The 71776-nt window shown below is 36.4% G+C and overlaps 5 protein-coding genes and 1 long non-coding RNA gene across 9 annotated transcripts; 4 read left to right on the plus strand and 2 right to left on the minus strand.

Moving 5' to 3' along the window:
- Positions 1–20215: 20215 nt before the first annotated feature.
- On the minus strand, positions 20216–22708 carry LOC108997820 (apoptosis-inducing factor homolog B-like). The gene is made up of 4 exons (XM_018974193.2): positions 22482–22708; positions 22126–22382; positions 21260–21711; positions 20216–20623 (listed from the first exon to the last, which is right to left on the minus strand). The coding sequence occupies exons 1-4, from the start codon at positions 22598–22600 to the stop codon at positions 20351–20353; spliced, it is 1101 nt and encodes a 366-aa protein (XP_018829738.1). The 5' UTR covers positions 22601–22708; the 3' UTR covers positions 20216–20350.
- A 3283-nt stretch (positions 22709–25991) lies between these two features.
- LOC108997819 (probable RNA 3'-terminal phosphate cyclase-like protein) lies at positions 25992–34805 on the minus strand. Of its 2 annotated transcripts, XM_018974191.2 has the most exons (8): positions 34648–34805; positions 34239–34279; positions 30375–30618; positions 30127–30276; positions 29741–29919; positions 29499–29674; positions 29155–29368; positions 25992–26499 (listed from the first exon to the last, which is right to left on the minus strand). In XM_018974191.2, the coding sequence occupies exons 3-8, from the start codon at positions 30577–30579 to the stop codon at positions 26290–26292; spliced, it is 1134 nt and encodes a 377-aa protein (XP_018829736.1). In that variant the 5' UTR covers positions 30580–30618; positions 34239–34279; positions 34648–34805; the 3' UTR covers positions 25992–26289. The 2 variants fall into 2 exon arrangements, with proteins under 2 accessions (XP_018829736.1, XP_035546078.1); XM_035690185.1 differs by lacking the exon at positions 34239–34279.
- Positions 34806–35016: 211 nt separating this feature from the next.
- LOC108997824 (serine/threonine-protein kinase Nek5-like) lies at positions 35017–43196 on the plus strand. Of its 3 annotated transcripts, none has more exons than XM_018974206.2 (15): positions 35017–35583; positions 35724–35790; positions 35922–35987; positions 36100–36146; positions 36260–36305; positions 36431–36511; positions 36592–36634; positions 36745–36794; positions 37582–37663; positions 37744–37793; positions 38798–38871; positions 39466–39517; positions 39601–40242; positions 40326–41841; positions 43137–43196. In XM_018974206.2, exons 1-14 carry the CDS (start codon positions 35498–35500, stop codon positions 41823–41825), a joined length of 2886 nt encoding a protein of 961 aa, XP_018829751.1. In that variant the 5' UTR covers positions 35017–35497; the 3' UTR covers positions 41826–41841; positions 43137–43196. The 3 variants fall into 3 exon arrangements, with proteins under 3 accessions (XP_018829751.1, XP_018829749.1, XP_018829748.1); XM_018974204.2 differs by having other exon boundaries at positions 43130–43191; XM_018974203.2 differs by lacking the exon at positions 43137–43196 and having other exon boundaries at positions 40326–42140.
- A 77-nt stretch (positions 43197–43273) lies between these two features.
- On the plus strand, positions 43274–44173 carry LOC108997825 (NDR1/HIN1-like protein 10). Its single transcript, XM_018974208.2, has one exon. It carries the CDS (start codon positions 43387–43389, stop codon positions 44083–44085), a length of 699 nt encoding a protein of 232 aa, XP_018829753.1. The 5' UTR covers positions 43274–43386; the 3' UTR covers positions 44086–44173.
- A 15658-nt stretch (positions 44174–59831) lies between these two features.
- LOC108997779 (uncharacterized protein At1g08160-like) lies at positions 59832–60786 on the plus strand. Its single transcript, XM_018974158.2, has one exon. The coding sequence runs from the start codon at positions 59926–59928 to the stop codon at positions 60667–60669; it is 744 nt and encodes a 247-aa protein (XP_018829703.1). The 5' UTR covers positions 59832–59925; the 3' UTR covers positions 60670–60786.
- Positions 60787–60935: 149 nt separating this feature from the next.
- Positions 60936–61907, plus strand: LOC108997804. Its single transcript, XR_001997222.2, has 2 exons — positions 60936–61463; positions 61543–61907. It is a non-coding gene; the product is annotated as an uncharacterized LOC108997804 (long non-coding RNA).
- The last annotated feature ends 9869 nt before the right edge of the window (positions 61908–71776 follow it).

Here is a 71776-nt window from a genome sequence, read left to right on the forward strand (position 1 = left end):
ACAAATCAATCTACTAATTATATAATTAGTATAGATTTGATTGAAATATTTTTGAGGAAGAAGTAATGAGTTAATTTGAAAGCTAATTAAGGGTGGAATAGTGAAATAAGATAAAATTAGTTAAAATAATTTATAAATAATAATAAAATTATTAATTAAAATTAAATAAGATGGTATGAGATTTGTATTTAAACGGGCCCTAACTGACTAAAGAGATAATATATTGGTTTAGAATATAGAAGTTCGGCTCACTCCATTTCAAAAATTATAAAGTTTATTATTAAAAATTAAATTTTTTTATGTAAATTTTAGATTTATCTACTTTTCAATCGAAGGGAGTGCGAGACTCTCAATATCTAGAATTATACAGATCATTTTTCTTCTTTGTAATAATATTCTTAAAACTTATCAAATAGTAATTATTTTATGGGTTTTGTTTTCAATTGAACAACTGATTCTCAATAAATCAATAGTTTCTTGTTATATATCCAACAAAATTGGATATGAGTATCTAGTCTTACCTTTAAATCTTATCAAGTCAATAGACCAAAAAAAAGTTGGAAATCTACACTCTCCCTCCCTATAAAAAAAAAAACAAAAGAATAAAAGAACAAAAATGACTATTTATTGATTGATCTAGAAATTTAATCCCTAATTAACCATCCACCATGTTGTTATAGAAATTTGAGGAGACCTAAAATAATATATATATATATATATATATATATATATATATATTGCTCTGATGGACAATTGAATGAAGGTCAAATACAAAAATTTTATATTTTATATTTGACTTTTTTACTATTTTTTATCTGTTAACGAAGCATTTTGATAAATCTGCTAAAACTCACGCCAAGAAAAGCGCTTGTGAGGAGAGGTTGTCTTTCTCAATATAAAGCCACCAGCAGGATCACTACTAGCTGATGTGGGACAATCTCTTTTCCCCTTGGAGTCCCTTGCCATGGCCACGTGAATATTATAATATCTATTAAATATTTAATATATTATTTAAAAAACCTACACCAATGATAATAAATATCATATTTAAAAAGAGAAACAAGCTACTCTCCACCCCCTCCGCTCGCCAAGCCCTTATTTATAGGTTTATTTTCGGTTTCCTTTCAAAATTTTCGGTGATAGTATCAAGATGTTCCGATTTGCTGCTTGCTAGCGATATTCAACCACCACACGCCTCTCCAACAGACTCCCCAACCGCCGATCTGTCGGACAGTGGAAGAAATCTATCCAAATGAGTGGCGCATGTGGCTCACACGCCGTCGCACCATAGGGAGTAAATTCATGCCGCCATGCGCAGCACCATCGAGGCTAGCGGCTTCGGATCTTTCATATTCACGTGCTCCTTTTTTCCTCAATGTGGCATGTGTCCCACATGCGCCACCATCGTCAGTGGTGGTCCTTTGTCGGTGTATCGAGTCATCTTTAGGTTACTATTCTCTTATGTTTCTGCTTTCACTAACCAATGATCAAGACGATGTGATCGTAATAGTCTCTTATAGTTGGACCAGGTCAAAAAAATGCAGCGCACCCCTCTCGACTGCGATTTTTAGTCATAGATTTGTAGTCTGTTTATCAAGCTATGTTAAAACCGCTTTAAAGTGGCTTCTCCCTATGGAAATGGGTTGGAGTCAAGCTTTTGACTTAATAACCCACTTTTTTTTTTTTTTAGTGCTGCTTTTGCTATGTTTGGGATGATTGTTGGAAGCTCCCATCCCACTGTCTTGTATTATCGTAACCATTTAGTTTATTTACGCAATGTTTAACTTGCTAAGAAAATATATATATATATATATATATATATCATATTCAAAACTCTACATGAATGTATAATATTTTCCATTCTTCTAAATTAAAAATAAAAAATAAAAACAGAATAGCAGGAAGATAATTAGAATGTACGCAAGGAGTGTACACCGAGTTACTATTGAAAAGATCTTTACGTTCCTTGGAATGATCATTGTAATCTACGCACGTACAGCTAGCAAGCATGGAGATGGAGTCATGTCAAGCTCAAAGTCCAACTACAAATTAACCACAATGATCATATCCGTCTTTCTTCTGCGTCAATTAAAAACGTACATTAATTAAAAGCCAAAGGATCGGTATTTGGGATATTATTTCGGAAGAGAATTCTACTATTCACTTGATTAATAATGTCTTTCTCTTTTAATTTTTAAATATTTAAATAGAAGAATAAAAATAATAAATTATAGATTAATTAAATAAAAGTATGTGGTGTAAATTTCTTTTATAGCTTTTCTCTGATACAGAAAGCTGGAAAAGTACTACAATATCAATCACTTGATCACCAACTACTATCATGCAAAATCAACCCTTAAACTATAATATTATTGATTCAAAAATAGTATTTGCTGTTATAAGAGAATTTTCCCCTCAAGACCCAAGAGGCCCAATTAAGCCAATCCGACCTGAAGTAGAAAGTCATTAATTCGGCCCACTAGGAGACTCCTTTATACATGACCTGTAGGAGGGATGGTGCTGTAAAGGATGAGACTTGTCGATCTGAGGATCCCTCGGGTAGTGTCCAGTCCTCGAATGCCCACCCGAATAGCAGACATGATATACGTGAAACTGTTGATCTACTGACAGAGAAGGCATGAACGGACTAGAGGGAAGGCTGATTGGGAGGAGAAGGTTGGAGAATCACGTCGCATTAATGATTCCGCCACCAGGACAACATGCCACATTAATGATGATGTCGCAGAGCTACACCGCATTTAAAAACTCTAACAAAAGGAACATAAACGGGGAACACAGAATTTAGGAAAGCAGGCACGATCTGCTCTTCAGACTGGTAGTATAAATAGCATATCCCAAGTATGAGAATACTCTCTCTGATCCCTAGACTCTCTTATTTATTTGCTACACTCCAAGAATACTTACTAACTTTGGCATCAGAGGTTACTCAAACTCAAGGCCACCCTCTCAAACCGCAGTCTTTTCTATCTTGTGTAGGGCCCGTTTTCGAAGACCTGAGTTGTTGAACCTTGGCCCAAATGTGTGCAAAATACGACGTTAACAATGGCACCGTCTGTGGGATCGTAATAGATCTTGCGTGTTCTTCTCATGCCTGCGACAACCCGTTCCAAACAACTCAGGAGAGATATGGGAGATACCACGAAAGCAAGGTTGAAACCATGGAGGAGTGGGTGACGAAACTAATTGGCGAAGTGGAGATACTCTGCAAAGAGAACGCAGAACTAAAAAAACCTCAAAGGGAGCAAGACAGCGGGGCAGGATCCAGCGACACTGAGCACGTAGGATTGCATGCTGGACTCAACAAGGATAAGGAGCAGAAAAACATGTAGGACGAGCTCCGCAGCCTCAAAAGGAAATACGAGGAAATAACAAGGAAAGTTGGTATGTTGTCAACGGTAAACTAGTTACTCACAAGCATGGGTCTACCCTATACGGAAGAAGTAATAGCGGTTCCTTTGCCATTGAAATTTAGAGTCCCTGCTATGGAGATGTATGATGGAGGAATGGACCCCCTCGAGTACTTAGAAACCTTCAGGGCTCACAAGACGCTGCATGACTTCCCTAGCGAAATAGCTTGCAGGCCGTTTCCATTGACCTTGAAAGGGTCGGCACGTTTATGGTTTGGGTCATTGGCACTTGGATCAATGGATAGCTTCGGCAAGTTAGCAAGGTTGTTCCTAACCCAGTTCATGTCCAGTCGGAAGAGGCAGCGTTCGGCTACATACCTCTTTACTATCAAATAAACAGAGGATGAAAGTCTGAAGTCTTACTTAGCCCAACTCAACAAAGAGCGCATGACCATCGACGACCAAGACAAGAAGATAACCTTGGCGGCGCTCCAGGGAGGATTTTGGCCACACTCCCAGTTTATGGTAGAGCTAGCCAGATGGACTCCCATAAAATGAGAATTCATAGACCGGGCCGATAACTTCATCAACGCAGAAGATACTCTCTGGGCTTTGACGGAGCCAAGAAGGAAGGAAGTGGAGCGCGCAAAGAGGAAGGAGAAGACCCCGACCAAGGCCAAACCCCAGGAAAAATGGAAAAAAGTCTCATAGGAGAAGCAGAGAGAGGAAGTCCCAGCAAAGGGACCTGGACGATAGTACGACCGGCCCATGTTTGCCATTCAAAAGGAAGACAACCGGGGAAAGATGCGCCGCTACTGCACGTACCATCGGTCCACCTCACACAATACCGAAAACTGCTTCTCCCAAGGAGGAAGGAAGGAATATGCAAAATAGCAAAGGCGTTGCCCCTCCCTAGATAGAATATAGGAGCAAGAGAGAAGAGGAAGATCGAGGGAAAGGAGTCGAGACCGAGGTGACTGGAACAGATAGGTGAACAAGCCTTAACGAGTAGCAATAAGGGAGCCACCACCAGGTTGCCCCTATTTGCCACCAAGGTAGCAACCCCCTCTGGAGAAATTTGAATCATAGCCGGAGGGTCCGCGAGTAGGGGCATCACCTCGTCGAGTAGGAAAGCACATGCCAAACAGGCCCAATACTAATAGGTATACTCGGCTGAGTATCATCCTGTCAAACAATGAAGGGGTGACCCTACTTCGGTAATCTCGTTCAAGGAGGCTGATGAAGAAGGGGTTATGTACCCCCACGATGACGCCCTAGTGGTCACAATGCTTGAAGCCAACTTCATCACCCGCATAATCCTCATCGACAACAAGAATTCAGCGGACATCCTATTCTAGGAAGCCTTCGTCAAGATGGGTATTGAGGCCTTCAGGCTGCTACCTGCCCTCATGCCCTTAAAAGGCTTCTCTGGAATCATTGTCCAGCTAGTGGGAACCATCACGCTATCCATCCTTGTAGGGAGTAGCCCCTGCACAAATTCTGTTATGGTCGATTTCCTGGTGGTGAAAACTCTGTCAGCATATAACACCATCATCGGGAGGCCCACTCTCAACAGCTTAAGGGCCGTCACATCGACCTACCACCTCAAAATGAAGGTCCCAACTCCCTAGGGAGTGGGGGAAGTCTGAGGAGAGCAAGTATTGACGAGAGAATGCTACTTCCAGGAGCTGAAACAGAAAGATGGAAGGCTCGCCTTGGACGACAACAACAGAACAAGATAGATTGAGCACCATCAAAGAAACTGCGGCAGGCCTCCGTCTACACCTCGCTCTGCCAATTTTGAGAAGGAAGGGATGGTGCACGGTTTTAGAGAGAAGGATGGACGACGACCTCCCCAGACCAGAATTCTGTGTCCCTTAATTTTGTAACACCTCTTCATCTAGCTTGTACATTCATTTTTATTTAATAAAATGCGACTTTTCAGGGCAATGCAAAACAATTGCTCCATGCTTTCGTATTACCAGTAAGGCGCCAACAATAAAAAAGCGAGGCTAACGAAATCTAGGGCAACAAGATCATCAAAAAATTACCTCCCCACGAGGCACCATAGGGAAAGGCAGGCCTAAGGGTTGCCTTATCCCTGACGCAGCAGAGTGTGAGTTAGCCTTTAGCAGCATGAAGATAAAAATTTACCTTCTTTGGGGATGTCAATAGGCGGGTGAGGGTCCATTCACAAATTGCCCGAAATTACCTCCCCGTGAGATACTATAGGGAAAGGTCAGTCCAATGGTGGCCTTATCCCTCCCGTAGAGGAGAGTGGGATTGGCCTCATGACCCTCCCGAATAAATTCCCCCGACCTCCGCCACAACGAAGAGTGGGATCAGCACCAACGTGACCCAACACATATCTTTCTTGTGATATCAAAGAGCAAGAGCAGGTCCAGTGATAGACTGCTCGAACAACTTACTTCCCTACGAGACTCAATAGGGAAAGGCCAGCCTAAAGGCAACCTTATCCCTCTCACAGAGGAGAGCGGGTTCTGCCTTCGAGGGGGCCCAAAGAACTTAGTCCAGCTCCAATCATGGCAAAGAACGGTCAACCAACTTGCTGTCCAAACTTACCTCCCCGCGAGATACCATAGGGAAAGGTAGGCCTTAAGGTTGCCTTGTCCCTCCCATGACGGAGTGCGGGTTAGTTCTCAGCTACCCAAAATCAGAAACTATACCTTCCTCATAAGTGTCAACAGGCAGGAGCGGGTACAGTAACAAATCGTAGAGGAGAGCGGGCTTGGCCCTTGAAGCAAGTCTAAAAATTACCTCAACCTCCACTATGAACGGAGAGTGGGTCTAGCACCAGCCTGACCCAAAATGTTGCCTTTCCTTGTGATGCCCATGAGCAGAAGAGAGTCCAGTAATAGACTGCCCGAACAACTTACCTCCAAGTGGGACTCAATAGGAAAAGGCCAACCTAAAGGCAGCCTTTTCCCTCCAGTAGAGGAGAGGGTATCCTGCCTTCTAGGCGGCAGGAAAAACTTACCTCGACTCCTATCACAGTGAAAGAGCAGACTGCCCCAATGGCGGCCCGAAGAAGTTACCTCCTTAGAGAATCAAAAAGGGGCGGGCTAACTTGAGGTAGCCTAACCTCTCTCTAATGGAGTGCGGGTTTAAAGTCTTACGACTGCCTAAAATAAGAAGAATCTACAAAAGGGAAGCAAAGTCCCACAAAAAAGCCGCACAAGCATCAACAAGCAAGAAACAGATCAAGATTATAAACTCTCCAAATACCGAGACAAAATATACAAGCAAGAGCAACAACGACACACAGCGGAAGGCGGTAAGCGTGGAACAATGCAAAAAAAGAAAAAGAAAAAGAAGAAATACAACAAGGAAAATGTAGAAACCGTACAACCGAATACACAAAATTATTTTATTAATTATGCAGGATTACGAGGAACAAATTATATCATAAAGTCGTAAACATGACCCTGAAAAGAGACGCAGAAACTAACATCACCAGCTTGAATAGATGTTACATGTAATTAGAAGCTCCTTTCAACTATAATTTGAAAGGATTTCATAATTAACATATTGACATTTGAAGCTCCCTTAATTAATTAATAGAAGGATTTCATAATGGATTTTTAACATTATTAAGGATATTTCTATAATATTTTTATATGTTAAGTATTATTGATTAATAGGTATTTGTCAAAAGAAAAGAGAGGAAGAAGAAAATAAATTTGCCAAACTAAATCAAGAGCTTGCAACCCATAAGCTAAAAAAGTCCCAATTCCAAGTCCTGAAGCAACAGAGTTTAGAACGAGCCTAAACAAAATTACGAGTCCATCAAACAACAATCTCCTTACAAGATGGTTGATCACTCGCTATATAAAAAAATAATATATTTATGATCAGTTATTTGTTGTATAAATATTATTTTTTATTAAAATAAGTCTATATTTATTATAAATAATACATTATAAATGGTCATTTTTTCTTGCATGACTAGAGCTAAAGCTAGCTCACGTGACCCTTGTGCAGAAAGTGTACGTCGTGGACGACATATTGGATGCATTTTGTTGCCACTGTATGCCCATTTATATAAGCATCGCCCTCTATATTCCTACTTTGGTAGAGACAATCATAGGTTACTGATAATTACAATCACTTATAACAAGTGCACAAATACAAGGAATAGCAACATCAACATCTATCCTTTCTATATTAAGCTACAAAGCCTCCTTAGGCAAAACATGTGCAACCAGATTTGCCTCCCTCTTGACATGTCGAAGCTGCCACCCAATCCATTCTAGCAAGCTTCTGATATCTTATAAGAGGATTCTGGCCTCCCACACTGTCATGCTGATGAAGAATGGCATTAATGCCATTAACTACTTGAGAGGAATCCCCTTCTAACAAATAGTTACTAAGGCTCAATTCCTTGCACAGCTTAACTGCTTCCCATATCCCCATTGCCTCAGCCAAAGTAGAATCAGAACAATAATTCAAGGGTTTCATTAGGCTCAAAAGCACAACACAATTCAAATCCCTTATCACAATACCTATTCCAATCTTATGTACCTCTTTCTGGATTGCCACATCCCAATTGAGCTTTACCCAATCCCTTTAAGGTATCTTCCACCAAGTGATACAAGGTAAAGTTGGTCCAGTTGTGTTTGAAATGGTCTCCATGGCTTGCTAATAGGCATTGCAGTCATTGACTGCATACTGAAATAATGATGATGGATGTTGAAAAATAGATAGTTTTTGCAAACTCTTTGAGACAAGCGCCAAACGTCCATATCTGCAAGGCATGACCATAGTATATGCCAATAGATTCATTCTCTCTTAAATGAACAGGACACAATGGGTCATTAATAACACCTCTGAAGATTCATTTTTGTGGGAAGAGAATTAGTACAAGCTCTCCATATGGTTGAGGGTTTCCAACACCTCACAGAATCCCCTTTGGTTGAGGTTTCACCCTTTCTTTCTAACTTCATTGCCATATACATATAATAGGCACTCCTAACAGAAAAAATACCATTAGGAGTACCTTTCCAGATTAGCTGATCTGCTATACCAAGGATACTCACTTGAAGTTGTAAAATTGCAGCATAATTAGTTTCATTAAATACAGCTTTCACCAACTCCACATTCCACCAATCAGATTGCTAATTAACTAGCTCCACTACAAAAGCATTAGGATCCAAATATTGTCTAGGAGATTGGATCATACAGGATCTCCCCCTTGGTATCCATTTATCCTGCCATATATGTATAGTTCTGCCATCCCCCAAACACCATATAAGGCCCTCCTTTAGCAAGTTTAGTGCCTGCCATATGCTTCTCCATACAAAATATGGTTTTGACCCCAATTGAGCTTGGAGAATTGATGATGTTGCAAAATACTTGACTTTGAAAATTCTGCTAGGCAAAGAATTTGGTGCAGATAAAAAATCTCCATGCCTGTTTAGCAAGTAGAGCATGATTAAAACCTGTTAAGTCCCTAAAACCACAGTCTCCCACCTATTTTCTAATACATAAGTCATTCCGTGAAGCCCAATGCATTCTGTTTTTACCTTCTACTTCACCCCACCAGAAATTTCCCACCAAAGCATTAAGTTTCTTACACAAAGTTTTTTGCAAGAGGAACGCACTCATGCAATAAGTTGGTACTAACTGGAATACAGCTTTAATTAAGACTTCCCTTCCTGCTTGAGACATAAATTTGTTCTTCCAGTTTCCAATCTTGCTCCTAACTTTATTAATGATGCTCTGAAATGCCATTACACGAGATTTGCCTACCAAGTTAGGCAGGCCTAGATACTTATCAAGATTAGAGGTGCTTTGGAGCCTAGCAATTTCCATAAGATAGGCCTTTGTTGTAACTTTAGTGTTCCTGCTAAAAAACAAGGATGTTTTCTCTTTATTTTGCTTTTAGCCTGAAGCCTCTTCATACAAGCTTAGGATCTGGTTCTGTCTATCCCACTCCTCCATATTTGCTCGAAAAAAGACTAAACTGTCATCAACAAAAAATAGGTGATTCATAGACATCACCCCTCGAGCAATTGGCACTCCAGTAATCAACTTATGATGTTCAACAACATGCAATTGGCAGCTTAATACTTCAGCACATAAAATGAATAAGTAAGGTGAGAGAGGAAAACCTTGTCTTAACCCTCTCTGTGGTCTAAAACCTTGTTGAGGGGATCCATTTACCATAATTGAAAAGGATGAAGAAGAGACACACTCCATGATCAAATGTATCCAACTTTCAGCAAAGCCTAGCTTTTTCATAATAGCTTCTACGAACTTTCATTCCACACGGTCATAAGCTTTGCTCATATCTAGTTTTAGTGCCATAAAATCCTTATTGCCAGATATTCTGCTATTCATTGTATGAAGGGTTTGATAAGCTACTAAAATATTATCAGATATTAAGCGTTCAGGTACAAAAGCACTTTGAGTTGGTGAAATGGTCCTTGGTAATATCCTTTTCAATCTATTGGCCAAAACCTTAGATATCAACTTATACATGACATTGCAAAAACTTATCGATATATAATTAGCAATAGATTGGGAGTGAGTCTTCTTTCGAATCATGACCAAATGAGTGAAGTTCAATGCAGCAATTGACTTCTTTGAATTCAAAAAGAAAAGTATAGCTTCACATACCTCTTCTTTTACTACTGCCCAATGATCTAGGAAGAAACATGCTCCATATCCATCTGGACCAGGAGCTTCATGGGGACCCATCTGAAATAGAGCATCTTCAATCTCTGATTCTGTGTAAGGCTGCAACAGTCTTTCATTCATCTCAACAGTTATTTTTTCTATTAAATGGGCTAGACAAACATCAATATTGGAAGGGTTAGAAGAAGTAAATAATGATTTATAATATGCAGTGAATGCATGGCCAATTTCGTTAGGATTGGTATACACATGTCCCTCTTCATCCACAATCCTCTTTAGCTTATTCATTTTCTTCCTCTGAGTGGCATAAAAGCGAAAGTACTTTGTGTTACTATCCCCTTTCTGAAGCCAATGAACCTTAGCTCTTTGCTTCCACTTTAACTTAATTCTTTCCAACAAAATGTCAATCTGTTTCTATAGGTGTGCAATCTCTTCAACAGAATTTGCAGATAAAGGTTGTTGTAAGGTATGCAATCTGTTGAGTTTCATTTGTAGCACAAAATCTAAAAGTGATTCTTTTCCTTTACTCCAAGACCTCAAAGTTGTCATACCCTTTTTTAGTTTATGCATAAATGATTCGAAAGACCCCTTTGTACAATGTCTTGTTGCCATATCCTTCGAACCACTTCTATGCAATCCCCATAGGTAGGCCAACTGACTTTATATTTATGAAATCTACTGTGGTATACCCTTTGCAGATGCTGAGGCAATATAATAATCATTATTGGGAGATGATCTAAGGCTAAAGTAGAGAGAACTTGAATATTGCCATCTCCAAAAGTTTCACACCATTGATTTGAGGCCACTGCACGATCTAACTTCACCTTTGTGAAACTAGCATCCTTTCTTTTATTAGACCAAGTGAAAAAGCCACAACTGAATTCCAGATCACTTAATTGGTAGTTCAGCAAGCATTGTTGAAACTGGTTCATTTGGTTAGAATATCTCCATGCCCCTCCACATTTCTCATAACCATATAAAAGTTCATTAAAATAACCTATACATACCATGTATGGGGGTCAATCTGCTTAAGAGATCGCAATATATTATAGCCAGTCATTCTTTGGTTAGTTTCTGGATGACCATAGAAGTAGGTCAACATCTAGTGGATATCATCCTCAAGGTTCACCCATGCATTAATATGCCTTTGTGAGAAAGACTGAATATTTAAGGACAAGTCTACCTTCCGAAACAGTGCCAAACCCCCACTCAAACCAATCACATCCACTTTAAATAAGCCTTGAAAACCCAATCTACCTTTCAAGTATTCTACTTTATAATGTAAGACTTTTGTTTCCATTAAGAAGACAATAGATGGCTTATGAATCTTGACCATACAATCAAGATTCCAAACTGTTCGAGGGTTGCCAATCCCCCGACAATTCCAACTTAAGAGCCTCATTCTTTTCGGCGGGGCTGCATAACAGCCTCTGCCGATACACAAATATCCTGACTATTAGATCTAGTTTTCCTATTTGTTTTTGAAGGAAAACTAGAAGATAAGTCAATACCTTTTAATGCAGACTTCCTCTTACGAGTCCTCACAACCTTCATAGATTCAACAATCCTCTTCTTATCCCCATTTCTAATCTGCCTCTTCCATTTCAGTAGAGAATTGCATGAGGCTTCATCCAATCTTGAGCCCCCAGTAGTCTTTTGCATCATAGGATGTAATGCATCAGCAGCAAAAGCCATCACCTCTTTAGATTTTGATAAATTTGTGCTTGATCCACTTGCCATATTGAACACATTACCATTTGCAGTCTGATTGGATTGCTTAATTGGGACGGTTATGCAAGTTTCCTTAGAGAAGCCTCTATCCTCAATAGCTTGACATGTGGACATAACTCCCTTGCCAACCATTGTCGTACTATTATTCTTGTAACTACCAAATAACTACTTAGAATAGTTATCCCCCTTGCAGATCTGCAGAAACTGTATGCTTGCCCCCATCCATGGAGGAATCCATCCCTTGAGTAAGAATTGGCACAAACCTATTGAGTCCCATATATGAGACTACTCCAGATGCTCTCAACCAACTTCCATATTGCATGTTATTTACCATTGCCTCAAGACCAACAATAACTTTTCGAGGGCATCCCATAGTAGCACGAGAAAGCAGACCACAATGGAAGCAAATCCTGGGAAGCCTTTCATACTTGAACTTTATAAAGATTCTACTACCTTCAATATTAAGCATCTTACCACGTATCAAAGGCTTAATAAAATCAACCATAGTAATCACACGTAAATACCTTCCCCACCGAGTTCCCTTGTCATCCACTTCAACATGAAGCACTTGACCAATCGAACCACCAACTTGGAATCCAACTTCATAGTTCATACAACCAAAAGGCAAGTTATGTAGTTGAACCCAAAAATAAGTATACTTAAAAACCAGATCAGATGGAGGGGTAAGGCCATCAAAGTATTTAAAACAGGCAAGACATTGATCAAACAATCAAGGATGCCCATCCCAAACACATTGGAGTGCAATTTCAAAAGCAAATTCCAATAGGAAGAGGTTGAAACCCACCTCTATAAAATTCACTACTGAATCAAGTTTCCATACTTTCAACATGGTAGATTTGAAGGACTCTCGATTGATTCTTTTGTCTGTAATAATTTTCCAACCAGACAAAACTTGCCGCGTTCAAAAGTAGCATGCAGATCATCATTCCTTACGACCACATCCCTAGTCTCCTCTTTTGTTAGAGACAATTTATCCCATAATTTAGTTATAACCTCTGCCATTACTGGACAATTAGATCACCACAACACTTGAGAATCAAAGAGCACCAATAACCAGCCTGTTGCAAGCCAATAAAATAAAGAACAATTGCAAGAAACAAACTGTCGCCTTTGCAGGAAGGAAGCCATTTTCGCCTCTAAACAAGAGAAAAACTCTCCAGGTTGAAGTTCTCTTCCTACTTTGGCATTTGGCTTACTTAGGATGGAAGGTAAAAGAAAATTTATCCAGAGATGATTTTGCTCGTTTTCTCACCATAATCTCAATAAAAGTTTCTTTGATTTTGGGATTCCATTTCCATAACCATTTTGGTTTAAGGGTTTGTTTAGACACTTAGGATATTTCAGTATATATGTAAATAGTAGTGAAATAGTTTCAGTTAAAATGTTCTATTAGATTTTGGACAATGAGAAATAAATTTGAATAAAAATATTATAAAGTTAAAAAAATTTTTGAATATAATTTTTTGAATATAATTTTTATTTTGAAATTTGAAAAAAGTAATATTATTTTTTATGCTTTGTTTGGAATACTATAAAAGTTGTAATGATTAGGTAATGATTAGATGAAAAAGTTAAAATTTTAAAAATGAAAAGTGTTTTGTGCTTGAGTGATGTTTGGGAAGGAAATATATGAAAATATATGAGAATACTTAAGAATATTTGTGTTGCCAAAAGAACCCTAAGTGTTGGAACAAAATATTCTTGTACTGCTGTATCATTTTGAAACTATTAATATATATATATATATATATATATGAGATTTGTACTTCATAAAAATAAAAAAAAAATCATTATTATCTATCAACTTAAAAAATAATTTAGCATTATTTGCCAACTTAAAAAAAATATAATGAATCATTGAAAAATATAAGAAATTTATATACTTCATTAAATCTCATTTTCAATATAATTGAAACACAAATGAAGAACATTTATTAATCTTCCATGATGAGTCTTAAATAGTTTCTAACAATCATAAGAACTTGAAATATATTTTGGACATTAAGACCTAATATTAAATATTAATACAAAAAGAATATATGAGAGATCAAGACCAAAACAATAAATTTAATGCAAGGGCCATGTAAATGAAGTTATAAACTTATGCTTATTGCTTAACATTTTGAATTGTTGCCTTGGTGCATAGATGAATTAACTAATTATTAAATATCAAGTTTTTTATATTATATATTTTGAATTGGACTTCACCATCTAATTTGAAATGTATTCTCATTTGAGAATTAATAGCATTATTCCCCCTAATGTATATTACTATGGGTGATGCGGTGTGTAAGGGTTTTTCCCCCTTTTAGTGGCCTGTAAGGAGTAACTAAGAGAATAAGAAAAGAAGATCCCGCACAGAGCAAATAGGCCCCTCGGCCCGGCCTGGAGGTAGACTCTCCTAAACGCAAACCCCATATAGGAGCAGACTGCAGGGGATGTGACTCGCCATCTTGGAGATCCCTCAAACAACGTCCAACCCTTGAGTACTTGCCCACATGTAACAAGTGACATCGAAGAACTATCAAAGGCATCAGCAGAGTAAGGTAAATCAGATAACCACGCCGCATTAATGAACCACTACCTGAGCAACATGCCACATTAATGATACCGTCGTAGAGGCACACAACATTAAAAGACCCTGACAAAGGAAATAGTAGTGAGGACGTAGGTCCCGATTCCCCAAAAAAAAAAAAACTTCTGGTATAATAGCGATCCCCAAGTACAAGGAAAGCTCTATAAACTCTCTCATTGTTTAAAAACATCCAAAATACTCTAATGACTTTAACATCAGAGACTCCCTGACTCTAAGGTCACCCTCTTCCAACTTCTTTCTTCTTCGTTTTTGTAGGCCCAGCTTTGAAAACCTGAGTTGCTGGAATATGGCCTAAAGGCGTACGAAACACGACGTTGACAATGGCGCCATCTGTGGGATCCTTGTAGATCTTGCGTATACTTTGTATGTCTGCGACAACCTATTCCAGACAACTCAAATCTTCAGAGAACAATAGTGTTGACGAACATTTCTAGCTTACCAACAAGGAAACAAAGTTTCTAGAATTGGAGGAGGAGACACCGTGGAAGAGAGGCAAGAACATACCTAAGAAGAGGCGACTCCGAGTGGCAAGGTGAACGCCATATGCCTTACATTGGATGATTGCACCTTACCACGCCGCCCGTCTGTGCCCCAGCAGAAATGCGAAATCTGAGATGAGTAGAGACTCAAAAAGGTGGAACCAAACAAGCCGTTGGAGTTCGTTCCTTAAACTCGAATCAACCGGAAGCCACTACAAGGATCAGTAGCAAGATGACACTTAAGGTGCTCCGATGTAGCAACTCCTCGCCGAACAGCAGGACCTATTCGCTTGGAGCCACAAGGACATGCCCAGAATAGCCCTCAAAGTCATACAACACAACCTTCCTGAGACTCCCAAGGAAATGAACTGTTGCACCCCTAGAATGCCAAATACTTACGAAAATTTTATTTCTAAAGCTAGCTTAATTATTGTAAATTTATGTTTTCATGCATACACTACAAATCCTAATGGAAGAGTTGTTGTGTTTCAATATCGAGTTTTAGAAACGTAACAAAATCTCCATCAACATAATCTCCGTCAACAAAGTCTTCATCGACTATTTACCTCCCCACGGAACACCAAAGGGACGAGTCAAGCCAGATGCTACTTTGTTCTTCCTGTGGAGGAGTGTGGGTCAGCCCCCGGTCACCGGAAGATAAAAACTTACCTTCCTTGTGAGTGTCAACATGCGCGAGCGAGTTCAAATACAGATTGTTCGAACGTACCTCCTGCGGGGCCAAAAGGGCAGGGTGAGCCAAAGGCCACCTTGTCCTGACCACGACGGAGAGCAGGTCCAGCCTCGAGGCTACCCAAAAAACTTACCCTGACCTTCGCCACAACGAAGTGTGGGATCAGCGCCAGCCTGACCCAAACTTACCATTTCTTGCAATGTTAACAGGTGGGAGGGGTCCAGTCCCATACTGTTCGAACAACCTACCACCCCATGAAGGATGATAGATGAGCAGGAGGCTCAACCTCCTCGTCCGAGAGAGCAGGACCAGCTCCCCCGGAGGCCTAAAAAACTTACCCCGACCCCTATCAAGATGAATGAGTGGATCAGCCATATCGTTGTCCTAGTTACCTCCCCCGCGGGATAACAGAGGAAAGGTAGGCCAAAAGGTTGCCTTATCCTACAGTGGAGTGTGGGTTAGACCTCAACTACCCAAAGGCTAGTCAAAGACTTACCTTCCTCGTAAGCGTCAACAGGCGAGAGCGGGTCCAATAGAAAATTGCCCGAACAACTTACCTCCCTGCGAACCAAGGAGATGGGTCGAGCTAGAGGCTGCCTTGTAGCCTTGTCTCCCCGCAGTGGAGAGCAGGACCAACCTCACAACTACCCGAATAACTTACCCCGGAGCTACGACGAAGAGTGGGTTCAGTGCTAGCCTGATCCAAAACTTATCCTTCCCTGCGGTGTCACCGGGCGGAAGCGGATCCAGTAGCAGACAGCCTGAACAACCTACCTCCCGCGGGGAACAAAGGAATGGATTGAGCCAGAGGCCATATTGTCCCTCCCGCGATGGAGAGTGAGTCTAGCCCCGAGGCTACCCGAAAACTTACCACAACCTTCATTGTGGCGAAGGAGCGGATCAGCCACATCATTGTCCAAATTACCTCCTCAAGGGGCAAAGGGGCGGTTTGGCTTGAGGCATTCTGACACCTCTTTGACTGAGTGGAGTAGTCCTCAGCTACTAGAAGATGAAGACTTACATTCCTTGTAAGCCTCAATAGGCGGGAGTGGGTTCAGTTACAAACTGCACGAACAATCTACCTCCCCGCGGACCAAGGAGATGTTCGAGCCAAAGGCCACCTTGTCTCCCAACGGCGCAGAGCGGAATCAGCTCCCGGCTACTCAAATAACTTACCCCTACCTCCAATACGATAAAGTGTGGGATCAGCGCTAGCCTAATCCAAACTTACACTTCCTTGCGATGCCAACGGGCAAGAGCGGGTCCAATTACAAACTGCCAAAACAAGCTACCTCCTACGACGATGAAAAGGACACGTTGAGCCAGAGACCACCTTGTCCCTCCCGCGATGGAGAACGGGTCCAGCCCCAAGGCTATCCGGAAACTTACCTCGACCCCTTTCGCGGCTAAGGAGCAGAGTAGTCACATCACTATTTGAATTACCTCCTCGGGGGGTTAAAGTGGCAGGTTGGCCTGAGGCATCATGACCTCTCCTCGATAGAGTGCGGGCTGGGTCCTTCGACCACCTGAATGCTGCACCAAGGAATGCGGACATCAACAACATAGTAAAAAGCAGCAAGCACATCGCTTCATAGCCCAAAGTGCCCAAGTTTACGAAGTCTAACTCCTATGAATCTAAGGATAAAGTTATGATAACCTGCTTATTTTTCAGTCAATAATTAAATACACAATGTTAATGGGCGGGAGCAGGTCCAGTCCCAAACTTCTCGAACAACCTACCTCCTGTAGGGACAAGGGTTGAGCTAGAGGCCGCCTTGCAGCAAAGAGCAGCCCGACCTCTCGGTCACCCGAATACTTACCCCGGCCCCCATTGCAGCAAATAGCAGCTTGTATTATTTTAATTCGACTCCACGACCACAATGCTACTCGGAGGGACATAGTGGTGGGTTAGCAAAATGCTTCCCAGCCTCTACCCCCCGAGGAGGCAACTAGAGTCTCCTTGACGTGGCTTAACTCTTAGGGAGAATTTCCATCCCCTCCAAGCCGATGGCAGTGAACGAGGGCTGACATACAATGTTGACACTTTTTTTTTCAGTTGCATATGAAAATAAAGCACAGTAATGCAAATGAAGAACTATAGGACTAGCTGGGGTAAAGTGCATCCGAGAGATCGACAGTAAAAAAGAAGGAAGTTGGCTCAAAGAAAAAGCGAAGAGACATCGGCCTCGTCAATGATATCGCTAAAGGCACCAAAAGGATAACTGACTAATGAAGGCAAACGAGGACAATATAAGCGAGGAGTAGTCGAACAGTGGGGTCGTCGGGGGTGGGTTCGGCTCTGGTGGGGTGAACCGTAAAGCTCTGGATGACGGAAACCCCTTGCCCATCCGTCGCGGACCCCATAATTCCTTGCGTCAAAACCCCCAAACCGGCCATAAAAATAAAAAATAAAAAAAAAAGAGAGAAAAAATAAAGGAGGTACCCGAAAGCGAATGGCCATAGAAGATAAATAGAAAGAAAAAAGGATAATGTTATTTAGAACATAAAGCTGCAAGCTTATAATGGAAAAGTTACAACATGAAGCCGCAAGCTTACTATGGATAAGTTACAACGTGAAGCGACAAGTTACTATATGAAGCCGCAAGCTTACAGTGAACAAATTACAACGTGAAGCGGCAAGTTACCACATAAAGCCGCAAGCTTACAATGACATACAACATAAGTCAACTAGATACAACATAAAGTCGTTAAGGCACAAGCAAACCGAAGTCTGATCAGATCATATTCCAGTAGAAGTGGAAGATAGGGACCTCCATCATTATGACGTGCCAATAACGCCAGAGGTTACCTTGAAGAAAATCAACAAGCGATGTAATGAGGTAGCTAATTAGGCCGTACAGTGACAGCAACCGCCAAGACGCTACCAAGAGTCGCCCACCTACTGTGGAGAGGTATGAGAGACCATTGGAGGAGGTGAAGACAGGGGGCGAGATGACGATAAGAGGGTAATTTTGGAGTTTAAGAAGAACTGTTACGTGCTGGAGTGTGCAAAAATGAAGACTGAAAGCAAGGTTGAGCTTTGAAATAGGACGTTTGGAACTAGAACCTCGAACAACAGAGAAGAGCAAGACCCGTTAGAGGAACTGGTCGAATTGCAGCCGAGGAGAATCAACCATTAGCGGGTGGGATTACGTCCAACAGAGTTACCCCTAAGGGCACTTGGAATTAGATCCCTCCCGATGAGAGCAGCTCGTTCCACAAACACTTCATCCGAGGGAAGCTCTTGCACACTCAGAGCCCTTAGATTGCTTCAAGGATTCCAGGGGATAGTCTTCATCCTTTCCTAGCCATTAGTGTAATCAAACTACTAGGCATCATCACGGATACCACAGACATATGGCAGCTCCTCTAGTAGACCTTGGATGGTAGCATCACGGGCCTCCAAAACGCGTCTAGCTTCTGCCTGATCGGTCTCCAAGTCCTTCCTCTGTTTCCTCTCATCTTCCAAGGTCTTTCTCGTCTGTCAGAGACTGGGAGATTTTCTCGAACTCCCCCAACAACCACTTGTACGACCTAGCGTCAGAGTCTTGTTGCTTTTGTAGCTCCAAGTTGTTAGCCTACAGTCGCTCAAGCTCTTGCTGATGGTTGTCGAGTGATCTTTGTAGCCCATCCCTCGCCTCGAAGGCAAGCGCCACCTTGAGATGAAGAAGGCCAGCCTCATCCAGGGGAATACGCATCACGAAGCGACATGAAGGTGAATAGCCACCTAACGCCCTTAATATTGACGCAATTGAAAGAACGCCATCGAATACAAGCATAGTTATCGAAAGACTTGCCAACAAAGGCGGAAAGGGAAACGTTACTAGGGTTGCCAAGCTACAAGGAACCACCTCAGACTTCGGAGCCAAACATGAACCCCCAAATAAGAGCATACTGCAGGGGTGATAGGACTCGCCGTCCTGGACATCCCTCGAACAGCGTCCCGCCCTCGAGTACCTACCCACATGAACGAGTGGGAAGCAAGAAGGACCCTCAATCCTCTGACAAGGTAACATCAACGAACCACCGAAGGCACCAGTAGAGTAAGGCAAATCGAAGAATCACGCCGCATTAATAGCATCACTACCTGAGCAACATGCCACAATAATGACGTCGTCGTAGAGGCACACCGCATTAAAGGACCCTAACAAAGGAAACAATAGTGAGGACGATGGTCACAAGGGGGCAGGCACGATCCCCAAAAAAAAAAAAACTCCCGATATAAATAGTGATCCCCAAGTCTGAGAAAAACTCTCCAGATTCTCTCATTATTTAAAAACTTCCAAAATACTCTATTGACTTTAGCATCAGAGATTCCCCGGCCCCAAAGCCGCCCTCTCCCAGCTTCTTTCTTCTTCGTTTTCACAAGCCCAACTTTGAAGACTCGAGTTGCTAGAACCTGAACCAAAGGTGTACGAAACATGACATTAACATGGTAAACTGATATTCAAAGAACTCCAAAGATTTGGCAGCTATTACAAGGTGAGCCATATGGATAGTATTGGGAAAGAAACGGCTCATTAGCTAAGCAAATGATAAGAGGATGAGGTAGGAATAATTTCCAGAGTTTATGAGGCAAAATGTAATTGTGGATGCTATGATGTGAGTTTCTGGAAATTGTTTGAACAAGTAATCTCTTTCTACAAAAAAAAAAAGAAGATATATTCAGCAATAATTTTGAATTCTACAACGTAATATAATCCACACCATCATAGTCTTTGAGCTAAATCATGTTTAGCTGCTCACAAGCTCTCAAGTTTAATTGTTTTTCCAAGTATTTATACAAGCCATTCACAAGCACTCAAATTTAATTGTGCACAACATGAGGATCTAGCCCCATTTGCTTCCTTGTCTTCCCAACAAATAGATCCCTGGACTTGATCATGCCGGGAACAATTCCAATAATCGTAGTGAGAGGGAATTGTGCCACCGCATCTTTCCTTCCAAGTGAAACAATTGCCTTCACAGAGCTAGGCTCATAGATTGCCATTTTGCTTTCTTTTCCTCCTGTTATCAATAGCTTCAAGTTCTTTGCAGCCACTAGAGCATGTTTTTGTGCCAAATATCCTTGTTTGATTTCCTACAACACCAATTTTCATGGAACATTATTAGCACATAAGATTTAGATGCAAACTTCAGAAGATTCAAAATGGCATGATGATGCTTAACTTGTTGCCTTATTGTAAGATCCGTTGGCTTAATGCATAGAAACTCTTTTTTTTTTTCTTTTGGGTTGAAGAACCCATCAAAACGAAATAAAATAAAATAAAATAAAAAGTATTCTGCACCAATAGCATCAGGATGCATGTTTTTGAGATAAATGCAAGTTGAATGATGGTCTATATTCTGGGATGACACTTCCTTTTCTTTCCTTGCTTTTCTAAGATTACACATCTAAGTTTTTCCCCTTATATTTGTTATAAAAACATCGAATAGAATGAATTATAGTGCATGACTTGTTTGAAAGAACACATTTCAATTGGGTATCATAATCCTACGGCAAACAGCTGAACAGACCAAAACAGAGTACTATAACAGTTAGCGCTGTGAGAAAATGAAATATTTCAAAATTGATTGCCGTTTTCTTACCTTATATGTCTTTCATGTTTGTGGCAAAACTATTAGTTTGAGCCCAGAACGGCAAGAATTGTAGAAAATAAACGATACCAGCAACTGAACAAACCCAAATAATTACATTGTGACAATTTGCACTTACCGGAATATCAGTAATATCTCCAATTGCAAATATGTTCTTTCGACCCTTGACTCTCAAATTCTCATCAACCATCAACCTTCCGTATGTATCCAAGTTATTTTTCAACACAGTTTCCTTAAGCCATGCTGAACCCAGTGGTGTCCCAGTGCACAGAAAATGGCAATCTGCTCTGAAAATTTCTCCAGCAGAAGTTTGATAAATTTTGCTTTCATCTGAAACAGAATTCAAATCCACTCTTTGCTCCAATTTCACTTCGACTTTCTTTGATTTTAACCAATGCAAGGACTTTTCGGAAGCTTTTGGTCCAATGTATTCTAGCAACCTCGAACCATTATGCACCAGAGTAACGGCCTTTTCTGGAAAATCAACTGCAATTTCTCCAGCAAGTTCAACACCAGTGGGGCCTCCTCCGACAATTAAAATGGAACGAGCTGAATTTATCTGTTGATATTCTGCTAGTGCAAACATTATATCATTAAAAACAGGTAATGTCCAAGTAGTGTACAGATATTCCTTTTCTCAACACAATTTTCTAAGAAGTTGCTAAATATTATTCATCTATGATGATATTTATCAACTATCTTGCATCCTAATTGTAGTCCTCTTTGAAGAGGATGGAGATTCCAAGCCATTATGGCTGGAGATGTATAGGTCAGAGTAAAAAACAAACAGGGGAAGGACAAGAACTCTACACCATCAAGAGAAAGTATTTAATTGAACAACTTTTGTTTCCCAAGCATATTGCTTCTAAACTACCATAATGCAGCCATCATCAAAACAGAGAAAAACTCCCAATTATATCAGCAGTCGGTGTGGAAGTGTAATAAAAAAATGAAGATAATGATTCGGTTCCTCTATAGTTTCACCTGCTTTGTATTGATCAAGTCTCTCAGTTCTAGATTTTGGGACACAATTGGCATGGCCGGTGGCAACGACGAGGAAATCATAGGGAATGAGACGGCCTTGTGCTGTCAAAACTTGGTTTTCATTGATATCGATGGCAGTGGAGGTAACAATGCGGCCATTGGTGAAGTAATCTCCATGGTTGATCACCGACCTTTCAGCGAAGGATGGCTCCACCATCGCTCTCAAGCTTGCCCACGGAATCTCAAAATATTCCTTCCTGATTTCAATTTGTATTTCCATCAGCACCAAATTAAATTATACGAAAAAAAAAAAAAAATAAGAAAAAAGAGTGATGGAAGAGAAAGAGAGAGCGCACGGATCAATGAGGGTGACATCGGCGTGGAATTGGAGGGATTTAGCGAGGAGAGAGCCAGCCACGCCTCCTCCGATGACGACCAACCTCCTCCGATGCGCTTCCATGTCTTGCTCCTCCATGGTTCTTGCTTCTCTGTCTTATTCGATCGCAAGCCTTGACGATTTCGGGCGCAGACTTGTCAAGGGTCAGCAGGAGGAGGCGCAGGGAGACGGGGTCTTGAGTTGAAAAATGTTGTGAATCCAAAATACAAGTAAAGAGATTTTGAGTTGAGATGAGTTTAATAATTTAAAAATTGGATGTTTTGATATTAGATTTAACTTAAAATTAGACTGAACTGAAATCAATTGAACTAAATTATATCAGTTCAGTCTAAGTTCCAAACGGAACTTTAGACATTAAATAAGTAATAAATAATATGAATCTATTTTTCTCAAATAAGAATTTGAGAAAATCTTGTTCTTTATATTTCAAGCTTTCTATAATTTTAGACATGAGTATTTAGTGATTTTATAGATTAATCAAATAAATAAAAGGCATTTTAAAACATGATATATCAGTTGGTGTGACTAGAGATAACAAAATTTAAAATGAAAATTTTTAATAACTTATATCCATTGAACACAGGAAGAAAATAAACAACAACTATTCTAAATTAATCGCGAGATAATATATATAAAGAGAGATAAAATATATTTGTAACTATGAATTGTGTAACTGTCACATAATTATTTTGAAAAAAAGTAAATAAAATATGAAACCCACATAAAAAAATTAATTTTTTAATAGTAGACTCCACTCTTTTTCAAAACGATTACACGGTGATTACGCACTCTACGGTTGTATGTATAATTACTCATATATACATACACACACTATAGTTGATAACCTAAATTCAAGCATCCTTTTAACATTTAAAAGGAAAAAAAGAAGAAGAATCAAGCAATTTTACTTTTGAATTAGGCTAGAAAAATCATCAAGCAAGTTGTATCCATATAGAAATAAGAGAGTACATGATGATATTTAGGAAGACAATATATATCAGGAAACAAAATCCATTGCATTCTTGTATGAAGGGTTTTTCTTCTTTGCAAGGACCATATGAAGTCATAAGATCAATCAAACCATCCATTCCCAAACCTCATTCTTTATTTCACACTTCTATGTTTCATTGGATTTGAGTGTTGATCATGACGTTTTGTATGTTGTATGCCTGCAAGCATCTCTTCTTATTTAAGTGTGCTGGAGCTTAAGTGTGCTGGAGCCTGGTCATGTCATTGTCACTATTGCAATAAATGGGTGAATGATGTTCCTACCTATACAACCTAACACATTATTAGCCTGTAATTTTAAATAGATATTTCTTGTATGTTTATGTATCTCGAGAATTTTCAGAAGAAGAGGATTGTAGTAGTCAAATAACTTCAGCTCCAACTTTTTGCTACAGTAATGCCATTAAGCTTGAAATCGGATGGGTTTAAAAGTGATTTTTACACTAGTCAATAGTAATGTGCCAAGTAGATATTCTAGAAAATTACCAACTAAACCCGCATCCACCCGATCCTCATCTTTTCCTCTGAATCTCTCTCTCTCTCTCTCTCTCTCTCTCTCTCCTCCACCCCATCATCTGCATGTAAGCTTTTCTCAGAGAAAAAATAAAAATCCTCTTTCTTTATGTTCTTTTAGGTCTATAAACTCAAATATTGTATTAGCCGATATTTAATAAAACTCAAAATTCAAATAAAAAAGTCTGATATGGATAAACCCACAAATTCGAAGAGAAACATAAGGAATTAGGAAGTTAGAGATTTTTACACCACTATATTCTTTTTTCATAACGAAAGATTCATAGATCTAAATGTTCGAACTTCGTTCTCCACAAAATAATAACACCGGCTTCTTGTTCCACCTCCGTGAATGATTCCAGCGAAAAGTAAATAAAAATCTGACTGATTTGGAGAAAGTACAAAGGTGTTTATGGTTTAAAGCATAAAACAAAAGAGCAAATGCAAGATATTTTTGAGGTTGGAGGAAGAACCAAGGCTTCTACAGAAAAAAAAAAAAAAGCAAACGGAAGAGAGATGAAAAAAAAGTACAGAACGAGAGAGAGGGTTTTTATTTTTTCTATGAGAGAAGCTTGCTTGCAAATGATGGATGGGAGAGAGAGAGAGAGATTCAGAGGAAAAGAGGGAAATCGGGTGGAGGCGGGTTCAGCTAGTGTTTTTTTGAAATCCCTGCATGGCACATTATTATTAACTAGTGTGAAAATCTCTTTTAAATCTATCCGACTCAAACCTTTTCTCTTCTCCAAATATGGCTTCGTATTGTTTATTTCCAAAAGACATTTTATTCGAAAATTTTTGTTTCACCAATTGCATCCCTTACTACTTTTCGAGTTTCTCTTCGTTTTACTACTTTAGTCACTATGATTAAAGATTATAAAATAATAAAGAAGTGAGTAGCATTGCTTGTAATTTTATGTGATTGGATCAGGAGTATAACAATCTAGAATTTGAGGGAAAAACTAGTTGTGAAATAATAATTTTAAGTAAAAATTAAATTATTAATTAATATATGGAGTGTATTTATAAAATATAAAAAAAAAATATGAAATTTTTTTTTTATTAAAATATATAATATTATATTATTACTTTGACTTTATAATAAATAGTCCAATGTGGATTATCATCTTCAATAACTTTTAGTCAAAACCCGTAGTTTTAAATTCCGTTCCGTTCCAGTCGTAATTTTCCATTCTGATATAGTATCCGGTACATTATACCTCCTCGTTTCGTTTCGCTCCAAATTCCAGCCCGTTCCAGTTTGTTTCAAAAATTCTGGCTGGAATTAGCATTTCGGTCCCTATTTCCTTTCGGACTATTTTTGTAATTTTCTTGTACTTGAATGATATTTTTGTAAATTTTAAATCCATATAGTATTTAATTAATTCTAGAATATAAAATGTATTTATATAATTTTAATTTTTTTGTAACTTCAAATATATCTCATCATTCTCTCTCTTTTTTTTTTAAATATAATTATTTTTAATAATTTCTCTAATCTTTTATTTATTTTTTCTTTGTTTTTGTGTCTCAACTCAAGTTTATGATTTTTTTCAACGTATATTCATTTTATAAATCTTCAATCCTTCCATATACACACTTACATATATATGATACACACTTACATATATATATATATATATATATGTATTTATTCTATTATTTGTTAGTTTATATATACATATAAATATTTATATATAACATATAATTAATCTCGAAATGATACACTGAAATACACCGGTACCAAGATATTCCGTTCTAATACTTAAACCGGAATTATAAGCATGTGTCTATCAAGCCACCTCAAAATTAAGCCCTCAACTGCCACATGCCCGGCACTAATAACTTACCAGACCCCAAATCTTTATGACTTTTTTTTTTTTTTTAAATAGACTCAAATCACCTGTCCAGGAGTGATCCTACTCTAAGTTCATTAAAAAACTCACTTATAACGGATGAATATCGTAGAAACATTCTCAGGGACACCGAAGAGTTATAAAAAAATTACACAAAAAAATACAAACTCAGGTGCAAAAAAACCAAACAAATAACAAAAAAACCACTCCACCCACCAACATCACTGTCTAAGGTATCGCCATTTTGTTAACAGGATAACATCAAGTTTATCCACTCAAAGACATGATGAAGCATGAGTACAAAATTGTTTCCATGTCGATAAATGGAGAGAGCCCTTTAACAACAGTTCAACGCATCAACTTATAATAATCGATAACTCGAACAAGCTGTCATCATGAGACCTTTCGATTTAGGTTCTTCAATCCACAACCAAGACATTTAAGTATAACAGTCCCTGTGAATGGATCTGGCTTTATAACAAATTTAACACCAAGGAAATCTCTTATATGTCTGAGCATTTCTATTCCATATGGTGAAAGCTTTGCGGAGCGAACCTTTGAAACATCTTGTGGACATAATGCACACAGAAGAAATAACAATCCCTACAAAGCAGTTGTAACGACAAAGATAATTAGAGGGGATAAATGGAAACAAAAAAAAAAGATTAGTAACATGCATTTGAGTTCTTTTTTCCTTTTTTAATACTTATCAGCATTAAAGTTCATACTGAAACCCAGATGCTCTTGTGCAAAAGCATTCAGTTGGCTACTGAATGCATTTTGGGATTCTCAAAGGATTATGGCATCGGAATGCATTTTGGGATCAAAAGTCCATCCAACAATCATTTCCACAATGTTGGCTGCTGAGATATTTTAGCTTCATTTTGCAATTAATGTTATATACACCAAAAATAAAATCTAAGGTGCAGATACGGAATTATTTCTTCAAAAACCAACCCTTATTCCAACTTTGAAAACAACATTAGGATGGATCTATGCTCAAACAAAGAAACCCAGACTTTGGTATCAGGGATTCTCAAAAACACTATATATATATATATATATATATATATATTTTCTGAATAACACAAATTTAGAGGAACTTCAACCACAATGGTAGAATGATTGGCATTACCTAAGGCCCTTGTATCATTCTACGAACAAAAGGTCCACTTATAACTCCTCAAAACTAACAAAAGAAGAGTGCAAGTAGAGGAAAATTCAACAGTTCTCACTAAATCTGCCTTAAAGAAAGTCTACTGTTTTCAGTAATTTCAAAAACCACTGATAGGGATTGAACTATTCACCAAGTTATGTACAATTGGTTCCTATGTTGGAATATTTACTAGGTTTTTATAAGTTGTTTCCATAAAACAAAAAGGATTTTGCAAGTGGGTTATCTGATGTTCATGTGCTTTCTGAAAGTTGCCTTTAAGGTCCGGAAAAGAATTTACAAGTAAATAACAAAAGGCATGCTAAAAGGCCCTAGAAACAACAGCATAACCGCAATTTAGATCCTCTACAGTACCTAGAGTAATATACCGTGTGGATTTCTTTTTTCGATAAGTTAACCATATGGACTTCTTGGAATCACAATGGTTACTTTCAAGCCCAATGGTATGGATTTTGCCAAATCAGAACTTAAAGCATTAAGTGCTGATTCAGCAAAATCCATGCCATTGAGTTTGAAAGCAACGATTGTATTCAATGAAACCCACCTGCTAGATTACTAGGAACTTTAGATGATCTTGATGCAGAGAACCCCCTGAACAAATCTTTTCATGCATAACTGTTTATACCAATCAGGATAGAGTGTATTTGTTGGGTTCACCCTATTTTTTCCTTATTCTTACTCATTCATATTGAGAAAAAATGTGAAAGAAATGGACTAGTTGAGGGCAAGGGGATTGAGCTTTGTCAACTCAAGCACCAAAACATAATAATGCACATAGCCAAATCACAGTTCTGATGCTTTTTTATTTTATATGGGGAACCTCTCCAAGGCAGGGCCCTTCGGACCCACCCCTACAAAGTAAACCCCGGTCCTGTGCACCGCACCCTCGGAAGTTTCCCTATACGGAACTGGTTAAATCGCTGGTTTTTCACCAGAGGGTGTAGCTCCTAGAGATTGTTTGCACCCAAGGGGATTTGAACCTTGGACCTAGGGGGAGCATACCCACAAGCCCAAGGCCTTTACCACTTGAGCCAACCCCTAGGGGTTCAAAACTCGAGTACATAAGGTGTATACCTTAAATCCAACAAATTATCAAAAGGAAAAGGGCAAGAAAATCCTGAAGGTTAGAACTAGAAAGGGTAACTTTCAGAATCGCATTAAAGTCAATGCATCTATTTAATAAATTAAACTTTTCACCATCGCAATTTGAACAGGACATAGCAAATTAACAAACGCCTAATTAATTACAAGGTCAAAAAAACTAATTCAAGTAGTTGGTTATAGAACTTAAACCATTAATTGACCACAAGCTTCGGCTCAAAGCGCAACTACTCCCCAGATAATGGGGTGTGCGTGAAAGTGATTCTAGATCAATTGGCTACATATGCAAATTACAAAAGAAAACAAAAACTTTAAACCATTCAGTTGAATTAGAAGAATCCATGGCAACAATTATTATGAGATTTTTTTGATAGGTAATATAAAAAAATATATTATGAAATTACATGTTAAAACTTTTCACCATAGGAAAAAGGAATATATTTTCATCTACCTTTGAGGCTTTGCCCATGTTATGTTATATAAGGATGCAAGAAGCTTCAGTAGTGTAACCAATGCAAACAACTACCATACGTCTTATAAGCATCAATGGCATTATATGAATTTCCAGCATCCAAAGCAAATGGAACAAGTGTTCATGATTTTCTGCTTTTCTTTTCAGTTTCCTAGAATGTATTTAGGCGTTTCTTTTGTATACTCCATGTGCCTGTGTACATTGGGTTTGCCTATTTCATTCGTATCAATAAAGTTCTTTTTCACTTATTAAAAAAATCCAGCATCCAATACAATTAATAAAGTTCTTTTTCACTTATTAAAAAAATCCAGCATCCAAAACAAATGAATGGCCAGTCTAGTGCCAAAAGTATCCAAAAAGAGACATCTTAACAAAACAAAATAAGACTGTTAGTCCTCTAGTAAAACATGAAGACAAATTTAGTCCAATGAACTAGAAAACGTAAAGATAAAAGAAAGGGGGGGAAGGGGGATTAAGAAGATGAAAAAAGCAACTGTGATGGTATGCAAACCTGATGTGTCGAATCTACCACACCACCTTGCTCGATTTCCCCGAGTAGAATAGAAGCAATTTGCTCACCAACATATTCGGGAGGCATTAACTCTTTCTTCTCATCTTCAATGTCACCTGTTTCTTCTTCCCGTGCATAAGCAATAGCAGTATCAGCTGAGATGAAGCAACCGGCATTAGTTTCCGCGACAAGTGAAATTCCATAACCAGGTGAGCTGCAATCAAACAATTTTTATCTAGATGAGCCAAACTACTAGCTTAATTAACATGAAAAATGCCACAATGGCATTAAAATATATTGTCAAAGTAAACAACTAATGCCATCTACTTAAAAAGAAGACATACTTTCCAGCTTGTGTGCCTGCCTTGTGATCAGTAAAGATGTGAACATCAGGAATAAAGTGATTAAAAATTCCACGAGCAGCATGTATCATGGTATTTTCAAACTGGGAAGACACCCTGGTCGAGAAAGTAACTCCTCTGATCCTTTTGACCATTCCAACATCAGTCCAGGTGACCGCCTGCAAAGCAAATCATATAAGACAGCTGCAAAATAGATAACTACACACAGAAACACGAATCCTCACATTCAGACTTTGAACAACAGGAATTGTCAAAACAACTTCTCCACCTCCATGAGGAGGAGATCCACGACTCTCTATTTTTAGATTTAATCCTTCTGAAGGAACTCCGAAACGCTTTAACAAGGGCAAGGTAGTAGACCGGAAAGAATCCACAGATGGATCCTTAGAATCGTTTGTAATACCTGAAAAGAACCAGCATAAATCATATTATTACTATTATTTTTTAAGTATATGTCCATTTATTAATCACTCAGTATATGACCAATAGAGACATCTTTAAAATGCTCAAGGCCTCAACCTTACAACACATAATTATTAACCAAAAACTCAGAAAAAGAACCTTTTTTAACAAGTAATCGAAGATTTTATTAAAAAACAAACATGGGTACCTTTTAGCCTTATAGTGAGGGGTTTCTTTGCAAACAAACCAAGCAAAATCAGTGGCTCCAAGAAATAGCCAATGGACCGACTGACACCACAGTCATGGACAAGATGTCTCCCACCCATCACAATGCCGGGCTTGTACTTCAATTTGGTCCCTGCCACACATATCAAATCAACATCAACACATATTACCTGTTTCATTATTTATTATACCAGTCTCGATAAATATTGAATCACTTTGCAAAACACTTACCAGTTTCGTTAATTTCAATGACGCAATCATCAGAGACCTTCTCAAACAACCGAAGGAGGGAGACCTCATGTTGACGGAGGCCAGGCAGTGTATCGTCGGCACGGATATCCTCAATCAAAACAGGACTAGATGAGAGTGTGGCCAGCAAAAGCCTCTGCCTAAGGTTCTGGCTCCCCTTAAGCCTCTTGTATGTCGTCTTCCCCATTCTCCTCTCTCTCTCTCAGCCCAAAGTTCAGATCCACCTCTAATAATAAGTTCATGTTAGTTGTGCTTCTCCAGCTAATCAAATGAGCTTTTGAATTAATAAACATAAATAATCAATTATCTATAAAATGATTACCCATATCACTATAACTCAGCCAGTTCAAACATTCTACCAAAACTCATTTCGATGTGTAACACCCTAACTTCGTAGAGATTTTTATTTTGCTATTTATTATTATTATTCTATTCGGAGTTTTAAAGTAAAAATTTAGGTGAAATTATTATTAGGCTATTAATCCGCACCCATTGTTTGAGGTTTACCCTTTGAGTCTAGAATTGGACCCTGGGCCCATGAATTTTATATGAAGCCCGATTCAGGTTTATTGGAAAATATTGGATATCCCATGGACCTAGATACTTAAGCTTAGATGGCTATGGATTTTATTGGACCCAATAAGTCGATGAAAGCCCCAGTTAATTTTATCGAGCAAATGAACCCATATTTATTGGGTAATAAGCTCAAGAAATTATTTAAAAACCCATACATATTTATTGGACAAGTTGTGCTTATTTTGGATCCAAGACCCGGCCCATTGGAATTGAGTACATGACTTTTCCCATGAAATATAGGCAAGTCCAAGAATTTAGCTGGGCCCATTTAATGGCACAACCTACAATTAAGCCCAATAAGATTTTCAAAAGCCCAGAATAGGCCTATGGATTTACCAGAAACCCATGAGGAAGCCCATGAGCCTTGGCCCAAATGAGAGACCCATCCCCACGTAAAGACCCGCCATGCACTATTCTCCTTCCCCTAGCTTGGGGCGACCGCAAGATGAGCCTTCAAATACTCGAACTCCGCGCTTAAAGATATATATTTTTTATATGTAAAAATATTATATATATCAATAGGAGTAACCAAGTACACTGGGCGTATACAAGGAACACCTAGCCCATACTAGAGAGCCCCTAACGACCAATAAGCCCGTGAAAATTAGAAATCTATCCAAAATACACCAAGCCCAAATGGGAATAGAACACACCTCCCCAACCCCAACCCCTTACTTAAAGACATATATATATACATATATATAATAGGATACATAGCTCCTCTGTTTTGCTCTCCAAGGTTGCAAACCACGCCGAAGCCACTGTGAGGATCCCACACACTACCATACGCACAGCTAACCGAAGTTCAGACTAACTCTTCTCCCTCCCCATTTCACCATTCGAGGCTGTCCCCTGCCAAAAAAAACAAAAACAAAAACAAAAACCTAATTGCCCTAGAGAAGACGAACGCAAAGAACAGCAAGCTGCTGGAAAAGGACCCACAACCAATGGGAACCGAGCTCTAGTTTGCCCCTGTTTGTTCAAACATGATCCTGCTCTTGACCGTCGCTGCCAGTCGTCAAACAGCTTGGTTCTCATTTCAACTGCTGGTCACGTCACAAACCACCCAGAAGTTGCAGACCAGACCTCCATCGTCAGACACGACCTATTAATGTTCAGGAACCATTGTACACCTCCATTCTGCTATCCATAGTTGCACCGCCTAAGCCATGGAACTAAGAGCCTCCTAGCATCACCAACTGCCCTCAGTTTCTCTCTCTCCCACCTCCAAGTTCAGCCTGTCACTCTCCCTTTTAGTCCAGCCACATCTTCATGGTAACTCTCTTTCATGCTCTCTAAAAGAACCAGTTAAGTGCATGATGTTATAGGCTACCGGTGTTCTACCCCTTTAATGGAAAGGCAACTTGCATTGGGTGCTTTATTTGAACTTGTAGTCTTGTATTAGAAACACGGTAGTGGGCTATGTGGGTGGCACAGGTTTTATACTTAAACTAATTGATGGACACGTGGGTGGAATAGGTAACAACTAACAATTAAAATGGGTATGGATCAACGTCACAAGATTGGGTCATGACTAATAAGTGTTTTGAACGGTAGTGATTAACTATGAACAGATAGAGTTTGGCTTTACAGATATGATTTAATATCAAAAAAGCTTTGAACTTTTGCTTCTTTTCATTGTATAAATTTATACAATCCTTTTGCAAAGTGGTCCGGTGTGGCAAGGTGTACCTAGGCTCTAAATTAGCCACCAGCTTGGCAAATGCCTCATGCTCCACATGCCTAAATGGCAATTCATACCAGATGAAATATTTGGCAATCATCACCCGAATTTTTTCAAGATGATATTTTCCTAATCCTTGAGGACTAGAACCTTTACCATCATCCATCCTAAACCTCAGACTTTGATGGTGTTTTATCCTTTCCAAGATTGTTTTCTCTAATGGCAGAGATTTCTGGTCAAGTCTCTTGCGTTAGAAATACATATGTGGTGTGACAAGGAAGAAATGCTATTTTTATAATGGCATGCAAGCCTCAAGCAATAATTGCATCGGGCTTTAGGGTCAATGGGATCAATAAGCTCAATCTTTTGAAAATGATCCCATACCATTAGATTGATTGCTAGAAGCTTTTTTTGGCTGTTTTTGCCTTTAGAGGGAGGAATGGTGTAGGGTTTTGGATATTCATCAAGGAAGGTATTAAAGGACTAGTGTTTTCCTCCAAATCCAATGAAAATTATGAGCAAAACCAGAACCACCACCACCACTGGGTGTTGAACCACCAATACCACTAAAGCTATCTTCCATCTATTTAAAAATAATAATAATAATAGAGAGAGAGATAGAAATAGAGGAGAAGCCAATTAAAAAAACAAACTGAAACTACACACAAAGCATATTGGACAGTATATGCTGGTAGTATATTGATGGTAAGGATATTTAAAAAAAAAAAAAAAAGCCCAATGGAAGAAGCCGGTAGCTACACACGAAATATTCATGGTGTATGACAAGTATGCAGTAAAATAACTAAGATGAAAGGCAAACCATAACAAGAATTACTAACGACTTGTAATGATGCTAGAAAAGAGTGTAACGCATTTCAAATGTTTATTTGTCAAACATTTGACCAAAAGCTAAATACCAAACTTCTATGATTTTAGAGAGCCAAAACCCAAAAGCATGCTAGTTGGAGAAGAATAAAATGGCCCAAGGAGTCAAGGTCCATAGAACAACATAACAATGATTCTTCTAATTATATGGCATAGACAACATTTAATATTACACAATTTGATCAATACTAAAAAAATAATGAAGAGTTAAATGCTAAAAACATCAATCTTTTGAAATATTCAAATGCCAATGTTCTGTCAACAGCATGTATGAACAGGACCAATAAGGGGAAAAAGAAAGACATTACAAAGAGTTAACTTAGAAAGCCATCAACTTAGACCTAAATCCAACACATAAAATTGTTCTTAAAAATTCCAAAAGCAAAGTGTTGCATCCAAGAGAAAATTCTATTTGGATCGGTATTAATATTTCTGAAGGCTTCTGACAATAGGTGGCATATGAAAGATTCTGCAACTTTTGTACAGTTCTAGCAAATGGTGTATAATGTATGCATATAAAAGGAAAACATTGCCAACCATTTTAAACAAAGCTAAAATGACAATAACCGAAAGAAACGTACCATAAGGTTTTTTTGGGTCTGAAAATCATAGCAGAAGCAGCAGCAATAACGAAAATTGGAAGTTTGAAACGAAAACGAGAAAAATTCATAAATTCCAACTATATTGCAATATTTTCTCACCTTGATTTTAGCTCTCTTACAAAGACAAAAGCAAAGTTACTCTGCAGCAAAGGAGCTCTAGACTTACAAGACAGGAAATAACCAAGAAGAGAAAAGAAAACAATGAAAAAAGAAACCACCAAAATCTTGAATGTAAAAGCCACTGAAACGAAAAAACCCTATACCCAAAATCCTAGGGAATCAGAACCTGTTAGGAGCTAGCCACTTTAAAATAGACCCAAAGAAAGAGCCAGTTCACACTTCGATTAGGATAAACCTACCCTGCCCTTACCATGCTTGAAAAATCTAAAGATGACATTCCATCTCTCAAGGCATAGGCTATCAACCATTTGCTAGGATTATACGGACTGTTCCAGAGAAACCATAAAAGCAAAGAAGATGAAAATGTGAATTTTGAGCAAAAGGATACCTTTCTCAACTTGGATATGCTGATTGTTGGATAACCCGGCGAAGTCAATGGGCAAAAAAAACTACGCTAAACGGCGATTCCGGCGAGTTCCGGTGGGAGAAGGGCGAGAGAGGAGAGATTAGGGTTTGGAGTCTGGAAGTGGGAGGTATGACGATCGAACTGGGATGGGGCCCGGAGTTTAGTGATTCAATCTTAATTCTTCGTTTACTAATTCAACACGACGTCGTTTTGGTTTAGGTAACCGGGTACGAGATAACCGGGTTACATCCGGGTATCCGCATTTTGTTTAAACAGCCCGCACATGTCATTGACATTTCCCTCTCCTTTAAGTTTTAAGTCACAAAATGTCAAAATAGATGTAGGGTAAGCGGCGAGTGTCGGCGATGGGGGCAATCATACGTACTTTCAGAGCTTTTAGGTGGTAATGGAGTTCGTACTTTATCTACTTTCTAATTTGAGTTAGAGAATCAATTTCAATGTGGCATTTCTGTTCACTCTAAACACATATGGAAGCTGAAAAAGGTTCGAAGCTACTAAAAAAATGATTCAGTTCAAGTAGGAGATTAGTTCAATTGCTGATTCCGAGCAATTCGCCTTTGCGGTTCGGAGATCGCCATTTGTCGGTTGCTTTTGTAAATCCGGCTTTTTCAACGCGTAGATGAGCAGGAGTCTGTGTTGGAAATCCAAAGATTGAAGCATTTGGAGCCTTGTGCACGCTCTACGGAAAGAAAATGGGTTGAAAGCTGTCAGGAGAAATTTGATTCGTTGGAGCCACGATTTCGTTTTTTTTGCTTCGTCCTTTTATCATTGTTTTTTTGCCCGGGGGTCGTGGACTCGATTCTTTATCGGAATGGATCAGTACGAGATCATGGAGCAGATCGGTCGCGGCGCTTTTGGGGCCGCCATTCTTGTCCATCACAAGGCCGAGAGGAAGAAGTAATTCTTCTCCTTTCCCGCTCATTGCGTCACTCTCTTACTGTTCTGTGTAGATGTTTATGTACAGTACATTTTTCTTGAGTATTTTACGCAACAGTACCATGCCATATGATTTCAAGTTATGAATCTTTTACATCCAGGTACGTCTTGAAGAAGATCCGGCTTGCGAGGCAGACCGAGCGGTGTAGAAGATCTGCTCATCAAGAGGTAGCTTCAATTCTGAGATACATACGCGCGCGCACATATATGTATTGGTTTGTGCATGAAAGTGTTGATTTAAAACTGGCACAGATAGTTACTTCTTTTTGCAATTTTTCTGGGGAAATTTGGATTTGTAGATGGCTCTAATTGCGCGAATTCAACATCCTTACATCGTCGAATTTAAGGAGGCTTGGGTCGAGAAGGTGAGCACCTTCTTTTTCGTACGCATTTCTCGAATTATTAATTATTTTATCAACTTGTTATATATCTGTCATATTTGTCCTATATTTGAGCTCTGTGAATTTCTAAATGTAGGGTTGCTATGTTTGCATTATCACCGGATATTGTGAAGGTGGAGACATGTGAGTTCTTTTTTTCCCTTGCAATAATTACAAACCTCAAATTGAGGGTTTAGATTCAATCATGTAAACATAAACTTCTCACACTTTTTTCTGTTCATATAATACTATAACAGGGCAGAATTGATGAAAAAGTCCAATGGGGTTTATTTTCCAGAAGAGGTATCTTGTTTTCTCTACTGTACCTTTAAAAAGGCTTTTTCCCTTTCTCCTTAGTGCTTATATTGAAATTCAATATATTTGGCCTATTACTAATGCTTATGCTGATAACTGTGGACATTGCTCAGAAACTCTGCAAGTGGTTCACGCAGCTACTACTTGCAGTTGAATATCTACATTCAAATTTCGTTCTACATCGTGATCTAAAAGTATGCATTCAAACTAGTCATTTTTCTTTCCATTGTATATGAGAGGCTTATGGCTAATTTATTTTTTACTCCCTTGCCAGTGTTCCAACATTTTTCTAACAAAAGATCAGGATGTTCGTCTTGGTTAGTTCATTTATGTTGGTTATGATTGTAATCAATTTCTCACTGATTTAGGATTTATTTATTTATTATTTATTTTTAATGATTTTCATTGTTGGTCTGGTTTTATGTAGGTGATTTTGGACTCGCTAAAACTCTAAATGCAGATGACTTGGCCTCTTCGGTATGTGCTTTATGTGGAATTTCTTTTTTTAGGATGCAAAACATTGTTTGAGAAACTCAGTGATTGTTATTGACCACCACGCCATAATGGTCAAAACTGCACACTTTTTAAACAGGTGTTGGAGCAAAATATTCACTTATTGCTTCATTGTGTATATATTTAAAAAATAATGTTATAATTGCCAAGCCCACCTTGTGGGTAAAACTCGTTTTAAAGTTGAACATATTTATCTACCAGATAGGCTTGGTGATCAAAGCTGCATCACCTTTTCCACATTTAGACTGATTTAGTTGAATATAGATAGCTTAATAATAATTATTCTCATATCTATTCAAAATACTCCTTTTCTCCCTTCTTTTTTAATCCTATCTCATACTAATTAAAACTGTGAATTCAATGATTGTTTTTAAGCTTGAGAAATGAAAAGGACAATTTTACCTAAATTTCAATTATCTACTTTTTTTTTCTTAATAAAACATGGTTACAAAATAAAATTAAGTTATTTTTCCAAGCTATTGTAAATTTTAAAAAATTTAACCGATGCTTCCTGAAAACAGCTGAGAATTGCTGCATAATCAAGGACACTCCTAGTTAACAGTCATCCATAGGTTCCCATACATATTCTTGCAATAAATCATATCTTAATGCTTATTTTGTAAATTCAAGGTCGTTTACCTTTTATGTTGTAGCATTGGTCAACAGCATTATAATAGAAGGAAGGCAAAGGAATTGATAGTTTGTATTTTTACTGGTGGCATTAACAATCGTTCTGTATTTTCATGTGCAGGTGGTTGGAACTCCCAATTACATGTGTCCTGAACTGCTTGCAGATATTCCGTATGGATTTAAATCTGATATTTGGTCTTTAGGTATGTGTTGTTATAGCCTATACTCGTGATGCTGTTATATTTATTTTATCCATGGTTTAGATGGTTTATTGTTTGACCAGGGTGCTGCATGTATGAGATGGGTGCTCATCGTCCCGCTTTCAAAGCATTTGTAAGTCCTTACACTTAAGATGAGTTTTTATATAGTAATGCTTCTTCTTGTTGTGAACATTTGGTTAAAATTAAGACTTGATGTCTCTTCAGATATTTTTTTTTTTGTTTTTTTGATAAGTAAGAAGTTTTATTAATCCATGACTAAGTTTTATGATGTCTCTTCAGATATTATACTAACTTTTAACCAGAACTTAAGTTACGATTTCTATCATTGTGTTACCAGTCCTAGTTCAAGTGCAGTTGCTTTTTGAGAAAGTAAACTGAGACCTATATTGCTTTTTTTTCCCTCTCCTGGTATATTCTTTCAAGTGCTTCAGAATGACTCGAACGACTAATTAGTTACCGAGATTCTAAAACCATCATACCATGATGACCTATCTCCAGCTTCCAGCTTTGTCCCCTCTCTCTCACACTCTCTGTTTCCCCCTCTCTCTTCCTCAATGTCATCTTGGAAGCTTTTACAGAAGCAAGTAATTTGCAAACCATACTGGTCTGCTGTTTACTGGGATGAAATATATGGATCCTTGGCAGGCCTATCCTTTTTTTTATCTGGCAGTTGCTTTATTCATGTATATAGATACTTATCGAAAATTCATTTAGAGATGCATATATGTTTGTGTACATATAGGAATAAATTTTTTTAATGAGCAGATACAACTTTTCATCCATATGGGATTGAAATCTCCACCCTTTTTTCTAGGGAGAGAGAAAATTTTATTTGTTCCTGACACCACTGTTCTCTGCTTTCTGAAAATTTTGTGTTTTAAGAATAACAGTGCTCTAGATTATGAATTGTTTGCCTTTATGCATTCACCTATTCAAAATATTTGTTTGTAAAAGTTTTAATGGTAACAACGATCTTATATGCTTGTGACGTGTTGTAGAGGCTTTCTGTAACTAATTATCCTTGTGCTATCACTAATACTCTTAACTTTCACAACTTCACTTAATTGTAGTTGTGGCTATTAGATGTTTGATGTTGGCATTGTACCTCTGATTCAGGATATGGCTGGATTAATTAGCAAGATAAATCGATCTTCTATCGGCCCTTTGCCTTCCTGTTATTCACCATCCCTGTAAGTTTTAATATCCTGTTGTTAGCCTTATTTTACTTGAATTTGATTATCTATTACATCTGTAACACCATTCCTTTACCTACGGAAAGGGTTTGTTACAGCATAAGATCATGAATTACTAGTGTTGTCTAGGCATTAGCTGGGGCCTTTACATTAATTAGGCTATCACATTTTTTTAATTGGCCTTCAGTGAGATGAAGTGAGGATATACTTACATGTATGCATTTTTCAAATCATGTGTATGCTACATCATATATTTTCTCTCTTATTTGGGTGGCAGAAGCCATTAGTGCGCTGTCAGGTCAAGAAATAGCCTGGTGATAATTCACCACCACCAGGCTATTTCTCATTAATAAAATTTGTTACTTATCAAAAAAAAAAACAAAGCCTGGTGATAATTCTTGCAAACAATTGGTGTTTGTCTAACATGTAAAATGACATTGTTGTGGGGGCGGGGAGTGAGTGAGAGAGAGAGAGAGAGAGAGAGAGCTATCTGTGACTGTAAAGAGATTATTGGGTTATGAAATCAATTTAATATACTTTATTACATCCTATTATTAGTTATAAACAATCTTTCTTACATTGTGCACACAGGAAAACACTCATCAAAAGCATGCTAAGAAAAAACCCCGAGCACCGGCCAAGTGTAAGCATCACTTCTAAATTCAGTGTCGAGTCAAAAATATTTAACCAGCAATCATTGTAACAATTTGGATTTTTTTTCTTCAGGCATCTGAGATTCTGAAGCACCCATATTTGCAGCCTTATGTCGATCAATACCGTCCATCATTCACTCCAACGGAATGTTCCCCAGAGAAGTCTATTTCTGTCGCTCATAATTCTCGGAGAAATATGGCTGAAAGCCAAAACAGTACTAGTTCTAGCAGTGACATAGATAGTTTGCTTTCAAGTGAAAAAAACACACTGGCTATGGTCTCAAGTAGCAAAGGTGACACTGATTTGGCTTCTAGTGATGGCGAAGCTGGCTCTGAGAAGCTCCTGCTTGGTGCAGAAGAAAATCTGCTCAAGTTGTGCGCAGTCAAAATGAATGAGAGAGAAGTGATGAAACCTGTTCATCATGAACATGTATCCAGTAATGAATTGAGGAAACCAAAAAGCATTAAAAATATAATGATGACTTTAAAAGAAGGGAAAGTCAGAGAAAATCGTTCTCCAATGAGGGTCAATCGAACAAAGGCTGGAGGTGCACTGACCCAAAGAACAAACACAGAAGCATTGCCTAAACTGCCCAAACCTAGTACTATTGCTTCTGGTTTCAAGCCTAATGCAGACACACCTACTGTTGCACAAGCAAAAGCATCCTTTGATTCTGCCAAGCGGATTCAGGGATCACATCCTTTAAAGCACCAGGTACCACTGTGAATCATATTATATACATAATTTCATTACGTGTAATGAACTGATCACTGATATATCTCAACCTTCTTCTGCAGTTGCCTGTAATTGAATGCTCACCTAAAACTAAACCCAGACATGATGTGACTCCTCCATCTGGTCCTATAAAACTGGCTGTCGAAGATGGACCTCCTGCTAAGCCAAGGCAAAGAACCCCTCCGAATGTGGTTAGACGATCATCCTTTCCAGGACGGATGAAGCAAGTGAGGCTTGATGATCCAAATGCAGTAAGCAGTAACATCAAGTTTGGTGCAAGTGAGATGCCGCAGGAAGCTGAAAAGACTCCTCTTCAAGAACCTAACAGTTGCCTAACACGTGTTTCTAGGCAGGTCATACAGCCTCAGAATGCTCAAGACAGAGCTTCAAAAGGAATGCAAACAGATAGTAGCAATTCTGTCTTATCTTCAGTGTCGGTTCAAGGATTTGAGCTTTGTGATGATGCTGCAACTTCTTTTATAGACATGAGAGGACAGATACTTCCTGATGTTACTGACCGGACAAAATCATATACACCCAACAGCTCACCGGCTATCCAGTCTCATTTCGAGATATCTGATAATATGGCTGGGGAAAACCATGAACGTGATAGTAATCCTGTAATGTGCTCAGTCCAAACCTACAGGGAGATACTTGATCTTCAAAATACCACCACTGTTGATGAGAAAGTGAGTTCAAGTGTGTTTCAAGAACTCCCAGCCATGAGCTCTGAAGAAATCTTTGTTTATAGCGATGATACCTCTTTAAGCAGGCCAAGTAGTAGGCCTGACACAATGATCCAATCAAACTTTAAATCTGCATCCAGTGGTGATGACAAGTTCACTGTAAGGGAACTTCTATCATCGGGTGCATATACTACCACTTCCATTGTATCTCCCGTTTCATCCAGCCAAAAGAGTTTGCAGCCTGATACTACCACTCCCAATTCATCTCTCATTTTGCCAAATCCAACAGTTGAAAAACCAGGTGCCACCCATCTCCCCCCAACATTTGATGACATCATACATGTTATTCGGCATAGTAGTTTCCGTGTTGCAACTGAACAGCCGGTATTGGAAACCATAGAAATGGGGGTGCAGAATTTGGACGTTGGTAAGCTGATAAATGTAGTGAGGGACGAAATAGAGATGAGAAACATTACTGCTTCTGCAAATCTTAAATTATCAAGTGGCTCTGAAACCTTGAGTTTAAAATCAAGTGTTTCTGATCAATCAGGTCTCAAGGAAAAGGATGCAAAAGAGCTTGGCCCTTCTGTTCCAAAATGTGATACCTCAGAGCCAACAAAGCCCAACCCTCATGTGACTGAAGAGGAACCACCAACAAAGGAAACCTTGGATGTTAAGTCTTTTAGGCAGAGGGCAGAGGCACTTGAAGGGCTACTAGAGTTGTCTGCAGAGTTGCTCCAGCAAAGTAGATTGGAGGAGCTTGCAGTTGTTTTAAAGCCTTTTGGGAAAGAAAAGGTCTCCCCTAGGGAGACAGCTATTTGGTTAGCAAGGAGTCTTAGAGGAATGATAATAGAAGACATTGGACGGATTTCATGAAAGCATCATATCTTAGGTAAGGTTGCTCTGATTTGATGCCATTCGTAAATGCTATATGGAAAAGTTTTTTGTCCATTTGCATATTCAAGCTCAGTTTGAATTTTAAAGAGAACAAACAGGCCTTGTTTTTTTTTTTTTTTTCCCCCTACATTCTCGTTCTGCAATTCTTTCAAGGCCTGCCATGGTTGTACATAGTGACCATACAACTTAATCACATTCTCTTTCTTCTAAACATATAGATATGCTGTAGCTTGTTGTCAATGTAAGTCTTATTCTATTATTCATCAAGGTATTCTTGTCTTTTTTCATAGTTGATAAACAAAAGGATCAGTGATTGAAGATAATGGAGAAATGAAAAGAAAATGCATATTTGTGAAGTAGAAATGAGTGCTTTTATATTATTCAAAAGCAAAGCTTAGTTAAGATGGAAGGTAGCTTCATTCTGCAATCAGATTAGACCGAATTCACCCGATGCCACTTTAAACACCAAAGCTCATAATGAAAAAAATGTTGATAAACTAACTGAGATAGACTAAGAATTGATAAACCTCATGTGTTCTGAATTCAAAAGTTGTATTTTCTCATTAGCCCCAAGGGTTGCCCAAGTGGTGAAGGCCTTGGTCTTGGGGTTATCACTCCTTTCAAAGTCCAAGGCTCAACATCTCATAGGTGCAAACAATCCTTAGGGGCCACACCCTTTAGTGAAAAGCCAGCGATTTAACCAATTCCGTGTAGAGAAACTTTCGAATGTGCGGTGCACAAGACCGGGGTTTACTCTGTAAAGGTGGGTCTGAAGGACCCTGCCTTGGAGAGGTTTCCCGGCATATAAAAAAAAAAAAAAAAGAAGGTTGTATTTACTTTAACATGTTATTTATATCAAATCTGTTAAGGTTGTGGATATATCTGGTGAAATGAAATTAGAAAGTCCATTGACTTGCTTCTTATAACTAAGCAACAAGGTAAGTTTTTTCTGTACATCTCAATTACTTACACTTCATATTGATAGGGCAATCATGGGAGTCTCACAAATTCATGACCCTAGCTGAAACTTGATTTCAGGATATTCTTGCTGTGTCTATTTTTTAGCAATATTGCCTCTTTCTTTCCTCGTTACTTTTTGGGTGTCACACCAAATTCTTTTCATATTATAAAGTCAAAGTCAAGACGGCTGTATGGTGTGTACAGATATTGCCTTTTTTTGGTTTTTGTTTTTTGTTTTCCTCGTGCTTTGACCATTAAGGGCAGAAATTCTGTCCTTTTTTGAGTTCTGTGTACACTTACGTGTGTCATGGGCCTATCATTAGAGAACAGAGAGCTTGCTCGTTCAGGAAATTTCGGCACGCGGTCACAGGAACCTCCTGCGTATTTTCTCCGCGAAGCTGATTGAGCACTGCGTTCCGTTTCGATGATCGCATTTACGCGTCCTGGAAACTCTGTTATTTAAGAGCCCCAAAATTCACCCACCTTTCTTCTCCTCATCACTACCATCATATCCCAAATAAGAACTATGTATTAATTTTAAACAAAGAGAGCTTAGCTATCTCGCAACCAACCTACGATAATGGCGTTTCCCTACACTTCTTCGACTGCCAACTCCATTTCTAGCGCCACCTCCCTATCCCAACATCCGTACCATCACTCCCTCCCCACATCACCGCCCACCAACCGCGTCGTCAAGTGTTCTGCTGTTCGCCGCTTGATATGGGTCCTGGTTTCTATGTTGATCATATTCACCTCTATCATCTCAATAGCATGGCTTATCCTCAAACCCAAAACTCCCCTTTTCAAAGTAGACTCCCTCAACGTCTCCAACTTTGCTGTCTCTGAATCACAGATAAGGGGAAGGTTCGCCATCGTAATCCTCATGACTAATCCCAACAAGAAAATTAACTTGTACTTTGACAATTTCGATGCATCTGTGTCTTACCGGAGAACCCGTCTTTCTAAGACTTCGATGACACCTCTCTCTTTGGAGAAGATGGAACGAACAAGCTTGACTGCCGATCTAAAACCCGATTCACATCGCTGTCTGAAGAGAAAGGAGTTTAAGGACTTGGGCGGGAAGTTAAGGCGTGGGTGGGTTGACTTTGACGTGAACATGCTGGTTATAACAACGTTTAGAGCTGGAAATTGGCTTCGCATGGAAAGATCAATGGCTGTTCATTGCAAGAACCTCAAGGTTATCTTCTCATCTTCTTCTAAATCAACTGGAATGCTCGAAAATCAAATCACAGAAAATTGCGTGGTTGTTTATTCCTAAGACTAGCTTTGAAGTGTTTGGATGATGAGATGAGTTGAGATTGTAATTTGTAAATAATAATGAGATTATTAGTTGAAATTAGATGTGATGAGATAGTTTCATTTTACCTTTCTATCCAAACGAGGCCTAATTGCCTTTTTTAATTAGTTGGTTGTAAGTTGTTTTCTTGTCTCTTATTGGTTTTAAGTTGAAGTTTGTTCATAATTTGTTGATTTAAATATTAATTGTGTTTGAGTTCTCCTCGTATATATATAGCTAGTGGTTTCATTTCATCCATAGTCCATACTAAAAAGGTCGTTATGAAATTTATGGGACCCTGCCTATTTCTAGCGTAAAATGCTGCTTATTTTCTAAGCATAAAAATATTTGTTATGCGGTTGCATTTGGATGTTGAGGTGATCTCAAATTATTTGAGTTGATCTATGAATAATAGTATTTTGTGGGTCCCATTAAAATATATCTGAATATAAATAGATTGATATTTGTATTTGAACGTACGAAGTAGGTTGAAATAAATTTATTTTTTTATATAAAGTTAAAAAAATAATAGATTATATCGATAATTGGTTTGAAAATAAGTTGTATGTTGTTGAAGTATGCTAGCTAACCAAACGTTGATCGACTCTTTTCATTCTTGGGTCTTTTCTGTTACTCTTTTTTCATATCTGTCTCTCAACATTGCGTGGTAAAATTGTGGTTTTTTCTTGGTGCATGTCATTCCGTTTCTTGGCGTGTGGGTGAAGAAGCGATTATAATATTATTGAGAAAGATTAATTTACTTAGCATCTCACACATTACACGCCATATATTTTTTATTTTTTTTCTTCTTTTTCCCTTTGCAAGTATCTAGTGTACGGATGATGAGTAGAACAACTCAATTAATTTAGTAGGAATAAAATGATTTAAAAGAAATAAATAAAAATAAATAAATAAAACATGTATAGTGTGTTGTATAGTATCCTGAGTTGCAAAACCATATTAAGAAAATGTATATCAAAGGATCCCGAAATTTTATTCCAATTTTTGTAGAAAAAATACAGAAGCAAGATTATTACTCCTTCAATTCCTGAGAACAAACTGTTAAACACGAGCCTGCTACTCCTTTTGATATTGCTAATAGGTTTACTACTCTTTGTAGTATTCCTACTATTAAACTCACTTCATTTTCATCTACTCTTAATACTCTATATGATTATTATGCTAAATCTATTATTTCTACCAACCCTTTTATCCTGCTTCAAAAATTGAATATGTTAAAAAACTTTATGCCCAAAGTCTGTTTTACATTGAACCCAATAGGTCCATGTACACTGATCCCTTCAAAACTGCTTCTGATTATTTTCCTTCTAGTTTTCACTGGATTCTTGAAAGTCTTACCAAAAATCTCTAATATTATTCTGCTATTCTCCAACAAATAGAATCCCTAGAAATCAAACTCATTTACGATAAGACTAATAAGACCAAACTGATGTACCACAATGCTTATATATTAAATCTAGTTATTGAAGAAAAATGGGAAACTCATCCCTATACTTCCAAAAAACTTCCTAACTCTGGTGTTGCTTACTACTATTTTGATTACATTGATGTCTGGTTCAAATTCATATTATTCCAAATCCCAGACATGACACATTCTTAGTTCTTTAATTTTGATAAGAAATTTAAATCTGATTTTTCTCTTTCATGATAATCTTCAAGTTGTTGTCAAGTGTTTTGCTAATGTTTTCTAAATAGATGGACACAATCAAAAGTTCCCACACTTTTTCCATTTTTGCAAGAAATACAAAGTTCATTGGATACTAAAATGGAGTTATGATAGGAACGGTGATATATTGATCCGCAATTGGTTCGTCAAATGGTGGAATAGATATCCTCACACACAAGATGTTATTGATAATAATGCTAGAGACTTTCCTCAAACTTCTTCAGATTTGAAAAGAATTGAAGAATTTCCCTCTATTCACAATTGACTTTGCCTGAATATCTAATTACTTAGGCCACTACTTCTGGTAAATCTGATAAACAAATTGATGAATCTTCTACTTCTACTAAATCTGATAAATCTAGAAAATCTTCTGAATCCAAAAAGAAATCTCCTCTCCAAGGGTGGAAGAAAAAAAATTTGATTTATTTGTTGAAAAAGTCCTACATGACAATGATAATCCTAATACTGAATCTGAAGCATCCACTGAAGCTTCTGTTAGTGATCCCTACAGTAATGTGTTTAGACATGATTCAGAAGACACCTCAAGATTATCTGATGAGTGATCCATCGGCACAAACTAACAAATTTGCTCTCTCGCAATTGCCGCTGATTTGCCTACTGATTCCTGAATTATCAAAAGCACCAAATATTACTACTGCTGAAAAGGCTGTTGATTTGTCTACTAGTTTTGCTGACAAGATTCTAATCACTTTGCTTCATAGTTTAAGTTTACTTTCTAGTTAAGTCAAGTACTCTTACTTCATGGTCAAGTTATGTACTGTTTACAAATAACTGTAAAAGCTCTTCCTTCCCTTATCTATAAAAGGAGAGCTTAGTTTCAGAAGGGATCATTGCTTAGAACGCCTGAGAGCCTCTTCTAAGAATTCCATCTCTTCTCTTCCCCTTCTAGCTTCCTATTATCTTGTAACCCTACTTCTCCCCAGTTACTCTAATAATATTTTGTGAGTTGTTTTATTTTGAATAAACAACTGATAATATTTTGTATTTATCTTGCAATTACTTATTTATATCTCTATTACAACTTGCACTCCAGTTATTTGGTCCCTTTAGATTCCAGTTATCTGGTCCCAACATTTAATCTACTGCAAATTACTTATTTACAACTTGGACTCCAATTATCTGGTCCCTTTCAATCCTAGTTATCTAGTCCCTGCATTTATTTACTCATATGGAGAAAAGTGCTATAGTTACGAAGAGATTCTATAAAATTAAACTTACAAAATGACATGACTTTATATAATGCATTAAAACTACTTTATAATAAAAATAACTTTACAGTCTAACATACAATATCAAACTAATAAAAAATGAGTATTATGTATGTGTATATGTGTATATGATATACATGTACATATTGCATTACTAGTAAGGGTGGTACGTGCAAGGCATGTATGTCATGCCCCTTGCACGTAGTGCCCGGTTGGAGGGAAAAAAAAAAGTAAAATCTTTTCATATAAGTAGATTACAGTAATAATTTATCTAAAAAAAGTGTAAAAATTAAGAAAAAATTTTAAATAATAAAACATCATCATCTCTTAACAACATGTATCAAAAAGTGTCAAAATAGCTCTTCAAAGGCAGATTGTGAAAACCATATATAAGGTAAAAGTCTTTTTAAGTTAACAAAACGGTTTTGTAGTAGTTTGAAGAAAATATATACCTGAAACTTTTGTTGTTGATTAAGTGATTAGATTAATGGACTAAGCGCTAAATCTCTTATGTCGTTGTTCCTACATTAAATTATATATAGCATGCATTGCAATTTTTTTTGCAAATATAGTAAATGTTCTTACATGAAATAAATTTAGAATTTTAGAAAATTTTGGAGAAAAATATTACTATCTCAGGTATTTATTTTAAATCTATTAGATGACTTTTAAATTAAGCCAGGTGTTTGGAAATCTTCCAAATATTTTAAAAGTCCAAACTAAATGGGATATTTGTAGTGTTAATGAACCAAGCATATTTTTCAAGTATGACTCTTTAAATTTTAGAACGTGAAATAATATAGTTTTAAAAATTTATTTTGTTTAAATGATTTTATTTTATTTTATTTTTATCTTATTTTATTCTTGTTAAACTTTTAGAGTTGTTTTATTTTATTTTTATCATCTATATATCATATATATTTGTTATGAGAAAAAGGAAACAAAATTAAAAGAGATGTGGTGTGTGGTGTAATGAGAAATAATTTTTTTATTAAAATTAATATTATAAAACTGTTAACTTTCGATGTTGTATCCATCGAAACTTTGATCATTACTTCATGAGTCGTGTAGCACGAGACATATGATTGATAAGGCCAAATGAACTTTTCTTTTTCATAATTTTTTTTATACTCTTAAACATTTTTTTAATCATTATTAAAAAAAGTAAACAAAAATGTTAATCGGTAGAAATGCTCGGATCTAAAATGGGTGTCCCAAACATTTCTCTTACTTCATAGCTCGAAGAGAGGACATGTGGACAGTTGCAAACTAATTTTTTTTTCTTCTTTTCTACTCTCTCTCTCTCTCTCCCTCCTTTCCCTTCTTCCACACCACGAAAGCTGATCGCATCCTCCACCATCATTGATGACTTCGCAACAACCTAAAGTAAGCATTTTCCTTTATTTGCTCTCCCATTTTTTTCTCCACAAATTTCATCCATTTTCTTCTCTTTTTCTCTTTCTTTCTATGTTTTTAGATCTAAGCTATGTGAGGACATCTCGGAGAAAATTGTGCGTCTTGGGTTGGATGTTTGGGAGGAGGCATTTCAGATCTAACACCAAAAAAGAGAAGTTAGGAAAGTTTACATTTTTCTATAATTTTTGAAAAAGTTTACGTTTTTCTTTTAGTCTATTAGTCTTTAATGATTTTCTGGTCCATCTAAAAATTAAATGAATGACATCTTCTTTTGTCCCATTTGAGAATCACAAAATAGTGTGTACTCTCAATAGAAATGACGCAAAATGACTATATTTATAGCCCACCAACATGGTTTCTACTGTTATCTCTCAGATCTCCCTACTTTCTTTTTATTTTACAACTTTTTAGTGAGATAGAATTTTGAGTTTTTTGGGTTAATTAGCTATCCGATTTAAGTGTCGTTTTATTAGTTTGGGAGTTGATTCTCTTGTATACAACTTGTGTACGTTGGCATTGCCTAGATTTATACTAAGAAAGTTCTTATAAAAAAAAAATTAGGAGTTGATGTAAAACAAACCAAAGCCAAAAATTACAAAAAAAACTTTTTTGGTAGGAGAGAGAGATAGAACTTTCAGACTAATCCGTGAAAGAGATGACAAGGCATGAAGGACAAAATTGAAAAGCAAAGATATAAGTCAGTGAAATGAAGAAAAACACAAAAAGGGAAGGAAATTTCTAGAGAAAACATAGTGCAAAATTGAAAAAAAAAATGGTGGTCGAAAAAATACTATTCATCAATCAGGGACAAAAACATAATAATACTCAGTCAAACAGGGGCATCAACGGAACAAAAAAATCAATTAACACAGAAATCAAGAGTAAAATCGTAATAAAGATCAGTCAAAGAAGGGCACAACTAGAAAGTAAAATACAAGAGTGATGACAAAACTATAATAATAATCAACTATATAAAGGCAGAAATAGAAAATAAAGTATCAAACACAATTTACTTAAAGATAACCACTTTTAAAGTATAAGAGATATGAACGTTTGACCCTTAAACTGATCAAAAGTGAAAGAAGAGAAATTAATCTTTTATTTTAAATTGCTCAACATATGCCAAAAATAGTTTTTTTTTTTATTGTTCAAGACATGATGAATAACCGATTGGGATAATTTATAAATAAATAATGATATATACAAATTCTAAATGTACAAATCTCGTACAAGTATTTTATAAAAAAAAATGGACTCTATTATAAAAAAAATATAAAAAAAACTCACTTTTTTGTAGATTCTACTTTTTTACAAAAGGTTTGCACAAAATTTATGCATTTGGGAGTTATACTTACAAGACTTCATTGATCATTCAAATGGAGGGTAAACAGCATGTACATTCACTAGTTTTATGCTTCTTTTTAGTCAAATCTTAAATTTAAGGGCAATGTTGTGTCATTGAAAAGTGCTTATGAGTCCCTAATGAAAGCCATTAAGGCTTCGTTTGGTTCCAAAACTACTCTCAACTCATCTCAACTCATCATTACAACTTTTTCAAATTCCAATACAAAATATAATAAACAATTCAATTTTTTTAAATTTCAAAATAATAATAATATTAAAAAATAATATTCTAACAATATTTTATCATCTCAACTCAACTCAACTCAACTCACTTCAACATCCAAACACAACCTAAAAATTATTGGAATTATTCATTTTTATATTTTTATTGTTTATCAGATTAAATTGACTGAATCGAGTTAAGGGGTCGTTTGGATGCGCAGTTGGTCTTATCTCATCTTAACATCTAAACACTATTAAAACAAAAATAATTTTCAATTTCTCTTTCATACTTTTTCATTTAATCATTAATAATCATTACAATTTTCTCAAACTTTCATATAAATCACAAAAATAATTTAATTTTTTCAAATTTTAAAATAAAAATTATATTAAAAAATTATATTCTAACAATATTTTAACTTTATAATATTTTTATTCAATTTTTTTCTCTCTTATTTCTCAAAAGCTAATAAAAATCTTAACTCAAACTATTTCACTACTATTTACAAATTTTTCATCTCATTTCATTTCATCTCATCTAACTATCTAAATCTAGATGTTTCAACTTAATTTATTATTGGAGTTCCTTTTGTAAATATTGGATTGAGAGATGCTATTGCATGGGTCTAATGTGGATACTTAAAAATTCATCGCGAGATGGATTTTTGAAAAAATGACTAATTTCTATTATAATTATAATGAAATTTAAAATGGATATTTCTTTTTATTTATAATTACAACCTATATCTTTGTAACGGGAAATGACTAAAAAAAATTACCAAATGATTTTATTTATTTATTTTTATTTAATGATTAAAGAAGTTGTTTTTAATGAATTTTTAATTTTTAAAAAGAAAATGTTTAAAGAGGTATAAAAAATATTAAAAAAATAAAAAAATAAAAAATTTACACTGCTAGATATATAAGAAACTTCGGTGGTTGTAACATTACCCCTTTGCAACACCTTATTCCTATGGGAGAATATACCCTTTTCAGACAGATAGACCATTTTTAAAATACAAGTGAAGAAAGGTATTAAAGGTTATATAATTTAAAATAGACCATTTTCATTAAAATTTAAAATTAAAAGAGTTAACCGAAGTACCTATTAAACCTAACTATATATATACAACGCTCTCTTTCTATTTTCATTCTATTATTTAAAATGTGATACATTTATGATGATCATTTATATTTTTAAACAATAAATATAAAGATTGATGGTTACGTACCATCACCACGTCATAATGAAATAAAAGTGAGATGAGAATGAGGTGTATAAAATTTAATTTCGTACTCCAAATTGATAGACTACTCATATAGTTAGAAACAAGAGGTAGCCAAGAAGGAGCACTACAATAGACTTCTCTGCTGTCGTCGACGATGAACTAAATTAAGCACCATTTTTGCAAGTAAATGAGCTGTTATTTGCCTCTCTATAAGTAAAAGACAACAACCAATTTGAATTAGCTGCAAGAAATCTTCAATTAAAATGTCATAATCTGTCCATATCTCCTCTTTACCATTCGTATCATTGACTATCACCTGTGAATCCCTCTCCAAAATAACACAAGACAGCCCCAACTCCAAACAAAAAACCATGGCTCTTCTCAATGTATATGCCTCAGCCATAACTGGTTTCATGACCGCATCTATTTTTAGACAAAGACAAGCTAAAATATCCCCTTCTACATTTTTACATATGACTCCAATACCCACCCTCTTATTCTTCACATCCATGGCTGCATCCCAATTAACTTTAACTTTGTCACTTCCCTTTTTGCATGACTAGTATGTATCAAGGTATTTGCTGCAATAAAATCATCTCTGCTCTCCTTAGCAACACATAACACCCTTCTTGGGTTCTCAAATTTCTTTTCAAAAATCAAAGAATTCATTCTCAGCCAATTTCTTCTCATAGTACATGCTACCAGCCCTACCTCCCCCTTTTTCAAACACATATTCAACTTCTTCCACAGCTCCGTGAACTCCGCCTCTGTATTAGCCCATTTGTGGATAGGACTTTCATTTTCTACCCATACATCCGAGGCTACTGGACAACACCAAAGAGTATGAGTAATAGTTTCCACTTCTCTCTCACAAATTTGACAAAGGTTGGTATGACAAATATTTTTCTTGAACAGATTCAGCTTTGTAGGAATTAAGTCGTGACAAGCCTTCCAAATGAACTGTTTTACTACCCCGTGTACATTTAGCTTCTAGATAGAGTTCCAGCCTGATTCAGCATTTGCCACATTTGAATGCTCACCTTTTCCCTCCCTTATTCTTGAGTGCTCCAAATGATAGGCACTCTTAACAGAGAAAACCCCTTTGTCAGTAAAAACCCACACCACTTTGTCTTTTGCCCCAAATCTGCTAATAGGAATGTTACATACGGCTGCAGCCTCATCCTTAAGTAAGTTATCTTCAACTAGTCTTTTCTTCCAAGAACCAGAACTTTCATCAATAAGTTGTTGCACACATGAATCTTCAGAAACAATCTTCACGGGGGATTTTACCATGTGAGTTGAGGACAACGGCACCCATCTATATTTCTATATTCTGATCTAACTCCCATCTCCCACCCTCCAAAAAAGACCTACCTTAACCAAGCCAATAGCGTACCATAAACTCCTCTATATTAAGGAAGGAGCATACCCCAGCTTTGCTTCAAAAAAACTTCCCCCTTTGAAGTACTTCTCTTTCATCACTCTGGCAACTAAAGATGATGGGTTATTAAGGATCTTCCAACACTGCTTAGCCAGCGTGGTTTTGTTGATGCTCTCAAGGTCCCTAAAATCTAATGCCCCTCTCTTCTTTGAATCTCCCATCATAAACCAGCTTCGCCATTGAATTCTTCTATCGTTTTGCATATGCCCCTACCAAAACCTTGCCATAATAGCTGATATCTCCTTACATAGCCTTCTCGATAGTCTGAAAACACTCATGGAGTATGTGGGGATAGTCTAGATGACTGCCTTCAATAGGATTTCCTTTCCAGCTTGTGAAAGGAAGTTGTTCTTCTAGCTGTTTACTTTCATCCATACTCTTTCCTTCAGATTTTTGAAAGTTTTATACCTTGATCTTCCCACTATAGGTGGTAGACTAAGATATTTCTCATAGCTGCCGCAAGTTGTCACTCTTGTTGCTTGTTGTATATGTGATCTCATTGCCATAGGGGTATTGGAGCTAAGCTAAAGAAAATGGTTGTCTTCTGTTTATTCAAAGTCTGTCCCGAGGCCTCCTTATAAGTACTAAGCAGCCCTTGAATTTTAACCAATTATGACATTTTTGCTCTACCAAAAATATAATAGAATTATCAGTAAAAAGAAGATGACTCACTCTTTTACCTCCTATTGTCACTGTTACCCCCCCTTTTTTCACCTCTTCTTTCAGAACAAATGCATAAATTGGTAACCTTTCTAGGTTTTGAATATTAATAGGAGGTAAAATACACATGACCATTTAATTTAGAACAGCTGCATGTAGATCAAGCATATTCAAATCATCGAGAAGAAAGGGGAAAAAAAATGAGATATAAACATTAACGTAGAGAAGAGGAAGGAGGGAGAGGAGTGAGTCCTTCCTATCTTGTGGAGAAAAGAAAAATGTTATGTGCCCCCATGATTGCTACCGACAGTAGATCTCGATTCTTTTTACTTAATGATTAAGTAAATATTTTTAAATAATGTTGTAAATTTTATTTTAAATATATGTTTAAAGAGATTAAAAAAATACATAAAAAAGTGAAATAGCCTTATCAGTGGGTAGTGTCGGGACCCACTCACGGTGGGTCTAGCACTGCCCCGGAGAAATTGGACAGGGGAGTGACTTGATATTTTAGAGAAAGAGTAATACCGTTTGAATGTGTTTACATTATACACTATCTATATGATATAATTTAATTTTTAATATTTAATTTTTAATTTTTTTTTCAAATGAAATTATATCATGTGGATTGTGTGGGTTATAAATGCATTCAAATAGAATTATTCTTTAAAGAAATTGAAGAGAATTTAAAAAAAAAAAAAAATTACTAAAAAAACCATATGCATGACTAGATAGAAACCTTGTTTTTATGTCTAGAAACAAGATAATCTTTCTTAAATAATGATAAATAAATAAAAAGGAACCTACTTATGCTCCTTTTGGTTTCACAGATGGTCTCAACCAATCTCATCTGATTTTATCTCATCACAACATTCAAATATCATTTAAATATAAACATTTTTCAATTTAAATTTTTTAGCTTTTCAACTTTGAGCGGTGCTACTATGCCGCCTATAGGTGACCGCTCATTGTGTCGCCTAGTGCAAATTGCATTTTTTTTTTTTTTTTTGCTTTTTATTTCAAACATTTTTAAACATGTTTAAATATTTTTAAAAAATAAAAAAAAAATACAAATACACTAATACTCACTTCCTTAACCATTAAGAAACAAAATAAAAATTAAATGCATGAGCAGTCAAAATGAGTAGACAAATTGAGGAGACATAGTAGTATTATTTTTTAACTTTTTCATCTAATCATTACAACTTTCTCACACTTCTAAACAAAACATAAAACAATTTAATTTTTTCAAATCTCAAAACAAAAATAATATTATAACAATATTTTAATTTTATAATATTTTTATTTAACTTTTTCCCTCTCATTTTTTAAAATCCTATAGAATCATTTTATTACTATTTACAAACCATTTTACTATTACTTATAAACTATCTCACTATTATTCACAAATTTTTCATCTCATTTCATCTATGTACGAGACCTAAATCATGCTCTCATGTTTTCTAAAGCAATAGTTAGAGCTACCAAGTCAATCTTTACAATTCCAATCTACATTAATCAGTTTAAAAACACTTTGATGAAGTGATTAGGACAAATTTAACACCATATCACCTATACAAGGGTTGGGAAGAAGAAACAAACCCATGAAAAAAGAATAAACATGTAAGTAAAGATCAGCATAGCAAGAAGCTCACAAGAGAAAGAAGTCTTCAGGAAATATTCAAAAGGTAATACTTTCAAACTCATGGTGTGTAAGGAATCTTCTGCATTAATTCTACTGTTTTTTGACGGCTAAGCAGCAATCTTAATTATAGTATAAAGTGAAGACACAAATATATGGATATCGCGATGCCTTTTTTTATTGGTATCGGGTGTCCAGAATAGTGTCCCGCCTATCTCGAGATGCATAGGCATTCAGTAAAGAATTTTTATAAGTGCATCTCAAATAATTTAAAAAAAAAATAATTCAATCCGATGGTTCCTAGAAAGTATTTGCACTCAAAGAAATTTGAACCTTAAATCTAGAGAGAGCATACCCCTAAGTTCAAGACCTTTACCAATTGAGTCTACCCCTAACTCCAAAGATCTCTTGTATTTATGCTTAATTATTATAGAATATAGCATTTAAATAACTAATTAATGACTTAACCATATGGAGCACAAACCTCTTCCTAAAAATGAAAAAATAAAAAAGAAATGATTAAAGTATTAAACTAATGGGTATAGTTTTCTTCATCTCTTACTACGTTTGGTGATGTGACAGATTTTAATTATTGGGTGTCGTTTAAGTAAGTGATAGAAGAATTCACTTGAAACATGACATATTGTCATATATGATTGAGAATGATAGATTTTAAGATGAAGATAAGCATCGCTCTAAAGTAATTGATAGTATAAAAGACAGATTTATTACACGTACGTTCAGTTCAAGCTGAGACTGATTATAAAGATTCTGACTTTCAATGATCCTTACATATATGAAGTTGCACAGTGTACAAAGATTGTCTTGTTTGGATGGTGAAATGAGATGATATGATTTTAGATAAAAATTAAAATTTGAATAAAATATTATTTTTTAAATATTATTATTATTTTAAAATTTAAAAAAGTTGAATTGTTTATTATATTTTATGTCAGAATTTAAAAAATTTGTAATGATAAGATGAGATAAAACCGTTTCTATATCCAAACGGGGCCAATACCAAAATTATTCAAAATGCAGCAACCTTGTAATTATAAATAGCATTTTAAGTAATCAACTATACATGAATTTACATTTCTTCCATTTAAGTTTCTCACTCTGAAAACCTTTGCCTACCCAATGGTTAACATAATAATACTTGTTATACCATGCATATATATGAAGTGGAATTGCCATCATATCATCAAGGGATTAATTTTATAAGAGTAATGTTACATATGGTAGTGGAATGCGTAAACGTCGTGCAGTCACTTTGAAAAAAAGTGGGATCCATTCATAAAAAATTAATTTCTTTTCATGTGAGTATCATATTTATTTACTTTTTTCAAAGCGACTGCACGGTACTTGCACATTCACGACTGCAAGTATCATTTCTCATTTTATAATTAAGATATCAAAGGAAAATTAACCAACCAATCAAAACCATGTAGTACATGAAATTCACCATGTGGTATGCAAGGTTATGATACAATTCTTTAAAATTGATTTCCATACAATCTAATAAGGTGATCATACATCAGATTTGGAAGAAAAATTCTACCTATCATCCTTACACTACACACCACACATGATTTTCTTATCTTTTTATTTTTATTTTTTCTTAACAAGTATGTGATGTAGGAATAATGAGTAGAAAAACTCAATTAGTTTAACAGGAATAAAACTAAAAAAATAATTAAAAATTAAAAATCAATTAAAACAAGTGTGGTTGCAGTGTGTGGAACGATAAGTAGCAAAACTCGATTTGGAAAATAAAGATGGAAAATGGAAGTTTTCATTGGCAAGGTTCAAGACTAGGATCTATTATGATATCATATTGGACCCCCCCGATTTCTATTAATAAAGGTTCAAGACTAGGATCTATTAGTTTTCATATTGAATCTCCTTCCAAGATGATGTCGAAAAAACCTTGATCATGACATAAGCTCATGGCTAAGAGTATTGCCTGTATCTCCACAATTATAGCTTTTGAGCTCATCTTCCTAACAACTCTCATTGCTTTCATTACCCTCTCCATCCATTTTCTTTGTGAAATCTTCTATAGCTCTAGTGAAACTGTGAAAGGGGTTCCTTCATCATAAAACTATTGCAACTTTCTTGAACCAGAGTCCATACATCCTTAGCAGTTGGGCATTTCCCTAAGGCATTCATTATAGTTTCTGGCTGGGTTATGCATATGGGACACTTAGACAAGTTTGGAGAATGAGATGGAATAAAAATTTTGTGAATAGTAATAAAATAGTTTGTAAATAGTAATGAGATAGAATAGTTCGTTTGTTTTCACAAATGAGATGATATGAGATAAAAGTTGAAAGTTGAATAAAATATTATTAAAATATATTTTTTTAATATTATTTTTGTTTTAAGATTTGAAAAAGTTAAATTATTTATTTTATTTTGTGTGAAAATTTGATAAAGTTGTAAAGATTAGATAAGATGAGATGAAATGAAAAGTTTTATGAAAGTGAATGAGGCTTAGGGGTTTTGGAAAATGAGAGAGAAAAAGTTGAATAAAAAATATTATAAAGTTAAAATATTGTTAGAATATAGTTTTTTAATATTATTTTTCTTTAAAAATTTGAAAAAGTCAAATTGTTTTTATTTTTTATTTGAAAATTTGATAAAGTTGTAATGACTAGTTTGAAAGTTTTTGTGTTTGAGTGATATTTGGGAATGAGATAAGATAAAATGAGATGAAAACTTTTTCCAAACAAGCCCAGGCAGTCTATAATCTTCTTCTTGTAAAGATTTGATTTTGAAATCCTCTTCTTGTAAAGATTTGATTTTGAAATCCAAAGCCACCTGCTTTCTTAGATTTTCTGATCCGACTCCAGTTTACCCATCTGGTTCTTGACCCTTTCTCTTTTTGCCCCCAAAAAAAGCTCTACATCAATATATCAATCTTTTGGGACAAGGTTATAGAGAGCTTGAACTTTCGATTTCATAAAGATCTCTCTCCTTACTTGGCACACCTTTGAAATGGAAGTTGGAAGTCCACGTACTTCTCATAATCAGGGGTGTAAACTCAAACCGGAAAACCGGAAAACCGGACCGGACCGGACCGAACTGGACCGGTTTTACCGGTTTTGAACCGGTCCGGTCCGGAACCGGTTTTTAAAACGTAAAAACCGGCCGGTTCCGGTTCCGGAATTTTTTGGACCGGACCGGACCGGTTGATTAAAAAAAATAAAAAATAATATTTTTATATATAAGTTTTATATATAATGTATAATTATAAATTTTTATGTGAAATTTTATATATAACGTATATATTCATATATGAAATAATTTCTTATTATAATTTATAAATTATTACATAAAATGTTAATACTAAATCACTAAAAGTTTATAACTAATACTAATATATAACTTATAACTATACCAATAGTTTAATATTAATACTATTATATAGTCTAATATATTAATAAAAGTATAAAACAGTTTTTTTTAAATCAATTTTTTTTTTTTATAAACAAATTTTTAATGACAAATTGTGAAATTTATATTTTTAAAAAACCGGAAAACCGGACCGGACCGGAAACCGGTAAAACCGGAAGTACCGGTTTAGGAGGGTAACCGGTGCGTAATCGGTTTTGAAAAATATAAAACCGGTACATACCGGTTCAGTCCTAGATTTTATCCAAAACCGGACCGGACCGGACCGGTTACAACCCTACTCATAATTAAGTCCTGAAAAATCTGATGCTTCCAATTTCAACAATATTGTCCCTCACCTCATTTTCATTGTTTCTGCTAAAGAGAATTGAAGTTTTCACTTTACTCAACCTTTGACTAGAGGCATGCTCATATAAACTCTAGTAGTTTTAGCATTCTTTGCTACACTCCAAAGAGTTAGTTAAGCAAAAGAGACGATTGTCGTCTACGAAGAAGAGATGGTTAATGTGAACGACATCTCTTGAAATGGGTAAAGCCATTATGAGCCGAGGCTTCTCAACATTGCCAATTAGTCAACTTAAATCGCACACATGATGAATATGTAAGAAGAGAGAGGGGTGGGTCTCTTTGCCTAATCCCTCTTGATGTCTGAAACCTCTCCACCTGTGGTACCCCATTCAACGGTATGGAATAAGAAATTGAAGCGATGCAATTCATAACTAAGTTGATTAATTTATTGTCAAACCTCGATTCAACACTCCATCTCCTCTACGATGTTAGAGACACTCTGCCGAGGTGGTTTGCCACCACCTCCAATGCTAGAGTGGTATTAGACAACCTTAGAGGTATTTGTTGGCCACTCATGTGGGGTGATCGGACCACCCCATGAGCTAACATCATCCACCATTTTTATATATTTTAAATTTTAAAACCATTAATTTAGCATAGAAAAATTCTATTAATCATCTTAACTCTCATCATTCTTCCATCATCTCATGATGTGACATTAAATGATAAGTTTATAAGTAAAATGTAATAAATAATTTTCAATCATCTAATGCCATATCATAAAATGATAAAAAGATGATAGAAGTTAGGATGATAAGTATCATTACTCGTAAGTATAGCTGAGTGGTTAACTTTCTATGGAACCTTGGAAAGGAATAAAGAACCTCATTTACACCACATCCTAATAATCAGTGAGTCTATGATAATTGAGGTTGATTTGGACTAGAAATATTTTCAGCTAAGACTTAAAAAGGATTTTAAAAGAAATTTTATAAAAAAAATTTTATAAATTAATATGATTTAATTTAATATATTAAATTTATTTTATAATAAAAATAATTTTATTTTATAATAAAAATAATTTTATAATTGAAATTACGTAATAAATTTATAAAACACCAGTGTATAGCGAAATGATTTCTCTTTTAAAATTGCTTCTTACCATTTTCAAAGTACGAAAAAAAAAACTCCCTTCTTACCAAAATTTGACCGAAGTCTCTCACTCCCACTCCATCCTTCTGGGCGCTATGCAAGGAGATCCTTCGAGACCCGTAACCGGTTACCCAGCCCCGAACGGTTTCCCGCCGCCCCAACCCGGCGTTGCCTACCCTTACCATGCGCCCCCACCACCGCAACAATCTCACCCTTACTACAATCCCCAGCCCTATCCCTACCCTTCCTCCTCTTCAACCATCTTCGTCCGCCGCTTCCTCACTTCCATGATCGTCGTCTTCTTCCTCATTGGCGTCTCCATCCTCATCCTCTGGCTCGTCCTCCGCCCCCGCATCCCAGACTTCCGAGTCGACTCTCTTTCCGTTTCCAATTTCTCCTCCGGCTCCAATTACTCCTCCTCCATCACCGGTTTATGGAACGTCAGGTTCTCCGTCTACAACCCCAACAAGAAGATGTCCATCTCATACGAGGAAGTTCGCTCCTCCCTCCTCTATAAATCGGAGCCCATATCCCAGACGCTTATCGCGCCGTTCAAGCAGGGGAAGCGGAATCAGACAGTTCTCGACGCGGCCTTCTCCGCCACCGCCACCTACGTTGACAGATGGGTCGTGAATGATATCAGCGGTGACAGGGCACGTGGTTCTGTTAGCTTCAGTGTGATTGTTGGTGCTAGGGTTCAGTTCCGGACTGGCGGGTGGAGGGCGAGGAATCGGTTGCTTAGGGTGTTATGTGAAGATTTGCCGGTCGGTATCTCCTCCAATAGTAGCGGGTCTGGGACGCTCGTCGGTGGAGCCAAGGACTGCAGGGTTGGTCTGTGAGTATGAGTAAATAAATAGGGCTTTCTCACTGCTAGTTTTGTTTAATAAAATTCTCAGTCTCTCCTTATTTAAACGGGACTCATGAGGAAATAATCGTAGTTATCTGTTACATTTGAACGTTTGGATCTCAAACTTATTTAACTCATCTCAATTTCAATTTATGATTATAATTTTTTTAAATTTGAATACAAAATATAATAAACAATTTAATTTTTTCAAATTTTAAAATAATAATAATATTAAAAAATAATATTTTATCATCTCAACTCAATTCAACTTAGTTCAACATCTAAATGTAGATGATTAGTTGTACAGTTTCTTCAATTGTGTTCTGTATCGGTTAATGCTAATATCGCATTGCGGAGTCAAATGTATAGGTTTTAACGTTTGTTATCTTTGAACTTATTTTTATTTTATTTTTTAAAAAAATGTGATTTTTGTATGCCTTTTAATTTGGAACCTGGGAATTAATTTAGTTTAAATGGTGAGAAGTGCAAAATGAAGAGAAATCGAGGTATCATGGAATAAATAAAAGCGAATTGTTGCTGCTACATTGGCCTTCTGATAGATAGCTACAATGATATCTTTCTCCTCTATGATAATCTGTGTTTCAATCGTATACTCAATCTTTTCATGTGTCTTGTTTTGATCACAAATTATGACACTTTGGCACAATGTTGATGTGTTTGGATCAAACTAGGCTTGCTCACGATATGTTAACTGGATTATTTTAAGGCTATTCTTTGCTTGTTTGGCCCATCAGGGGCAACACACTTGTGGCTTATCATCATTGGGTAAGCAGTTTTCTTAGCAGCTTGTCTTTTTATACTCCATAAGTAATTTGTAAACTGACACTCTCATTCACTAGCTTAGGATGGACGATGGTGGTTGATGATTTGATACCCAAAGCAGTTTTGGTTCTGCAATTTTCTAGGAAGGGGAATATCAACTCTGCGGTAGCTTGGTCTTTATCGCTGCCATGCTTTTTGAAGTGTTATCTGTGTTTCTGTGCTCACTTTGAAAACCCGAAGGACTTTGTTATTATGCCTTTGTTAATATTTTGATGTAACATTAGATAGAGTTGAGTGTCCCATCTAACTATATGCGATACCCCATTGGGGTGTTACACTATAGTCTATAATAGATCATTTTGCTGATCTATGTAAGAAAACATGAGTAATCATTCAGTGAATTGAATTGGTGGACTGTGTACTAAAGTACCAAAGTTCATTTGCTCATTAACATTGGCTTGGTGTATGTATCTGTATTATTTTATGTTAGATATATGATCTTATGTTATAAGCACAATTGTTCGTTTTCCCAGCACTGACAAGGTAGAGGATATAATTACCAGAATGCTTCCTAAAGACTCAAAAGTACAAAAACTTAGCCAAAATATGTTGCTCAACGTGTCCTGACCATTTCCCTTGGTTTATAAAGGTTTTTTTAGGACAATAGATGGATGGTGAAGAAAAACTGATGGCATGTGAATGATATTGTTTGAAGTAATGGAATTTGTTTCCCTAGCCTTTGTTCATAACCTCTCAGGAAGGGGGTTGATGTAGTGCTTGGAATTTGAAGTTACTGTTTAAGGGGAGACATGGGGGATACTGTAGAACCCCCTTCCTGAGAGGTTATGAACGTCACTACATTACATTCCAAGCACCAAGGTAAACTCTCAATTGCCTTCAAACATCAACCCTTGTCTGCCTAGGTTGTGCACCAGTCCTGCTGCTTGTTTCCACAAGGGGAGTCGCTCATAACATCCTAGTGGACCATACCTTCTCAACATCCTTGTGGCTTGCACTTCCACTTAACCATCTTGGCATCATCCTATAGCCAATAGCATAGAAAACAATATAAATAATTACCTTATTATTCTCTTTCTCTAAACTTTTTTTATAACAAGAACATTTTCAAGTGGTAAAGGCCAAGGTCTTAGTGGTATGCTTCCCTCCAGGTCTAATATTTGAATCCTCTTGGGTGCAAACAATTTCTAGGGGCTATCAAACTAGGAGAACTTCCCATTGAATTACTCGAGGTGCACTTGTAGAAAACTTCTTGTCAAGGGTTTTTGCACTTCCAAGATTAGTTGGGACTTTATTCTTGGACACCCGATGCCAATAAAAGAAACATCAAGTGCAGGACATGATCATACTACTCACTTGTTTGACTCTAATTGGTTACATTTTTATTTGAACATCAAGGGAACGGCATGATCATACTACTCACCTTGTTTGACTCTAATCGGATTCAGAATTGAATGCTTTGAATCTGACTACATTGAAGTTATAGTCCAGCCCTACAGGATTAGTTTTATATTCTGTTTAAGCTGATGATGTATATCCCATGGACTAATAGACAAGTGGAATGTCACGTAAATAAAGATGCTGTAGTCATCGATCATTGGGTTTCTGGTTTTGAGATACAAAAACTGGATTAGTTTGGTTTGCGCCATAAATTTGCATCTTGCATTGGTGCTTTTATTTAGCACAATTGCCACACTAATAGTTCTTAAATGGATTTTTTTAATTACCACGTAAAAATAATTAATTTCTACCTCAACATAGTTAATTTGAACATCCTAAAATGCTTTAACACAATGATTAAACTTAATTAAATCTGCTAATTAAGTAAATGAATATTGCATTTATTAGGATTGTGCTCTGAAAAAGTTTATTGTTTTTTAAAAAAAGGAGATCCAGAAAAATCTGAAAATAAATAACAAAACTCAGAATCTGTAGAAATCAATCTTAATGTATTGAACATACAAATGAATTGCTCAGCAAATATATAAATGAAGATTATTGATGGGAAGAAAAAACTTGTATTTATCATACAATTTTCCCTTTTTTGTGTGTTTTACATTTGTGGGTGTGCATGGATTTGAGCTCGTTTGGATAGTGAGATAAGATGAAATAGTTTTAGATGAGTTGAATAAAATATTATTAGAATATTATTTTTTAATATTATTATTATTTTGAGATTTGAAAAGATTGAATTGTTTATTATATTTAGTGTGTGAATTTGAAAAAATTGTAATGATGAGATGAGATGAGATAGTTTCTGAATCCATCCAAACGAGCCAGGTGAAATATACATACTAATAACATTATGAATGTAATTGGTCTCAGGTCTTTTGGCACCAAGGTGTGTTCTATGCACTATAAAAATTCAATAGGTTTTGGCATTACCATCACATACCAAGATCCTAGTTTTTCATGATCCTATTTCCTCTTCTTCGTTGCCGAGGAAGATCCTGTTGTTGGGGTTAAAATGAGTGAGAGTGTAAACTGTAAAGCCCATCAAGAGCTCATGTAGGATTAAGGCCCGATATGAAGAGTGTAAAAGAGAAATGAAGAAAAATAGAATTGTAGAAGCCTTGATTGGACATAAAGCAAAAATGATACATAAAAGTTTAAAAACAAGACATAAAACAAGACGAAGGGACTTGAAGGGGGGAAAGAGGGATCAAGCTTCCTTTGAACTGGGATGAACTTAGGAGGGCGGGAACCAAAGAGAAGAGCGACTAGACTATTTTTTTTAGAAAATTTCATAGGAGTGCTTGTAGAGAGAGCTTAGCGAGAATGAAGAACTTATATTTAACCATATTCATAGTGGGTTTGATACCCAAAATCCGTGAATATAGGACTCAATGCCAAACTATGTAAATATTTATCTTCTTTACTTACAATCATTTATCTTAAGTAAGTCATGAATGAACATTCCAAACATACCACCACGAGAGTAGAGAGGGTCATCCTACTATATTATTGAGGTCGAGAAATGCACCATAATTAAGATGAGATGAGTGAGTTAAGATAAACTGAGTTGATATAAAAGTTGAAAGTTGATCGTTAACTTCAGGGTCCTATTAGATTAGTCGAGGTGCGCGCAAGCTGGCCTAGATAAAAATCTGAAAGCTCTTTCTTTGTGGTTATAATGCCAAACTATCAAGTTGGCTCATTCGTCAGGCCTCTTGAATCTTCTATTTACCTTTTTTTTCTTTTATTTGATTTGTGTGTAATGCAACTTTACTTCCGTTTTCTTTATTATTGATAGGAATTCTCTTGTTAAGACCCTATAGAATCGATTAAAACCTCATATTCATACTACAACCACGATGATTCAATAAAGGACAAAATGTTCTTTGTATTTTTATTCATTATATATATTCATTGAATAAGTGGTGATTCACTCATTCTTACTTAGAGAAGTTTGGGATTTATTAATTAATTTTATAATTTTTTATATAACATGAAATTTTAATCTTAAACATAAACATTAATATTAAGTTATTAATATAAACTTACTTTTGATATATATATTTATATCAAGAATAAATACATTTTTGGCATAATAACTTATAATATATATATATATATATTCTTTTTGTAGTAATATATACTCATATAAAAGGTCAAAAACTTATATAGACTAGTTAAATTCAATAATATACTAGTCTGTGTTAATTATTATAAAATAATGTACTTATACTATAATATAAATAGACTAATAGTTTTTTAGTATATGCAAACATCATATTATTACTAACATAGATAATCCGTAAAACCGAAAAAATCGAAAGTTTCGGTTTCGGTGGTTAATAGCTCCGGTATCGGTTCTAAAAAATGTACAAAACTGGATCGAACCGGACTGATTACACTCCTAATCATACTTGCACTGCAGGGGACATTGGCGTATTTTGTCACATAAAACTCGTCGCGTTGGGGGAGAATTTTGGCAATTTTAAACCTATTGTAGCTATGAATTCAAGTTATGTTCTTCTTAGGCTTTCATATAAGAAGAGTAGATGTTACAGTTTTGACAAGGTTTTCCTACCAGGTTCATCACAAGGTGCTTGAAGTATATGTGAAACTGTGTCATTTAATTTCTTCTTCTAAGCATGTACACCATCAATTCATTAGCAAATATAATATAACTCTGTTTCATGACCAATAATTAGATTGAAAATTTCAGATGAAGTATTTTCAGAAGTTAAACCAGTCATTAAATCAGCACAAAACTGACTACAATGCATGGCTACAATGCATTCATATTTTGCTTATGGGCAGAAATCCCAAGATATCTTAATGCTCTGATACCCAAAACTGACGCAGAACAACACGGTAAGAAATATAATGGCCTCATACCAAAAAGAAGGTAACAACATACCTCAACAAATGGAGTCGATGTTGATGAGTCTTTGAGGAAAAGTAGAAATCGAGAGGGGGGTTATGTAACAGTCCAAGTGGCCTTGGGCTCGTGGGCTTTATACTGTCACGAATGGCATGGCCCAGCTTGTGTGGACTGCTGGATTGGATCAGTAGGAACCGGGTTTATTTTAGTTAGTGTCATGGGCTTAGGCCCAAGTAGATTAATGATGTAATTGACTTCTTTTAATTTTATTATTATGCTTATGTTAGTTGTTTAAATAATGGCCCACGAGGCCCAATAGATGGGAGCCTTCCATTAGGGAATTCCTACATGTAGATGTGGGAAGCATATTGTTTGCTAGGGTTGTAATCGAGCCGAGCCGAGCTGGTCTTTGACTTGCCGAGCTCGGCTCGACTCAAAATACTCAAGCTTACGCTGGAGTCCGAGCTCGAGATTTTTTTTTATTCTTCGTTCGAGCTCGAGTCGATAAGTTAAACACTCAACTTGAGCTCGAGCTCAAACTCGTCCCACAAAAGAGTTCAAGTCGAGTCGAGCTCGAATTATGTAATTTTTTTTATTTTTTGAATAAGATTTAATAATTAATAAAATAAATAAATAAATAATCTAATATTGAATTTATACAACTAATAAGTAGAACCTCTATTGAATTATAAAATTTTAAAAAATTTATAAGTAATTAATATCTAACTAGTTGATATTTATTCAGAATAACAATATATTATATGCCTACATATATTACTAATACATACACTTAATATGATAGCATATATCTATTTCATATATGGTTCCCACATACTAGTATAGGAAATTATTAAATTTTATCTACTAATTATTTTACAAATTATAAAATATACTTATGAAGTATATTCACTATATAGTCAAGATTACATATTACATATTTAATTATAAAAATGGTATGCTTATATTATTAATTACTACATATATATATATGTGTGTGTGTGGGTATATATACACATAGGTGTATGTATATATTTATCAATATATGAATGAGTTTTAATCGAGTCGAGTTAACAAGTCAACTCGAGCATAAACGAGTGAGCTTTAATGAGCCTTAGCCAAGTCGGGTCGAGTTTTGTTGGATATGTGTCATTTACAATTCGAGCAGGTATCTGCTTTTGCAAACGAGTTTTTTTTTTTTTTTTTTCACGAGTTAAGTTCGATTCAAGTTTAACCGAGGGAGTACCGAGTGGGCTATCGAACAGATTGATTCATTTACAGCCATATTGTTTGCTTTGTCTAGAAACGAATATAAACCTTATTTTCATGTTCATCCTTCTTTCTTCCTCTCTTGTTATGGAGGTTCTCACCCTTGAAGTGAGATTGTTTATTCAACCCACATGGGTGTGTTATAGGTTAATACGATGACAAAAAGGAATGCAAATCTTGGAGCAGCAGTCGAGGAGAGAGAGAGAGAGGGAGAGACCGATGGGCTAGGGTTTTTTTTCTTTTATTTTTTTGAGAAAGAAGTTAGAATGTTGGTATACAGTTTTTCCCGATAAACAATGGGTTGGACGATGTCCAACCTGCAGCTAATTTTAACCTGACTTTATTGGGTGAGTCATATCTATCGGGCGGGTTGGGCCTATTACATTTTCTGCATAGACCTAGACTCCCAACAAGCACTTCCCATACCTTTCATGCGTCCTGACTGACACCTCCTCCTCCGCTGATTATGGATGATTTAGATAAAAAAAATCATGAATTTTTTTTTATAAGTAAAAGTCATGAAGTATAATCTGAGGATGTACTTATCGACTAGGATTAAGACCCCCCAGTAGAAATGACATTAAAGAAAATAAATGAGAAATTTGAGATATAGCATGAAACCACCAATAAGCTGGTTTATTTTCTTTAGCTTTTTCTGTTATGTTTTTGGAAAGATGCACAACAAGGGTGCTCCCCGCCCCAATGGGGTGGGGGCACCCCTTCCCCGCACCCCGTCCCCCACCCCCGGGATGCGGGGGTGGGGTGCGGGGGAGATTCCCAATCCGCCATGCCTCTTTTCACTTTAAAAAAAATACTACATTTATTTGCTTTATAAATTATTTATAAGTGCAAAAGTAATTAAAAAGATATTTTTAGTTCCAAATTATAAATTTAAATTTTGTAAATATGACTTTAATTTAAAAACTATGTAATTTTTAAACTTGCTAGTGCATATTTTGTATAAATTGTAATGTATTAGTTTTTAAACTATGTAATTTTTAAATTTGCCAATGCATATTTTGTGAACAAGTCTAACAAATTGTAATATATATTAATATATACACAATTTGTAAAATATAAATATATATTTATGTTTATATATGTATATAATATATATATATATATATATATATAAATGGGGGTGGGGGAAATGCGGGGCGGGGTTAGCCCCTCCTCGCCACCCGCCCCTGCATGGGCGGGACGGCAACCCCGCTCAGCCCATGCGGGGGTGGAGCGGAAGCTGGGCGGGGCCCCGCTGCCCACCCCTAATGCACAAAAGAAACTCTTTCTAATGCATTTTTTCAATTGAGTAATGGGAAAACAAGTTCAATAACCCCCCCTGCTTTTGGTCTGTTGGAGTTTTAAGATCATGGATTCAAATTTTTTAGAGATCACAACCGAAATTTTGGTCTCCTTCAAATCAAAGAACTATATCCACTTTTCCATCAAATATAGAACATAAATCAGTAAAGATGTTTCGAGGATATAAAATTCAGAAAAGAAAAGCCATAGAAGGAAGAACAAAAAAAAAAAAAAGAGCCATAAAATGTGATGCTTTCAATCTTGAGGGCATAATCGATTGCCAACATTTACCTGAAACTATAGTCCAAGAGTTAGCAAGTTACTCCTGAAAATAATAGTGGCTATTCTTCCACCCCCACCCCTCGGCCTTCAGTCTTAAAGTTTTCCATCCAGCTTACAATGGAAAACTTTATGATAAGGACTTCCACGAATCGAATGGATGGATCTCCTATCTGGATTTAACAACTAAGACTTGTACAACCTCTAGAAACTTTGATGGGGGACAAAAACTGTAGAGGTCTCTAAATACCAAGTGTTGGATGGTTTTGATAATACCTGAGCAAGACCATCCAACAGTATTTTAAGAAACTAAGCGGTAGAAGGCTTCTTGGATGGTTTTGATGATCAATGGCTTAGGGATGGTTAGATTATTATTATTACAATTAACAACAAGAACTAAAAGTCTTTAAAATTTGCTGGCCGCTTGTTATTAAGTCAGTGAATTGAAGGAGAGAGAAAAGAATGAGTCTAAGCAATTCACAGCATAGATAAAAAGACAATCGCACCCTCAAAGCTTGAAGAAAGTGAATTGCTAAACCATAGGAAACTTCCAAAGGAAAACAGGTATCAAAACTTAAAAGAAGAGTCAGAGTCAATGGTACAGCTCATTTCCCTTTAGTTGAAGAAAACTCTGGCCTCAAGTTTTGATCCTTTGAAATACTAAAATCCCTGGATTCATGAGGAGCATCCCTGACATGGGATAAAATGCTTGGGCTAGAGTTTTCTAATTTCTTGTCTTGTTCTTGTTAGTGGAAACCATGCACTGGAATTATAAAATCTATAATGGGAACCATCATGTAATAGACATTTTCTTAGATGGATACTTGATTGAAGTGTTGGACATGGCTTCTACATCTTTCTTATTTTTGTTGTTTCAAGCTGTGCACTCTTTCAATTCTTCTTGAGAAATCTTATGTTTCTACTACCATAAAGGATTCTCTATTCTTTAATTTCACACTTGGGAAAAGTGTCTGCCATGGTTAGCTTTAGGATCTTTCATTTAAGAGCTTCTGAACTTCTCTTTTCAGAAACTGGTTTTCACTCTTCTGTATGTACTATGTAGTTTACAGAATTCAGCTAGCTGATTAAGCGCTAGTAACGACCCTTGTTTTTTTCTTTTTCCTTTTTTTTTTTTTTCTGTTTGGGGGTTTCCTGCCTGCCTTTCTCACTGACACACTGTTCTACCTTTCAGGTTTCCTGATGCGTCTGCTTGGTGCATATTTTAGGCTTTTCTGTTGGATGGTCTTGCTCAAGTAGTCTGTGGATTGAGACTCAACATTACTACTACTCAGGTATTCCAATTGTTTTTCTATGTCAAGAATCACTCGGGATGAATAATACTCCACATTAAATTGCAGCTTTCTAGGCAATTCTCACCTTATAGTAGCCCTCAGACCAACCACAAATATAGGAAGTTCTTGGCAGGCATCTTTCACTCCTTCACATCAAGTCTTAAATTCACCAACATTTTGTTTAAACCTGACCATTGATGAGCTCCCCTCCTGCTTTTGACAAAAGAAAATTGCTCCATCAACTTATCATGACACTTCGCATGCACATACCTCAATCAGGTTAGTCTTCATATCTTGCCATGTAGTGCTGGTAGTTCCTATCTTCTTACATCTATTTCAACATGATACCACCAATTGTGGGCGTAGCTAATCAGTGTAATCTATGCAAAGCTCCCTCTGTGATCAACCTCATAATTATTTCTTAAATGAAGCAAGCCAACTGGAAAACACTACAGGATCAGACTTTCACTTAAAAATCCAGAATATCCATCTTCACACCATGTTGCATGAAGGAGAAGTTTACATCAGCCTACATCACCTAATCAGTTATCAAAACCATCAAGCTTTTCCTGATTTGAAACAAATATAAGCCGACGATACAAGTTTACGAATTACATGATTTGAAATCTTTATTTTACAAGTTTTATGCACTGATACCAATTTAATGTATGACTTTTACTAACCAAGTACAAGATTAGGTTTCTAAGAGATGTCCATGATGGCTTATTGGACGAGGTTGATGACCCTACTTTACTGAACTTAATTAAAACTAAACTAATAAACTTTGTAACCCAAAGAAACTTGATACCAAGACTCAGTATTAACTAAAGTAGCCTATGAAGGGTTCCCATTATGTCCCGGATCAAAACTAGACCTTATTTGTTTTTGACAAGTAAGAAACTAGACCATATTTTCGAATTACTTTAATATTTTTTTTGAGTAATTCTTCATACAGTTATGAAGTGCGTAAACACCGCATAATCGCTTTGAAAAAGAGTGGAGTCCACTATTAAAAAATTAATTTTTTCATGTGGGTCTCATGTTTTATTTACTTTTTTCAAAGCGATTACATGACGGTTGCACAATTCACGTTTGCAAATATATTTTCTCGTCATCAAATAGCATTCCAACCCCCTCCTTGTTCTAGGCTATGGATAATTGCATAAAAATGGAGAAGACCAGTCACTACACAACTAACTTAGCAATAAAAGGTTTTAATAAGATTTAAAAGGTCATTCTTTGTTCATAAGCCAGAGCTCCTAACATCCCCAGCATCCCTTCTGCTTTAGGAAACTTCCTTGTGGTTGTTCCATTATTATCACTTGATGTGGTTTCTCACTGGAAGTTTTAATTTGGGAATTTCAGATCTTCATCCAAATTGCAACTGCAGATAACATGTGAAAGCAATGCATACAGTGGGACAACCACAAGGAAAGTACATTACTGATGTTTCTTCCCAATTGCAATCAAGACCTTAGTGAGTATAAACCAATTACAGGGAACGGATTAAAGCAAAAAATGATGTTATGTTGTGTTAGATATCCCCAGTATCTTTCACATTGGAATCCAACTATTAAAATGCCCATATGCCATCAGCCTGAATGACATGTCAAGGAGAAATAGAGAGGCCTGAGAAAGAATGAATGCCACATGAAGCAAATAAAATAACGAAAAATCAACATAGAACAACAAGTAACATAAAACAAGAGCATGAACTGGGAATCTTCAATCAAGCTTAGGTTAGCAATATAAAACAAGCAAAATGGTAAGAATGAGTGAATAATTAGTGAAGATAGATACAAAAGACAGACCAGGTAAAAGTTAAGACA

Source organism: Juglans regia, chromosome 5, assembly GCF_001411555.2.
Source record: "Juglans regia cultivar Chandler chromosome 5, Walnut 2.0, whole genome shotgun sequence".
In the NCBI taxonomy this organism is placed as follows: Eukaryota; Viridiplantae; Streptophyta; class Magnoliopsida; order Fagales; family Juglandaceae; genus Juglans; species Juglans regia.

Excerpts from the sequence above, each read along its gene's own strand:
- LOC108997820 (XM_018974193.2), bottom strand. The coding sequence starts at position 22,600 with ATGGAGGAGCAAGACATGGAAGCGCATCGGAGGAGGTTGGTCGTCATC. Across the intron at positions 22,383-22,481 it reads GATGTCACCCTCATTGATCC|GAAGGAATATTTTGAGATTC; the intron begins GTGCGCTCTCTC and ends AATTGAAATCAG. Across the intron at positions 20,624-21,259 it reads GAGATATTACTGATATTCCG|GAAATCAAACAAGGATATTT; the intron begins GTAAGTGCAAAT and ends TTGGTGTTGTAG.
- LOC108997819 (XM_035690185.1), bottom strand. The coding sequence starts at position 30,579 with ATGGGGAAGACGACATACAAGAGGCTTAAGGGGAGCCAGAACCTTAGG. Across the intron at positions 29,369-29,498 it reads GCAGGCACACAAGCTGGAAA|CTCACCTGGTTATGGAATTT; the intron begins GTATGTCTTCTT and ends GTTTGATTGCAG. Across the intron at positions 26,500-29,154 it reads TGGTAGATTCGACACATCAG|GGATTGTTATTTCTTCTGTG; the intron begins GTTTGCATACCA and ends ACTGCTTTGTAG.
- LOC108997824 (XM_018974206.2), top strand. The coding sequence starts at position 35,498 with ATGGATCAGTACGAGATCATGGAGCAGATCGGTCGCGGCGCTTTTGGG. Across the intron at positions 35,791-35,921 it reads GAAGATCTGCTCATCAAGAG|ATGGCTCTAATTGCGCGAAT; the intron begins GTAGCTTCAATT and ends TTGGATTTGTAG. Across the intron at positions 39,518-39,600 it reads ACCCCGAGCACCGGCCAAGT|GCATCTGAGATTCTGAAGCA; the intron begins GTAAGCATCACT and ends TTTTTTCTTCAG.
- LOC108997825 (XM_018974208.2), top strand. The coding sequence starts at position 43,387 with ATGGCGTTTCCCTACACTTCTTCGACTGCCAACTCCATTTCTAGCGCC.
- LOC108997779 (XM_018974158.2), top strand. The coding sequence starts at position 59,926 with ATGCAAGGAGATCCTTCGAGACCCGTAACCGGTTACCCAGCCCCGAAC.